Here is a 72,089-nt window from a genome sequence, read left to right on the forward strand (position 1 = left end):
AACCCTAGTGGAAAATCCACTTGAAGAGGTGGAAATAAACCACAATTGAAAGCCAGGGGCAGTGTGGCTAAGGAAGAAGACCCAAAACCTTCCTAACAGCTATACAAGCTGCAGATTAAATCCACATGATCAACTAGGCAGACTCTGTGTCTATGGAATATATAAAAGGACATTGAGAGCTCCCACAAAAGAAAGCACACTAGTTCTGAGAGGTGTGGACATTGGAGGCAAGAACACAGAGGTGTAGGACCAGATTAGAATCTGAGCAACCCTCACAGCAGATCTAGAGATCAGCACATTGTTAGAGGGCATCCTAGGAAGGTGAGGTGGACTGTGACTCCCAACGAGGGAAAGGACTCTGACATCAGTGACTCAAGAAAAATATTTATTATTCTTATGTTTTGACTAGTTCTGTAGGTTCTTTTGGATTCCCCCCCCCACCCCCTTTTTCCTCCCTCAGTTGTAGTTGGCAATTTTATTGGCACTATGAAATCTAATTAAGCTTTTGAGCTTTTTATTTTTTCTCAGTCACATTTTTCTATTGTTGTTATAAACCTATGGCACCCCACTCCAGTACTCTTGGCTGGAAAATCCCATGGATGGAGGAGCCTGGTGGGCTACAGTCCATGGGGTGGTTAAGAGTCGGACACGACGGAGCGACTTCACTTTCACTTTTCACTTTCATGCACTGGAGAAGGAAATGGCAACCCACTCCAGTGTTCTTGCCTGGAGAATCCCAGGGACGGCAGAGCCTGGTGGGCTGCCATCTATGGGGTCACACAGAGTCAGACACGACTGAAACAACTTAGCAGCAACAGCAGCAGCATGCCTCTACATTGGGCTTTTGCAGTTTTGTGGAGTTTTCCTTTTCTTTTTTCATTTTAACTTTTAAAACCTAATATTATTTTTTCTATATTTATTCCATTGCTTTTCCTACTGTTCTTTTCCCCGTATAGCTAATCTTTTATGTATATAAATCTTATTGTCTACCTCTTTTTAGCTTTACATATCTATTCTGTCTTTCTTTCCTTCCCTCTCAACATATTTGCTAGTTTTATTTTCATTGCTTTATAGCCCACTTGGCACCTTTCTTTAGTTTTATTTTCCAGTCTGTGCTTTAGTAAGTTTTGTTCTTAACTGGTAAATTTAATTTTTGATTTCCTTTGTTTGCCAAGTCAATCTACTGTACTTTATTTTAGTTGGACTGTTTTGACTTTGTTTATGGTTGTGTACGTATATGTGTACATTCCATTATTTTAAGTATTGTTTGCCTGATTTTGTAACTGCCATTTTCCTGGGGTTAATCTTTGTTTTCTCATTTTGGGGTATTTTTTTAAATCTTACTTAATGCCATAACAAACCACTTGTGGAATCTTTGTTCCTGACCAGAGATCAAACCCTGAGCCTTTAGACTGGGAGCATTGATCCCAAGACCCTAGACTACCAGAGAACTAACTCCATGGAGTATCAAATAATGAGACCTCACACATGGGAAACCACTTGAATACAAGACCTGGCATCACCCAACCACCAGTAGCACCCTGTGCAGGATGCCTCATCTAAGCAACAAACAAAACAAAAATACAAACCCAGTCATCAGCAGACATGATTACCACCTCACTCAGCCTTGCTGATCAGAGGAAAAACAAACAAAAAACTAGTAACAAATCTCACCCTATATGAAACTTACACAAAACATTGGACCAATCTTAGGAGGGCAAAAACCAAAAGGAAGAAAGAATTCAATTGTGAACCCTGAGAAAAGGAGACCGCAAATGCAATAAGTTAAAAAATAATAATAATAATGAAAAGGCAGAGAAATACTACACAAATTAAGGAACAAATTAGAAACAGAGAAGTCCAAATAAATGAAGAGGAAATAGGCAAACTACCTGAAAAAGAATTCAGAATAATGATAATGAAGATGATCAAAACCCTTGAAAACAAAATGGAGAAAAAGCAAGAATCAATTAACAAAGATCTAGAAGAATTAAAGAATAAACACACAGAGACAAACAACCCAATTACTGAAATTAAAAATACTCTGGAAAGAATCAATACCAAAATATCTGAAGCAGAAGAATGAATCAGTGAGCTGGAGGATAAAATGATGGCAATAACTTCTGAAGAACAGAATAAAGTAAAAAGAATGAAAAGAAGGGAGGATAGTCTCAGAGACCTTTGGGACAATATAAACACAACATTCGAGTTATAAGGGTCCAAGAAGAAGAAGAGAAAAAAGAAAGGGTGTGAGAAAATTTTTGAGGAAATTATAGTTTAAAATTTCCCCAACATGGAAAAGGAAATAGCCTAATCATGTCCATTTGGAGCAAAGAGTCCCATACAGGATAAACCCAAGGAGAAACATGCCAAGACACATACTAATCAAACTAACAAAGGCTAAACACAAAGAAAGAATGTTAAAAGCAACAAGGGAAAAGGAACAAGTAACATACCAGGGAAACCACATTCATTTAACAGTTACTCTTTCAGCAGAAACTCTGCAGGCCAGAAGAGAATGCCAGGACATATTTAAAGTATTGAAAGGAGAAAATATACAACCAAGATTAGTCTACCTGGCAAGGACCTCACTTAAAATTTATGTAGAAATAAAAAAAGTTTTCAGATAAGCAAAAGTTCAAAGAATTCACTACCATCAAACCAGCTTTACAACAAATGTTAGGGACTTATATGGTCAAGAAATAAAGAGAAGAAAAAAGATCTACAAAATCAACCCCAAACAATTAAGAAAATGGCAATAGGAACATATATGTCAATAATTACTTTAAATGTAAATGGATTAAATGCACCAACCAAAAGACACAGACTGGGTGAATGCCTACAAAACAAGACCCATATACATGCTGTCTACAAGAAACCCACCTCAGACCTAAAGATACATATAGAGTGAAAGTGAGAGGATGGAAAAATATATTCCATACAAATGGGAAGGAAAAGAAAGCAGGAGTAGCATCCACATATCAGACAAAATAGACCTTAAAATAAAGATTACCAGAGATAAGGAAGGACACTGAATAATGATCAAGGGAACAATGCAAGAGAAAGACATAAAAATTGTAAATATCTAGGCACCCAACATAGGAGCACCTCATACTAAAAGGTAAACACTAACAGACATAAAAGGAGAAATTGACAGTGACACAATAGTAGTAAGAGATTTTAACGCCCCACTCACACCAATGGACAGATCATCAAAACAGAAAATTAATAACGAAACACAAGTCTCTTAAATAACACATTAGATGAAATGGATCTCATTGACATCTTCAGGACATTCCACCCAAATGCATAAGAATACACTTTCTCAAGTGCACATTGAACATTCTCCATGATAGACCACATCTTGGGTCTCAAATCAAACCACAGTAAATTTAAGAAAATTTAAATCATATCAAGCATTTTCTCTGACCACGTACTATGAGATTAGATATTAATTCTAAGGGGGGGGGGAGGGGTAGAAACATAAACACATGGAGATTAAACAATACATTTCTAAATAATCAACAGGTTACTGAAGAAATCAAAAGAGAAATTTTAAAAATTCAAGAAAGAAATGACAATGAGAAAACAACAACACAAAACCTATGGAATGCAGCTAAAGCGGTTCTAAGAGGAAATCATATAGCAATACAATCCTACCTCAAGAAACAAGAAAAACATAGAATAGACAACCTAACCTGACACCTAAAACAACTGGAAAAAAGAAAAAAAATGACAAAAAATTAATAGAAGAAAATAATAAAAATCAGAGCATAAATAACTTAAAAAGAAATGAAAGAAACAATAGTAAAGATTAATAAAACTAAAAGGTGGTTCTTTGAGAAGATAAACAAAATTGACAAGCCTTTAGCCAGACTCATCATGAAAAAAAGAGAGAAGAATCAAATTAACAAAATTAGAAATGAAAAAGGAGAGGTTACAAGAGACAATGAAGAAATATGAAGGATTGTAAGAGGCTATTATGAACAACAATATGACAATGAACAGGATAACCTAAAAGAAATGGATTCATTCTTAGATAAGTTCAGTCTTCCAAGACTGAACCAGGAAGAAATAGAAATTAAGAACAACCAAATTACAAGCTGTGATCAAAAATCTCCCAAAAAACAAAAGCCCAGGACCAGATGGCTTCACAGGAGAATTCCATCAAACATTTAGAGAAGATCTAATGCCTATCCTTCTAAAACTCTTTCAAAAAATTTCAGATGAAGGGACACTTCCAAACTCATTCCACGAGGCCACCATCACCCTGATACCAAAACCAGGCAAAGACAACACACACACACACACACACACACACACACACACACACAAACTACAGGCTAATATCATTGATAAAAATAGATGTGAAAATCCTCGACAAAATTTTAACAAACAGAATTCAGCAACACATCAAAATGTGAAGTTGGGTTTACCCCAGGAATGCAAGGAGTCTTCAATATACACAAGTTATTCAATGTGATACACAACGTTAACAAACTGAAAGATAAAATCCATATGATAATTGCAATAGGTGTAGAAAAAGCCTTTGACAAAATTCAGTGCCCATTTATGATTAAAACTCTTCAAAAATGGGCATAGAAGAAACCTAACTCAACATAGTAAAGGCCTTATACAGTAAGCCTATAGGAAACATTATTCTCAATGGTGAAAAACTGAAAGCATCCCCCCTAAAATCAGGAACAAGACAAGGGTGTCCACTTTCACCAGTATTATTCAAAATAGTTCCAGAATTCCTAGCTATAGCTATCAGAGAAGAAAAAGAAATAAAATGAATCCAAATTGTAAAAGAAGAAGTAAACCTCTCACTGTTTGCAGATAACAAGATACTGTACATAGAAAACCCTAAAGACATTATCAGAAAACTACTAGAGCTAATCAGTGAATTTAGCAAAGTTGCAGGATACAAAATCCATACACAGAAATCACTTGTATTTCTCTATTCTAACAATGAAAATTCAGAAAGAGAAATTAAGGAATCAATCCCATTTAGCATTGAAACAAAAAGAATTAAATATGTAGGAATAAACTTACCTTATGAGACAAAAGATTTGTACACACAAAATTATAAGACAGTAATGACAGAAATCAAAGATGACATAAAAAGATGTCATGGGATGTTCCTGGGTAGGAAGAATTGATATTGTGAAAATGAATATACTACCAAACAGAATCTGCAGATTAAATGTGATCCCTATCAAATTATCAATGGCGTTTTTTTTTTGTTGTTGTTTTTTGTTTTTTTTTTACAGAACTAGAACAAAAAATTTCACAATTCATATGAAAACACAAACGATCCTGAATAGCCAAAGCAGTCTTGAGAAAGAAGAATGGAGCTGGAGGAATCAACCTTCCTGGCTTCAGATTATACTACAAAACTACAGTTATCAAGACAGTATGGTACTGGTACAAAAGCAGAAATATAGACCAATGGAATGAGATAGAAAGCCCAGAAATAAACCCGTGCACCCATGGGTACCTTATTTTTGACAAAGGAGGCAAGAATATACAATGAGGCAAAGACAGCCTCTTCAATAAGTGGTGGTAAGAAAACTGGACAGCTACATGTAAAAGAATGAAATTAAAACACTTCCTAACACCATACACAAAGATAAACTCAAAATGGATTAAAAACCTAAATGTAAGACCAGAAAGTACAAAATTCTTAGAGGAAAACATAGGCAGAACATTCGATGACATAAATCAAAGCAAGATCCTCTATGATCCAGCTTCTAGAGTAATGGAAATAAAAACAGAAGTAAAAAAAGTGGGACCTGATTAAATTTAAATTTTTTACACAGCAAAGGAAACAATAAGCAAGGTGAAAAGACAACCCTCAGAATGGGAGAAAATAACAGTTAATGAAACTGACAAAGGATTAATTTCCAAAACATATAAGAAGCTCATACAACTCAATACCAGAAAAACAAACAATCCAATCAAAAAGTGGGGAAAAGACCTAAACAGACATTTCCCCAAAGAAGACATACAGATGACTAACAAACACATGAAAAAATGCTCAATGTTGCTCGTTAGTAGAGAAATGCAAGTCAAAAGTACAATGAGTTATCACCTCATACCAGTCAGAATGGCCACTATCAAAATGTCTACAAACAATAAATGCTAGAAAGGGTGTGGAGAAGAGGGAACACTCTTGCACTGTTGGTGGGAATGTAAATTGATACAACCCTTATGGAAGATGGTATGGAGACTCCTTAAAAAACTAGGAATAAAACCACCATATGATGCTGCAATCCCACTCCTAGGCACATACCCGGAGGAAACCAAAACTGAATAAGACACATGTATCCATTGTTCATTGCAACACTATTTACAATAGCTAGAACATGGAAGCAACCTAGATGTCCATCAACAGATGAAAGGATAAAGAAGCAGTGGTACATATACACAATGGACTATTACTCAGCCATAAAAAGGAACATCTTTGAGTCAGTTCTAATGAGATGGATGAACCTGGAACCTATTATACAGAGTGAAGTAAGTCAGAAATAGAGAGTTAAATATCATATTCTAATATATATATGTGTGTGGAATCTAGAAAAATGATACTGAAGAATTTACAGGGCAGCAACATAGAAACAAACACAGAGGATAGACTTATGGACATGGGAACAGGGGAGGAAAGGGTGAGATGTATCGAAAATGTAACATGGAAATTTATATTACCATATGTAAAATAGATAGCCAACAGGAATTTGCTGTATGGCTCAGGAAACTCAAACAAGGACTCTATATTAATCTAGAGAGGTAGGATGGGAAGGGAGATGGGAGGAAGTTTCAAAAAGAAGGGAATATATGTATATCTATGCCTGATTCATGTTGAGTTTTGACAGAAAACAACAAAATTCTGTAAAGCGATTATCCTTCAATAAAAAAGTTAATAAATTAGAAAAAGCTTATCTCCTTATAACTATACAAAAATGTTGCTGAAGAATTCAACATTAACCATCGTACAGTCATTTGGCTTTTGAAGCAATTTAGAAAGGTGAAAGAGCTTGATGAGTGGGTGCCTCATAAGCTGAATGAAAATAAAAATTTTAAAAAACATCCTTTTGAAGTGTCGTCTTCTCTTATTCTATGCAACGTCAATGAACCATTTCTCAAATAGATTGAGATATGTGATGAAAAGTGGATTTTATATGACAACTGGCAATGACCAGTTCGGTGGTTGTACCAAGAAGCTCCAAAGCACTTTCCAAAGTGAAACTTGCACCAAAAAAAGATTGTGGTTACTGTTTGGTGGTCTTCTGCCTCTTTAATCCACTACAGTTTTCTGAGTCCCAGCAAATCATTACATCTGAGAAGTATGCTCAGTAATCAATAAAACGCACTGAAAACTGCAATGGCTGCATCCAGCATTGGTCAACAGAATGGGCCCAATTCTCCATGATGATGCCTGACCATGTTTCACAACCAATGCTTCAAAAGTTGAACAAATTGGGCTGCAAAATTTTACCTCATCCTCCATATTCAACTGCCTCTTACCAACTGACTACCACTTCTTAAAGCATATTGACAACTTTTTGCAGAGAAAGCACATCTACAATCAGCAGGAGGTAGAAAATGCTTTCCAAGTGCTCATCAAATCCCGAAGGATGGATTTTTACACTACAGAAACAAACAAACTTATTTCTCATTGGCAAAAGTGCATTGTTTGTAATGGTTCCTATTTTGATTAATAAAAATGTGTTTGAGCCTAGTTAGAATGATTTAAAATTCATGGTCTGAAACTGCAATTGCTTTTTCATCAACCTAATAACTTCTTTTATTTTTTTCTTAATTGCCAATCCATTATTCAAACATCACTCACTGAATAAGACAGATATTAGATGACATTTTGATCTTATCCAGAATTCCATATTGGATTTCCTCAGCCTTCATACCTTTCATAGTTGAACACTGTATTCTACATTCTGATACCTTCAACCCAATGTTACCTGGGGCTCTCAGGTATGAGATGACAAGTGCTTTGAATGTCTTTATCCTTCTCTTGATAGATAGCTGAGAGTTCTACATCAGGATAATTGTTATACCTATCTTTTCAAGTAATCTGTGCATTACTCTATTCCTTATTTTAAAAATAGTGAACAAATAAACAAACAAAAAACCCAACGTGTTAGAACAAATAATAAGAGGCTAATAATTGTTGAAACCCAGCTGAGATAAAGAGGAAATTATTAAATGTGTAGAAAGTTTAAAAAAAAAAAAACAACTCATACTTCACCTTGTGCATCTTTATTTATTTGACCATTATGGCAACCAATGAAGCAACCCTGTGTAGACTTCCTTCTTTTCACTGAACTCTGTGAGGAATTGGAGCTTTGTTACCTGCAGTGGCCACTTGTGTCCATCCACCTCCTCAGAGAGTCCAGATGAATTTAGATAAGTCTCTCCTTGTTCTTGTATCTTCTGTGTTGGTTGATGATCCTGAGTTTTATTTGGCACTAGAGGAGATTACCTGTCTCATCCCAGTTGAAAGATACTGGGGAGCACAGTTGGAATATACCAGGGCATATCAATTCAGTGCCTAGATGCTGAATGGGGCTTGGTTGAAAGATACCAAGGAATGGCAACCCAGCTGAAATATACTGGAGGGATCTGGCTGAAAGATATCAAGGGAATACCCACCCAGTGGAAAGGTATGGGGGGCTCTCAGTTAAAAGATACTGAGGAATATCCAGGGCTCAGTTGAAAGCTACCAAGGTTTCTCAGTTTTAGTAGACTGAGTGGTTTGTGCTGTGTAGTTAGTTAAGAGGGTGATCTGATGCTTTTCCTCAATTCTTAATGGAATAGAATAGAATGGAATTTGTTAGGATAAAATTGAAGATATTACGTGAGAGCTTTGTTCCAAGGAAAAGTAATAAGACTCTTCCTGGTTTGTTATGGTTTTCTCAGGCAACTGGTGCTGGAGTCCAGCTCCAACAGCCAGGGAATCAGCCTGAAGGGATGAGCGGTGTCGGCGGATGATGATGTAGCCTCTGACTCATAGTACGGAATTTCTCACTTCAGGTTTTCTTTTATATTTTGACAAAAGCATTAGGTCAGAGGTTTGACGTTTTTAGTTCTCCCCACCCAGATTTACTGTCTCCTGAAATCATTGTTTCCCTACAAACAGAGCTCCTGCTTCAGCGATACTCTCAGAATCTGCTTTACTATTTATTATCTACTTTCTCTTATGTGTCCTATACTTAACTTGTGATTACATTGTAACTCATACTACATTCCTCAGTTTATTTATCTTTCTAAATCCTGTTTGCCCCTAGCATCTTAAGATCACTATCTCCTAAAAAGTCTTCTAGCTATTTTTTATTATTCCTAAACCCTAAACTCAGCAAACTTCTTTTGCCATAAATATTTCCCTCACAAACAGGTCTCAGAAAACAATACTTCCCATGGCCTCAAGCTACGGCCTATGTGCTTATCCTAGAACATTCTTTGTAAAGATCCTTGAACAAATGTCAGTGGTTATTTTATAGATTATTTTCTGGGCACAACTGTAGAAGGCTTTGTGCTTTCTCATGCTTCTCTCAAGCACCTTAACATTCTTTCCATCCAACTCAACGGAAGAAAGGAAAGAACAAGTCAGAATCACAAGAGCTAACCCCTTCATCCCAGGACCGTGCCTGCGAGATGAGGAGAGGGGGTTGAGGCCATGTCTCCATTTTGTCAGTAATGCCTAACGTGGATCCCTACAAACTGGGATACTTACGGGAGTGGTAGAGGTTGCGTTCTGAACTGTGCAGTGGTCCCACAGGGAAAACACACTCATTACTTAAAACACTAGCTCACCTGAAGGTCACAATAAGAATTAGCCATTCAGCCATCCAAGCACCCACGGTGGTCTTTTGCGGCCAGAAGGAGAAACTAAGACACGTAAGATAAGCTGAAAAGACTCCGGGGTGTCTCCTGGAGGAGTCAGGCTCACAGGCAGCACACTGGTCCACCACACAATTTCACTATTGAATTTTATCCATGAAAATTTCAACTTAAAATGGGAAATATAGCCTCTCAAACATAGAAACAAGGTGCATCAGAAAGCAGCCTCTAACACTCCAACCAGGTTTGTATGTACAATACTTTTACTTGCAAGTACCTACTTAATTGGGGAAATTATACTATAGGGGATTTCAATATAAAATGACCAAATTGGTTCTTTTGATATTCTTAAATTGATATTTTTTCATGCACAGTTAGAAAAATGTGGCTATATTATCAAGAAGACTAAATGGAATGCTTACTTTGGTATCTAGAAGGTTCTAAAAGAGGATATTATCAAGTAAATTCTTTGCAGGAAACCAACAAGAAATTGCTTGATACTGTATCAGAACTGAGAAAGACCCCGGTACTGACTCTGCCTCTCCCTCTGCTCCTCCCATGTATCCTCTTCTATCTGAACTACCTGGCCCAGATGCTTTTTCTCTTCCAAAATTTCTTCCTCCTCCTGCTCTCCTTTCTTCAGCAAAGGAGGATTAAAAAAAAAAAAAAAAAAATCAGAAAGGACCATAACTCCCTTAAGGAGAAACCTGCTACAGGGAGAATTGAATCATCTTCAATGCTTACCTATACACCCAGGACCCAAGCAGAATTTAGAGCCCTAGCTAAGGAATTTTCCCATCCAAGTGAGGATCCATTGGGATTTGCTAAGGAATCTGAATTAACCATCTGAACCTATGAACCTGGGTTTTCAGATCTATATCAACTAATACAGCTGTTAGCTTCTGAAAGTAAAGCAAGGTAATGAATAGAGAAAACAGGATGGAAATATCCCTTAATGGACTTTGAATCACATAGTCCAGAGGCTTTCACTGAATGCAAGCAATTAGCTTGGAAATTACTCAAACCTATTCCAAAACTTTCTCTAAAAGCTGTAAATTGGACAAAGATTCAACAATGCAAGCAAAGATCAGATGAGTCAATCTGGACTATTATGGGAGACTGGGAAAAAAAAAAAAAAAACTTTTAAGTAATATTCTTGTTTGACACCTGAATTTTTCCCTAACCACTAAAATGATCCTTTGCTTAACTTCACTTTTAAAGGAGGCTTAGACGAGGATTTTATTACTCTAGTCAAAAAGATAACCTAGGTTTGTCTGAGTTACACACAAAATACCCTTGTTATACTGTCTGACCAACTTTTCAAAACCATTAAAAAGAAAGTAAATGGGGTATCTATGAAAGTTATGAAACTTCAATTGTGCCAATTAAGTACACAATACCAGTAGAAGGTTAATTGCCCCCAACCGGTTTAATTCCCAAACGGTAGAGAAAGTTAGAAGGAAAAAAAGAAAAAATATATATATCTTTAGAATTCTTGCCCTGAGGGAAAACTCCTACTAGGAGAACCTGATTTTCACTCCCTATGCCTTGAGACCAGAGTTCTCTGGATCACTCATTTAGACTATCTCTTTAATTCCTGAAGCTGAGAAAAAAAGGAATGAAACTTTCTAAAATGTTATTATTCCAACTGTTGGCTATAGTTGGTGATATCTAATTCATGAATAAGTTTAGAAAATGAAGCTAGATCTATACACTGTGTCTGTCTGGATATGTGTATGTGTCAGTATGCCTTTGGATTAATATTGCTGGGGTTAATTTGCAAATGAGTCCTTATCTAATTGGCCTAAAGAAAAATAAGCACTTACAAATCAAACAATTCTAAATACAAGATAAATTAAACTAAATAAATTTCAGGTTTATGTGAACTGGGAAACATTCCACTCCAGTATTCTTGCCTGGAGAATCCCAGGGATAGAGGAGCCTGGTGGGCTGCCATCTATGGGGTCGCACAGAGTCGGACATGACTGAAGCAACTTAGCAGCAGCAGCAGGGAAACATTCAGTATAAAATTCCTGATATTAATCATTTTTTGCTAATCTAATTATTAATAATATAGACATATCTAAAGGTCACTAACATTAAGCATAGCATTTTCATTGTGCCTAATTTAATATAAGTTAAATAAAATTTTACTATGTCTGCTACAGGTTTGTCAGCAGGAAAATAACTCGAGTGAAGAAACTTTTAAGAAAATAAAATGTAATGAAATAGCAGCTTTTACATAAACTTTTAAGAATAATTAAACTTTAGGAATGTCTTTCTAAAATAATCTTTCCAGATATGGGTGACTTAGAATATCTAGGGTTGTGCTAAACTAAGTAATGAAGGTTTATTGAATAGCTAGGTCATTTCCAAATAAAATAAGATTCTAAAACATTAATTACTTAACACTAACTTCCTCTTACAGAGAAACTAAAGAGATTTTGGACTATTAATGAATAACATTTGGTGCCATCCTGAGATGTTCTCTATAAAAAAGCAAATGTTTTTAGAAATTATCACTGGTATTTATGTTGACCAATCTACCGAATTGGTGTAAAGGACAGCTTAAGGAAAGTAGGATGTGTGTTTTTAGTAGAAAAAGTACATCAAGGGTATATATTGTCACCCTGCTTATTTAACTTATATGCAGAGTACATCATGAGAAACTCTGGGCTGGAAGAAGCACAAACTGGAATCAAGATTGCCGGGAGAAATATCAATAAGCTCAGATATGCAGATGACACCATCCTTATGGCAGAAAGTGAAGAGGAACTAAAAAGCCTCTTGATGAAGGTGAAAGAGGACAGGGAAAAGTGCAAAAGTTGACTTAAAGCTCAACATTCAGAAAACGAAGATCATGGCATCTGGTCCCATCACTTCATGAGAAATAGATGGGGAAACAGTATAAACAGTGTCAGACTGTTTTTTGTTTTTTTGGGTTTTTTTGGTGGTGGGGGGAGTGGGCTCCAAAATCACAGCAGATGGTGATTGCGGCCATGAAATTAAAAGACACTTACTCCTTGGAAGGAGGGTTATGACCAGCCTAGATAGCATATTCAAAAGCAGAGACATTACTTTGCCAACAAAGGTCCATCTAGTCAAGGCTATGGTTGTTCCAGTGGTCATGTATGGATGTGAGAGTTGGACTGTGAAGAAAGCTGAGTGCCAAAAAATTGATGCTTTTGAATTGTGGTGTTGAAGAAGACTTGAGAGTCCCTTGGACTTCAAGGAAATCCAACCAGTCCATTCTAAAGGAGATCAACCCTGAGTGTTCTTTGGAAGGAATGATGCTAGAGCTGAAACTCCAGTACTTTGGCCACCTCATGCGAAGAGTTGACTCATTGGAAAAGACTCTGATGCTGGGAGGGATTGGGGGCAGGAGGAGAAGGGGGCGACAGAGGATGAGATGGCTGGATGGCATCACTGACTCAATGGACATGAGTTTGAGTGAACTCTGGGAGTTTTTGATGGACAGGGAGGCCTGGCATGCTGCAATTCATGGGGTCACAAACAGTTGGACACGACTGAGCGACTGAACTGACTGACTGATTGAAAGGAAAAGAAGATAGACCTGACTTATAGGGATTTATTTCTGAATTGGAAAATAAAATTATGAATACAGAAAGTGATTTTTTTTTTTTTTTAATGTTTGTGAAAAGTGGACCCTGTGAAAAGAGTTTTGCACATGGTCAGGATTGACTAAGTTTAAAATAAACTTAATTGAGTAAATTAATTTAAAATAAACTGGTGCAAATCTTGAATTTGGCTTTTCTAAGAGGACAGTCTTTCTTCAGATGTTGAACTGCCTTTGATAATAGACTTTTAAGTTTCTTCACTTCTTAAATGATCTGTTCTGTGTCTTTGAAATCTCTTATTGTTATTTTGCCTAAGTGAATAACTATAGTTTCATGGTGACCTGTGATAGTATCTGACTGAGTGTCTTAAATTATTTTGGCATTTATTGACAAAACTTCCTAATTTAAAACAAATTCTATTGAAATTCTTTTGACCTCTAGCTAACTTGTGTTTTGCCAAAAGTTTTTATTTTCATTTCAGGTTCAAAGGATTTAATAACAAAATAAGTCACTCATCCTATACAAATAAATAATACAAATATTTATTAGAGAATTATTTAGCTTGCTTTCAATATGCTAATATTAAAAGAAAAGAGAAATAGAAAGAGCAGGGGATACATAACCAAATTGGGTTTTGACCGACATCCAGACTTAAACAGTCCTCGGAAGTCCCGTGTCACAGCACATCTGGAGTCCCAGTTGGGGAAAGTTCCCAAGGAGCATGTCCTTTTCATGGATGAGGAGTGAGACTTCAAAGACTGAAGTTTGGGATTACTGTTTGTAAACTCCAGGCCACAAACTGATAGTTTCACCAATCTATTACCAAATTGTAGCTCTGGTTTCATGTTAATATTGTTTATTTTGTCTTGTGAAACTTGGACTGTTGTTAAGCCTGGATCTTGGCTGGCCAGCCCCCCCACCCCCACCCCAACAGGGGCTCAGCAATCTCAAAATCCTTCCCCCATCTTATCTATGGTGCTGCAAGTCTTGCACTCATAGCAGGCAGTCATTCCCAGTCACTCTCAGTCAGAGCAGGGTCCAGGTTAGAAACAAGGTCAGAGGCTTGCTCTGCTTTGTCTCTGAAACCTAAACAAGACTATTTAATTTCTCTAACACTTTGCAATGCTTCAAAGGGCTCTTGAAACATCCCAAAGAGAGATATTAAACTAATTAGGTTTATTTGATATGTTGAATTATATGGAAAACATTATCAAATGAGTAATAAATCTCCTCAAGCTATATAGTATGGTAAATGTTATGAATATAGATATTCTAGAAATTACATGGAGTTCCTAAAATTCTGATATGTCCTGGTAAAATATTATTAGTCAGAATTCTAATTATTCTTTTAAAGCATTGCCACAGCAGTAACCAAGTTTCTTTGTCAATTGCATTGTAATCAGATTTTAAACATGCTTTCTTAAGACTTTTGTTATTGTAGACAGTTATTGTTTTATTCTGATGCTCTTGCAAAAATGCTTCCTCTTCAAGAAGATTTCTGAAAGGACTTTTGGATAAATACAAGTTTCTAACTTTCAGACCATAATTCTGAACTGGATAAGAAATTAAAAGATTCTAACAGAAAGCCTGATTCCTTTGCTTCACAAAGATTAACAAAAGGACTAAATAAACTGGTAAATATGCTTATCACTTTTATGGTTTTGAATCTGTGTTTTCCAAAGACTTATTTCCTAGAAAATTCTTTGCTGTTGTGCTATATTAGTGTAAAATTTAATTTAATTATTAAAGGATAGTCTAAGTTTATTTCTGAAGCTTATCTCAGTAATCATTTTGGATGAAGATCATATACCTCATGACCTGCAACCAAGACTGGAAATGGACCTAATTTAAGAGACTGTCTCTGACCCAGATGGAAGTACCATTTTATTAGAGGAAACTACACAAATCAAGATGAGAAGAGGACATCAGAAGTAGATAGCTTAATCAAGATGCTCGACCTGACTGGCATGATCATTTATATTTTCTTGACTTCCTGGTCCTTTGCCTATAAATAAAATGTTTTCTATCATGGACACAATCTTATGCTAGTTTTAAAACCCAACCCAATTGTTGAGTTTTTGGCCAGTTACCTATGTCTAATACTTATAAATTACCTTGGTGGATTTTTCCATTCCAACTCTCTAATTGGTTGGCCCTTTATGAACTTTATTTTAGAAGAGTGTTCAGTCCTATCCTGTCTACTCATGATATTACTAAATGTTCTTTCTACTCATGATATTACTAAATGGGATCCTCTCACCTGACCAATTAATAATCCTACTCGGACCCTGGTCATCAATTCAAATTTTTTCTTAGGGCCAGTCAAAGTCAATCAGAATGATGAGCTAAGTCTCAATAAAAAATTATAACCTCTCTTCTAGTAAAAGGAAAATTCCCACAATTATGGGATGGATCTACATAGCTAAAACCAGACTATTGCAATTTAAGTTTAAAAGCTCCTCTATGTTGGAAATAATTAAATCACACTAAGATAAACAGCCTAGTTATATTAGGGAACTAGGTTGGATGCCTTATGAACAATGCCTCCACATTATTAAATTTAAAGAAAGTGATTGGTATGGAACTGACTGGATCAGATGATCAGAGATTCACTGTGCTGCACCTAATGGAAATCATTGGATTGTGGTACTAATTTATTGCCATGGTTTCCACCTGGATGGACAGGAAGGTATACTATGGGATTTCCATGAACTCAAGGTCATATGCAAAACAAATTACAAGTGACTTCACACAAACCATTCAATATCACAGTAATCCAAGTCTGTGCCCCAACCACTAATGCTGAAGAAGCTGAAGTTGAACGGTTCTACGAAGACCTACAAGACCTTTTAGAATTAACACTCCAAAAAGATGTCCTTTTCATTGTAGAGGACTGGAATGCAAAAGTAGGAAGTTAAGAAACATCTGGAGTAACAGGCAAATTTGGCCTTGAAATACAGAATGAAGCAGGGCAAAGACTAATAGAGTTTTGCAACAAAATCCACTGGTCATAGCAAACACCCTCTTCCAACAACACAAGAGACGACTCTGCACATGGACATCACCAGATGGTCAACACTGAAATCAGACTGATTATATTCTTTGCAGTCAAAAATGGAGAAGCTCTATACAGTCAACAAAAACAAGACCAGGAGCTGACTGTGGTTTAGATCATGAACTCTTTATTGTCAAATTCAGACTGAAATTGAAGAAAGTAGGGAAAACCACTAGACCATTCAGGTATGACCTAAATCAAATCCCTTATGATTATACAGTGGAAGTGAGAAATAGATTTAAGGGAGTAGATCTGATAGATAGAGTGCCTGATGAGCTATGGAATGAGGTTCATGACATTGTACAGGAGACAGGGATCAAGACCATCCCCATGGAAAAGAAATGCAAAAAAGCAAAATGGCTGTTTGGGGAGGCTTTACAAATAGCTGTGAAAAGAAGACAAGTGAAAAGCAAAGGAGAAAAGGAAAGATAAAAGCATCTTAATGCAGAGTTCCAAAGAATAGTAAGAAGAGATATGAAAGCCCTCCCCAGCAATCAATGCAAAGATATAGAGGAAAACAATGGAAGGGAAAGACTAGGGATCTCTTCAAGAAAATTAGAGATATCAAGGGAACATTTCATGCAATGATGGGCTCGATAAAGGACAGAAATGGTATGGACCTAACAGAAGCAGAAGATATTAAGAAGAGGTGGCAAAAATACACAGAAGAACAGTACAAAAAAGATCTTCATGACCCAGATAATCATGGTGGTGTGATCATTGACCTAAGCCAGACATGCTGGAATGTAAAGTCAAGTGGGCCTTAGAAAGTATCACTATGAACAAATCTAGTAGAGGTGATGGAATTCCAGTTGAGCTACTTCAAATCCTGAAAGATGATGCTGTGAAAGTGCTGCAACAATATGCCAGGAAAATTTGGAAAACTCAGCAATGGCCACAGGACTGGAAAAGGTCAGTTTTCATTCCAATCCCAAAGAAAGGCAATGCCAAAGAATGCTCAAACTACCACACAATTGCACTCATCTCACACGCTAGTAAAGTAATGCTCAAAATTTTCCAAGCCAGCCTTCAGCAATACGTGAACGGTGAAATTCCAGTTGTTCAAGCTGGTCTGAGAAAAGGCAGAGGAACCAGAGACCAAATTGCCAACATCCAGTGGATCATTGAAAAAGCAAGAAAGTTCCAGAAAACCATCTATTTCTGCTTTTTTGACTATGCCAAAACCTTTGACTGTGTGGATCACAATAAACTGGAAAATTCTGAAAGAGATGGGAATAACGGACCACCTGACCTGCCTCTTGAGAATCCTGTATGCATGTCAGGAAGCAATAGTTAGAACTGGACATGGAACAACAGACTGGTTCCAAATAGGAAAAGAAGTACATCAAGGCTGTATATTGTCACCCTGCTTATTTAACTTATATGCACAGTACATCATGAGAAATGCTGGGCTGGAGGAAATACAAGCTGGAATCAAGATTGCCGGGAGAAATGTCAATAACCTCAGATATGCAGATGATACCACCCTTATGGCAGAAAGTGAAGAGGAACTAAAAAGCCTCTTGATGAAGGTGAAAGAGAACAGTGAAAAAGTTGGCTTAAAACTCAACATTCAGAAAACGAAGATCATGGCATCCGGTCCCATCACTTCATGGGAAATAGATGGGGAAACAGTGGAAACAGTGTCAGACTTTATTTTTCTGGTCTCCAAAATCACTGCAGATGGTGACTGCAGCCATGAAATTAAAAGACGCTTACTCCTTGAAAGGAAAGTTATGACCAACCTAGATAGAATATTCAAAAGCAGAGACATTACTTTGTCAACAAAGGTACTTCTAGTCAAGGCTATGGTTTTTCCTGTGGTCATGTATAAATGTCAGCGTTGGACTCTGAAGAAAGCTGAGCGCCGAAGAATTGATGCTTTTGAACTGTGGTGTTGGAGAAGACTCTTGAGAGTCCCTTGGACTGCAAGGAGATCCAACCAGTCCATTCTGAAGGAGATCAGCCCTGGGATTTCTCTGGAAGGAATGATGCTAAAGCTGAAACTCCAGTACTTTGGCCACCTCATGCGAAGAGTTGACTCATTGGTAAAGACTCTGATGCTGGGAGGGATTGAGGGCAGGAGGATGACAGAGGATGAGATGGCTGGATGGCATCACTGACTCGATGGATGTGAGCCTGGGTGAACTCTGGGAGTTGGTGATGGACAGGGAGGCCTGACATGCTGCGATTCATGGGGTCACAAAGAGTCGGACACAACTGAGCGATTGAACTGAACTGAAATAACACGAGTCAAAGAAGAAATCTCAAGATAAACTTTAAAATACGTGGAACTAAATTGAGAGGGTAATAGGCAGGATTACTAAGGGTGCCCAACGGAGGAAATAGACTTCAAGTGTCATGTTTTTTTCCCCCTCTTAAGTGGCAGGAGGGAACAAACTGTCAGATTTTTTTTCCCCTTCTGTATACAACATCAAAAGGAGGATTCTTTTAAATTCTGTGTTCCCAGGACAATACCACATTCCACCTGAACTTAATTTTTCTCAAACCTTGAGCTAACCAATGCATTTTTCTTATGAAAATTATTTTCTTAAGCTATGCCAATGAACTATGTATTTACCTTAGAATCTGCCTTTCCTCAAGTCCTTTAGCCTAAGATTCAGAACTAATAATGGCACAATAAACTATGTTTTACTCATGGAATTATTCTCTTAAGCTATATTAATGAAATCATGTATATGCTTAGAAATCTGTTTTTCTTTAAGATTCATGTCAATTGTTTTATGGCCTGGGATGACTCACTTTGTTCCAATGCTATCTCAAAATGCGTGTTTTTGGTGAGGTGCCTGGTGCCACTCTCAGTTTTGATGCATTTATTTTCTCTAATTAGCAGCTTGCTAATATGTATATAATTCCTTGCTAAAAACTAGCAAGGAGGCACTTTCTGTCTGCTTCTGATGTCTATGTCAGAAGCTTTCTCTATCTCTTTTATACTTTAATAAAACTTTTTACTTAAAACCTTTGAGCCATCAAGCCTCATCACTGGCCCCAGATTGAATTCCTCTCCTCCAGAGGCCAAGAATCCTGGCATCTTTCACAGCTCGTAGTAACAACTTTTCAAAATGAAAACAAATGTACAACTTATCAAAATTTGTGGAAGGAACTGAAATCAGTACTTACAGGGCAGTTTATAGCAAAAATTAGAAAAGAAGGATCTAAATCAGTCACTTATCTTTATCTTAGGAAAGTAAAAATAGAAGAACAAATTAAATTCAAAGTAAGCAGAAGAAAAGAAATCATAACTCTAAAATGATGAAATAAATCAAAGAACTTACTAAATGGAGGGGTATTCTATATTCATGGATTCAGTAATCTTAAAATGTATTCTTAAAATGTCAATTTTCCCCAAGTTTGTCTATAGATTCAGTGTAATCCCAATTCAACTCCCAGAAAATTACTTTTTGGAGACTGACAAATTGATTCTAAAATTTTTACAAACAGGCAGAAGACCAGAGTAGCCAATATAGTACTAATGTCATACTAAAGGAGAAGAAAAAAGTCAGAGGACTGATGCTACCAACTTCAAGCCTTACAGTAATCAAGACAGTATAGTATTGTTGAAAGAAGAGACAAATGGATCAATGGAATAAATTAAGGAGCCCAGAAATGTATTGCTGTAAATATAGTCCACTGATCTTTGACAAAGGAGCTAGAGCAATACAATGGTAAACCTAGATACATTTTACACTAAATAAGATTTTATATTCTTTACAAAAATTAACTCAAGTTGAACCACAGATCTAAATGTAAAATTTAAATCACTAAAAGATAATATGGGAGAAAACCTAGATGCTATTAAGTATGGTGATTCTGTTAGGTAGGTAGAATAGGGAAAAGGAATCCAAAATGGCGGTGGCTAAAAGACAAGGAAGGTCCGAGGACCAGAGTGAAGACTTCAGGCAGAACAAACAGAACAAACAGCACTCTTGGCTAAGCTCAATTTGCATAGGGCAGGCCCAGGTGGAGGAAAAAAACATATAAAAGGAGGAGCCAAAGCTCTTTCTCTCGGACTGTCTCTCCCATGTGCGTGCGCTCTTTTCTCTCTCTCTCTCTTTCTCTTTCTCTCTCTCTCTCTCACTCTCCTGCTATCTTCTAAATAAAATAGAGCTGTAACACTGATTTGCCTAAGAGCTGTAGCACGGTTTGTCCAAGACCCAAGAGCTGTGACGCGCAGAGGGCTTTAATGTCCGTTGCTCCAAATCTTTGTTGTGACGAGACAAAGAACCAAGGAACATACACTCGCATGACAATTCCTATAGATATAACACCAAAGACACAGTCCATGAAGAAATAATTGATAAGCTGAACTTCATTAAAATCTAAAACCTGCTCTGCAAAATAGAATGTCAAGACAATGCAAAAAAAAGAGCCACAGGCTTAGAGAAGATATTTATGAAAGCCACATCTGATAAAAAAAAAAAAAAAAAAACTGTTATCCAAAATACTCAAAAAAGACTCATCTATAAGGACTCAAACAACTCAGTTAAAAGTTGAGGCACAGACCTTAACAGACCTCAGCAAAGAAGATATACAGATACCAAATTAACACATGAAAATATGCTCCACATCATACGTCATCAAAGAAATGAAAATATGACCATGAGATACCTCCATGCAGCTATTATAATGGCCAAATCCAGAACATATTAAATAGTGACAAAGATGTGGAATAACAGGATCTCTCATTCCATTGCCATGGGAAGGCAAAATAGTACAGCAACTTAGAAAGACAATTTGGCAGCTTTCTATAAAACCATGCAATTCAACAATTATACTCCTTGGTATTTACCCAAAGGAGTTGAAGTTAGATCCACACAAAAACCTGCACATGGATGTTTATGGCAGCTTTATTCATAAATGTCAAAATTTTGAAGCAACCAAGATGTTCTTCAGCAGGTGAATGGATAAATAAACTGTGGTCCGTCCAGACAATGAAATATTGTATAGTGTTAAAAATAAATGAGCTTCCAAGCCATGAAAATACATGTAGGAACAAAGTGTCAATTCTTAAAGTAGTCTGATAAGGAGTCTTGGGGGTCCTGAAGAGGAGGAAGGGGTCCAGGGCCCTCTAAAAGGAGAAAAGAACAAATGTTTTTTTCTATATTCCGTGTCTTAGCCACATTTTTTTTTTTTTTTCTTTAACATCAGAACTAATGATTACACAACAAAACAGTTTATCTTCCTCAAGGGTATGTTTTGGCTTAAACTCTGTACCAATTATTATATAACAACATTTCCTGCTCTAGGAAATTTCTCCTCAAGTACCTTCTAACTAATCTTGTTATCTTAAAATGCATGTTATGGGAGTGGGTCTGGTAAGACCTTTATAACCTTAAGACATTATTTTGATTTATTGTTAATAAGCAATTGGAAAAGTAAATAGCTCCTTTGCTAAGACAAGGGATGGGGCATTCTCTGCCCCCTTCTGATGTCTATGTCAGAAACTTTCCCTGTCCCTTTTTCACTGTAATAAAACTTCTGCCACATGAAGCTTCATATGCTTGAAGCCTTGTCTCTGGACCCAAAGCTAAATTCTCTTCTTTGGAGGTCATGAATCTGACACCATTCCCTGTAAGCTATCAGAACCTTAAATGCATATTACTAAGTTAACAAGGAAGATCTGAAAATGAGAAATACTGTATGATTCCAACTACATGATAGACCGGAGAAGGCAAAAAAACGTGGAAACAGTAAAATCATCAGTGGTTGCCAGGGACTGAGGGAGCTAGGAGAGGGATGAATCAGATTACAAGGCAGTGAAAATACACCATGTCACACCTTAACACTAGGCACATGTTGTTAATCCACAGAAAGTATACTGAGAGCAAAATGTAACATAATTTTTGGACTTCTGGTGACAATGATGTGTCAAAGCAGGCTCAAAAGGTGTAACAGATGCCCCCTCTGGTGGGATGTTGATGATGGAGCATCTATTAATGTGTAGGGACAGGGTAGATGGGAAATCTCTGTACTTTCTACTCAACTTTGCTCTGAATTTATTGATAAAAACTACTCTAACAAATAAATATATAAAAAACGAAAGAATATGTCCAAATTACATTTGTTAGAGAACTGGGAAGAAATGTGATCAGGATCAAAGAAAAAACAATTTATTGGTCAGATTAGGGAAAGAATGTATTAGAATTTTAGAAGAGAGAAGACAGGATAAGTTCATGGCTGGCACGAGTGCTGTGGTTTTACTGTCAGAGAGAGAACACAGAAGCCCCACGAAAGAAGCCCCATGTCAGTTACAGGCTAAAGAGACAGGCAAGGTGTTTGCTGCATTTACATACATTCTACCATAAAGCAAGGTTAATCAGAGCTGCAAGACACTTGCATAATATAAGTTTAGACAGAATAAAGCTAATGGGCTAATTTTACCTCAAACACTTACAATTCTTCACATATCTAGAACTATATTAGAAGAAATTTGAGATTTCTTATCTGAATTTGTCTGCCTTTAATTGACTTTTTGATTTCTGCTAAAATCACAAAATGTTTCAAAACAAGTCAGTTTAAGAATAATCTCTTACTAGGTAAATATGAGGTAACTATAAACTGAAGTTCTTTGGTATCATCAATCATAATGTGCTTTCAGGTTGTGTGGAACACAATCTCAAATCTAGTCCATTCGACCATAACTGACAGCAATTACTGTTGAAGAAAAATGTGGAAGTTATTTGATTTTAATGTTGAACCACTGATGAATCCCACAAAAATGGTGAATTGACCCGCTCTCCAAAGAAGCACTGTGCCTGAGACATTTATTACTCAATTTGCTCAAGCATTTGTTAATGTTTGCCTTTGTAATATGCTTTGAACTCATTTGCAAAACAAAACAAAACAAATCTGAGTTTAGAGATGACAACATAAATCAACTATTCAAATTATTACGTATTATCCATACCTAAGGAAGGGAGTGGAAATTCCTTGGGCCACTGACTTTTTTCAGTCCATGGTTAACGGTACTGATGGCTTGATGATGATGATAATGTAATCCTACTGTAAGTAGCTGCTCTGCTGGCAGCTTCCTCTTTCCATTCTTTTCCTTTGCTTCCATCTCCATTCCCAGTGGCCTAATTCAATCAGGCCTTCTATGCAAAGATGCTAGAATAACATTTTGTCTTTCTGTATTCAAACAACTAAAAGCTACACATAAAGTCAGATCATCAGGATGTGATTTTTTTTCTGTTAAGAATTTCATTAATGCAAACAACTGCTACATGACATGTTGTTGGACCTCTAAAACATTATCTTCACTTATTTTGTACATTTTAGGGCAGAGACTCCAGAGTGTTAGCTATAGGTAGCAATATTTTGTTGCTGTATAGAATATACTTTTTCCTTATCTCTTGAAAGAAGTAAATTGTCTTTCTTACAAATCTAATTTGCTATAAACCAAATACAACTTAATCTTGTCAACTTCTTTCTATTGCTATTAAATGCTTACACAAGCCCTCCTGACACATTTAAACAAATTCTGCCTATTAGAGCAAGTCCAGTTAGTCCCCACCCAGAGCCATTTCTGCCCCTCACCCCATGAATATGATAAGCAGCTTTATTTGTATCTTCATTTTTCGGTTAAGCTTTTACTGACATCTCCTTGCTCTTTCCCAAATGTGTAAGTGTAACCTCAATGTCAAGAATAATTGCAATTTTCTTAACCTGGGGTTATTTGTTCCTTCTTTTGAGTACTGGGTTCAATCCAGTCATTTTTTACTCTTTCACTGTAACTAGAAACAAAGTTGTTGGCCCTCTGTCTGGAGATGGCCCTATGATATTATCCAATATAAGTTTAGGGAAAAAAAATTGTTTTGAAGTGATCTAAATGAATGATAATAATTTAAACTACTGAATTAAAAGAGAAATTCCCAATTCCCACCAAGATTCTCTGTGACACTTAGGGGCTCAGCTCTTGAATACTGAGCTGGTATATCAGTTCAGGCAGTAAAGAATCTGTCTGCAATACAAGAGACCAGTGTTTGATCCCTGGGTTGAAAAAATCCCCTGGAGAAGGAAATGGTAACCCACTCCAGCATTCTTGCCTGGGAAATCCCATGGACAGAGGAACCTGGTGGGGGCTCACAAAGAGTCAGACATGACTGAAGTAACTAACACTTACTATATCAGTTATATCTTCAAGTGTTACCCTTATTTCCTTGAAGAGATTTAATTTCCTAAAAAAATTGTTTACTTGTTTTGTCCAAGTTTGGGACATGAAAGGCTCCTGAACTCATCTATTACTACAGACACAAAAAACCCTACATTTATGCTCAGAGCAATTCCCTCTGAAGAAAATTCAGAAATTGATACCAAATCCAGTCTCTGTGCCCTGACACTGAATTAAATCTTTGAGACAGAGTTTTGGGTGAAGTAGAAAACAATAGCTTTATTGTTTTGCTAGGCAAAGGGGTTCACAGTGGGCCAATGTTTTCAAGACTGTGCGACTCACTCTGGAGGGTGTAGTAAGGAGTTTTTTATAGAAATGATTCAATGACAGTGTGATCAGTTCATGGACATTCTTCTGATTCACTGGTGGTGAGGTAAGTGTGAATCAGCATCATGAACCTTCTGTTTCCAACCGATCTGGGGTCTAAGTGTTGTGGACAGCATACAGTTAACTTCTCCCGTTTGGTGGGGGTTTCAGTATCTGCAAAATTGCTCAAAGATATTGTTGTGTGTATCCCTTGAGGAGGAATATTTTCCTAAGGCGGCACTACTGTTCATTGACTGTTCCTCCTAGTCTCTACATCCCTTCTCTTCCCTGATTAGCAACTTTTTGATTCTGCCTGTTGAAACTCATGAAAGTTTATGGAGGCTGAATGAAGCTTATTTCCTGTAATCAGAAAATGAGGGACCCAGAAATGATTTTGTGTCCAGGAGTCCCAGAGGATTCTTCTGGTTTTAAAACTAGTGTGAAATGAAACTATCTCCTGCATATTAATCAACAAGAAATATCACAGCTATCAGCAATTTATGGCCTCCAAATGTGAATGAGGCTCCCAAAACTGAGATCCAGCAGATACTGCCATCCCACACCCCCACCCCTGTATGATGATGGCTGAGGAATTGAGGGAAAGCAAGAAACAAGGTGAATAAGGAAACAAGACTGGCCCCAGATAGCTAAGGTGCATATGAAAGGAATGATTTCAGTGGGCACAAAAGCTTGCCTCCTCCTATAAATAGAATGCTAAATTCCTTAGCTTGATACCTGATCTTTGATGTTCAGACTGCCTGCTCCCTTTGTTGCAAGCTTGTATACATCCTGACTTCTTCCCTGCCTCCTTGGAGCAGTTTTCTCAGAGCTACTGAGATGTTGTCTCCTGGTTTCTGAGTTCTAAACATTCCCATCAAATAAAAACTCTCTACTTTCATGTTGTGATTATATTTTTTAGTCAACAGTTTTGGCAACCAACTTGAAGTGGCACAGAACAAATTTCTCTCCTCTGTTTGAACTCTTTGAGACAGTGGAGCCATAGGACCAGCAGACACCCATTGTGCCCATCCACTTCTTCAGGAATTTGGGACATGAGTGACTGAAAGTTGTTCAGTCATGTCTGACTCTTTGTGACCCCATGAACTACACAGTCCATGGAATTCTCCAGGCCAGAATACTGGAGTGGGTAGCCTTTCCCTTCTCTAGGGGATCTGCCAAACCCAGAGACTGAACCCAGGTCTCCTGCATTGTGGGGCGGATTCTTTACCAGCTGAGCCATGGGATGGATTTGAGTAAGTCTCTCCTGGTCCTTGGATCTCCCATATTGGATGAGATCCTGAATTTTTATTTGTTGGAGTTAGCAGGTACCTGCCCCCTCTCAGTAAGGTACTTGGGGGGGTAGGTGTTGGTGGTGGGAAGACACCAGGAAATACCCACCCAGGATCTAGATACTGGGTGGGGCTCGGTTGGAAGATACTGAAAGAATTCCCACCCAGTTGAAAGACACTGGGAGGGGGAGGGAGTCAGTTAAGGTCACTCAGGTCTGGTTTGAAACCATAAAAACCCATCTGTGAAAAGGCACAGGTGAGGGCAGCCAGTTTTTACCAAGAAATACTCGGGGCTTGGATGAAAGACACTGGGGAGGGAGGTGGCTCCCTTGTAGAAAGACATAAGGAATGGAGCTCATACTTGCAAGTATCTAATGAACTGTAGAAATTAAATCTCACCCTAAATATTGAGAGGGTTCTTTAATGCCTATGCAGTTAAAGATTAAAAGCTGGCTTGGTAAAACCTTAAGTAAGGCCTTCTAGAGAAGCTCAGATTTCTCTGTGTCTTTGAGATGTAAATATCCTATCTGATCTCCCAAGGTTGTTCTATTGTGTGTTTGTTAATATTAGGCTTATAAAAGATCACTTTGAATTTTTAATTGGTGGCCAAATAATGTATCCTTTTAAAATTAGAGAAGAAAAATTTTAAATCTCATTGTAAACAACTTTTTTGTTGGTACCTATAAAACAAAAGTCAAATTAACCTAAGAACTTTTTTGAAAAACTGGTTTAGGAAGCTTCACTAAGGCCTTCTCAATGGGCCTTACAGATGCTAATAAGAACAATTAAGAATATCAATAAAAAACTTGGAAAAAAACAAACCAAAAAAAAAAGGTCTAGCTATGATTTCAACCGTATTTTTTTTTTCTTTTATTTTCTTTTACAAAAAAGGAGTCACCACAATTGAATTTTTAAAAAGATTCTTTGGATGGTTATTTATAATGGGATAAATAAAATAGACATTTATGTAATTAAAACAGGATTTTATATTATTACACAACCTAAAGTTGGCCTCCCTGGTGGCTTAAATTGTAAAGAATCTGCCTGCCAATGCAGGAGACACAGGTTCAATCCTTGGGTCAGAAAGATTCCCTGGAGAAAGGAATGGCAACCCACTCCAGGATTCTTGCCTGGAGAATTCCATAGACAAAGGAGTCTGGCAGGCTACAGTCCATGGGGTCACAAATAATCTGACATGACTGACTAACACTTTCAATTTTACCTAAAGTTAATGAGCCAAGAGGGACCCTCTACTGGCCCCCAACATTAAAAATTAAACAAGTCTATACTATTTCCCCCAGTTCTAAGTTATATATTTTAGAGTCTAGAAAAATTTATACCGAGATATCTGACCAGTTATTTTGGGCCAAATAGGCTAAGGCCTGAATTCCTCGGTTCTACCCAACTCTAGGGATCCCAGAGCCTTTTATATAAAAGTAGGTAAAATAGGAAACAAACAAACAAAAAAGTCATCTAAACTCTCCTTTAAGATGAAAGTTTGTTGACTGTATCTTTATGAAAGCTAAATTAAAAGTATAAAAGTTGGTAGAATCTAGATCAGTTCAGTTCAGTCACTCAGTTGTGTCCAACTCTTTGTGACCCCATGGACTGCAGCACACCCGTCTTCCCTGTCCATCACCAAATCCTGGAGCGTGCTCAAACTCATGTTCATTTAGTTGGTGATGCCATCCAACCATCTCATGTTCTGTCATCTGAAAGTAGTCTGAATTGGTTATTTCGCATCTGAAAGACAGTGATGACAGGGAGGAAAAGAAAAAAGAAAAAAAACCCTAATAGGCCTCCTTCAATTTCCATGGGTGGACTTCTTTAGGGGTGAGTCTTCTTAAAGTTTATCCTACCTAGTACTGTTGTAACATGAGAGCCAGGCATCCCCAGGTCAGGGTGCAGATCCCCAGGCAGGCTGAGGCATGACAGCCTACTGGAAATCGAATCCCCAGGCAGGTCGAGACAGGTCAGCCTCCCGAGAATTGGATTCCTGAGCAGGTCAAGGCATGTCGACCTCCTAGGACTCTGGACTGGCAGATCCCCAAGCAGACTGAGGTGTGACAACTTTCAAGGACCAGATCCCTACTGCCTGCAAGGCGGGAGACCTGGGTTTAATCCCTGGGTTGGGAAGATCCCCTGGAGAAGGGAAAGGCTACCCACTCCAGTATTCTGGCCTGGAGAATTTCATGGACTGTATAGTCCATGGGGTCACAAAGAGTTGGACTTGATTGAGCGGTTTTCACTTCACTTCTTCCACCATGGGAGTTTTCACGGAGTTGGGCTTCTGCTGTGATTGGCCTCCCCATCACGGGGGTAAGCCAAGGTTAAACTGGTTTCAGCCAGTTAAAACTGAGAAACAGCACCATAGATGTTGGGGGAGTTTGTGATTTCCTCGGTTCTGTCTCATTGCAACAAAAATTTGAAACAATGGACGGACCAGTGCTATTACAGCCCCATGTAAATTTCTTCGAAGGACCAGTGTTACAGCCCTATGTTAAAGTTCAGTTGGGATTCTCCAGGCAAGAACACTGGAGTGGGTTGCCATTTCCTTCTCCAGTGCATGAAAGTGAAAAGTGAAAGTGAAGTCACTCAGTCATGTCCGACTCTTCGAGACCCCATGGACTGCAGCCTACCAGGTTCCTCTGTCCATAGGATTTTCCAGGCAAGAGTACTGGAGTGGGGTGCCATCGCCTTCTCCAAAAGGACAATATATCCTTGAGGCGTGAGGGAATGCCAACCCAAAATATTCGAAGAGAAGAGGAGCCGCCGCCCCTACTCTCCTCCCCCCCGCCCCCCACCCACCCAGCCGCATTTTGGCTCTTCTTTTTATATGTTTTTTCTCCTCTCCCTGAGCCTCCCCTATGTAAATTGGCCTAGCCAGGAAGGCTGTCTGTGTTACCTGAGGTTCTCATTCCAGTCCTCAGACCTTCCTTCATTCTATTTTCGTGGGCTTTCCCCTTCTTTGCCTTTTAGCCACTGCCATTCTGAACTCCTTTTTCCTACTCTAACTACTTACCAGTTAGGACTAAGTTTAAAGTAAATTTAATTGAGTTTACCTTTAAATGAATTTAAAAGTAACTTGGTGCAAAAAAATACAGCAACTTGAATTTGGCTTTTCTCTCTGTTAAGAGGACACACTTTCTTCAGATGTTGAAATGCCTTTGATAATAGATTTAAGTTTATTTATCTCTTAAATGATCTATATTTGCCTCTGAAATTCTTTATTGTTTATAGATATCTATCTATAGATAGATATAGACTGAGTGTTCTAAACATTTTTGATATTTGTTAACAAAACTTCCTAATCATTCTAATGACGCACTTTTAACTTCTAGCTAACTTTGGGTTGATTCAGAGGGCCCCTGAAACATCCCAAAGAGAGATATTATACTAATTAGGTTCATAATTTTATATGCAGAATTACATGGGAAGTATTGTCAATTGAGTAATAAATCTCTGGTTATATTGTATGGTAAAAGTTACTTATATAGATATCCTAGAAACTATATGGAGTTCCTAAAATTCTTATAAGTTCAGGTAAAATGCTATCAGTTACAATCCTAGTTACTTACTATCTTAGTGTTGTCACAGCACTAACCAAGTTTCTCGCAAAAATGATTCTTCTTCAAAAAGATTTATTGGAAGAACTTTTGGATAAATACAAGTTTCTGAACTGGGTAAGAAATTAAGCCATTCTAATGGAAAACCTGATGACTTCAGAAAGGTTAAAGAAAATGCACTAAATGAATTGAGTTTCTGTGCCCTTAAATGATCTATAATCTATATTTATTTTCTTTGTGGCCTTGATTAAATGAATAGGTAGTGGCCTATGATCCTGTGTTTTAAAATCTTTCTCATATTTCTAAAAACTTCCCACATACCAAAATCTACCCAACCTTTTTAGCCTCCAGCTGACTGTGGGATGGATCCTTTCAGGAAACATCTCTGAGGAAACAGAGACGAATGTTAAATTTATTTGGTATTTTTAATTCAAAGACCTTGTCAAGTGCAAACTTTATGTTGTAATATATAGATAAATATCATTAATACAACTATTTCAAATTTTACATGGAATCCCTAACATCTGCCATGTTCTGATATAATGTTTTTAGTTATAATTCTAGTGATAATACTAAAATGTTTTATGTTGCAAAAATATCCAAGTTTCCTAACTGCATTGTTTTCAAATCTTTAACCACGCAGAAGAGCCATGGCACAATCTGTAAAAGAGTTGCTTTTAGAAAGATGGATTTCCATCTGGAGAATTCCCTCTGAACTACACAGTGACAGAGGGACCCATTTTTCTGGACAAATTGTTAAGGGAATTTGTAAAATGTGGATGATTATGCAACATTTCCATTGTGCATGTCACCCTCGGACTTCTGGGTTAATAGAAAAGACAAATGGAACAATTAAAACTCAGTTGGCTAAAATTACAAATGTTTATTCCGTCCCTTGACTTAAGGCCCTTCCATTGGTTCTCAACCTGGGATCTACTCCTTTGACAAATATCACTTGTCTCCCTTTGAAATTATTGCAGGAAGACCAATGAGATAAAAGATCATATGATCCTATATCACTTAAGGTTTTGTTTGAGCCCTCCGAGACTCTGTGGTGGGTATGGAAAGTGAAAGTGAAAGTCACTCCGTCGTGTCCGACTCTTTGTGATGCCATGAACTATACAGTCCATGGAATTCTCCAGGTCAGATTACTGGTTTGGGGAGCCTTGCTCTTCTCCAGGAGATCTTCCCAACTCAGAGATCAAACCCAGGTCTCCCGCATTGCAGGTGGATTCTTTACCAGCGGAGCCACACGGGCAGCCCAACAGGTATGGGGTTTGATTTTAAATGTGATTTCATCCCTCCTACCATCTTACTGGGCTTCTCCTTTGCCCTTGGATGTGGGGTATTTTCTTTTTGGTGAGATCCAACATTCTCCTTTCGATGGATGTTCTGCAGCAAGTTATAATTTTGGAGTTCTCACAGCAGAAGGTGAGTGCATGTCTTTCTACTCTGCCGTTTTGCCAGATGAAACTGCAGATCGTGACTGCAGCCATGAAATTAAAAGATGCTTGCTCCTTGGAAGAAAAGCTATGACCAAAATAGATAGCATATTTAAAAGCAGAGACATTACTATGCCAATGAACGTCTGTCTAGTCAAAGATAGGGTTTTTCCAGTAGTCATGTATGGATGTGAGAGTTGGACCATAAAAAAATCTGAGTGCCAAAGAATTGATGCTTTTGAACTGTGGTGTTCAAGAAGACTCTTGAGAGTGCCTTGGACTGCAAGGAGACAAAGCCAGTTAATCCTCAAGGAAATCAGTCCTGAATATTCATTGGAAGGATTGATGTCAAAGCTGAAACTCCAATACTTTGGCCACCTGATGCAAAGAAATGACTCATTGGAAAAGATCCTGATGCTGGGAAAGATTTAAGGCAGGAGGAGAAGGGGATGACAGAGGATGAGATAGTTGGATGGCATCACTGAATTGATAGACATGAGTTTGAGCAAGCCCCGGGAGTGGTAACTGACAGGGAGACCTGGTGTGCTTCAGTCCATGGGGTCAAAAAGAGTCGGAAATCACTGAGTGACTGAACTGAACTGAATCAATATTACTTAAAGAAGATATATTGTATTATTGCAAGGGTTTAATAAAATTATTGACAAGTCATTCTAAACATGTTTCTAAGCTTATTGTAGTAATCTACCCTCAAATTAAGATCAGATGTCCCAAGACTTACAACCAGGAGATTATGTATATTAAAAAAGACATCATTTAGTGTCCTCTTTGATTTCTTTCACCAGTGTTTTATAGTTTTCTATATATAGGTCTTTAGTTTCTTTAGGTAGATATATTCCTAAGTATTTTATTCTTTCCGTTGCAATGGTGAATGGAATTGTTTCCTTAATTTCTCTTTCTGTTTTCTCATTATTAGTGTATAGGAATGCAAGGGATTTCTGTGTGTTGATTTTATATCCTGCAACTTTACTATAGTCATTGATTAGTTCTAGTAATTTTCTGGTGGAGTCTTTAGGGTTTTCTATGTAGAGGATCATGTCATCTGCAAATAGTGAGAGTTTTACTTCTTCTTTTCCAATTTGGATTCCTTTTATTTCTTTTTCTGCTCTGATTGCTGTGGCCAAAACTTCCAAAACTATGTTGAATAGTAATGGTGAAAGTGGGCACCCTTGTCTTGTTCCTGACTTTAGAGGAAATGCTTTCAATTTTTTACCATTGAAGATAATGTTTGCTGTGGGTTTGTCATATATAGCTTTTATTATGTTGAGGTATGTTCCTTCTATTCCCGCTTTCTGGAGAGTTTTTATCATAAATGGATGTTGAATTTTGTCAAAGGCTTTCTCTGCATCTATTGAGATAATCATATGGTTTTATTTTTCAATTTGTTAATGTGGTGTATTACATTGATTGATTTGCAGATATTGAAGAATCCTTGCATCCCTGGGATAAAGCCCACTTGGTCATGGTGTATGATCTTTTTAATGTGTTGTTGGATTCTGATTACTAGAATTTTGTTAAGGATTTTTGCATCTATGTTCATCAGTGATATTGGGCTGTAGTTTTCTGTTTTTGTGGGATCTTTGTCAGGTTTTGGTATTAGGGTGATGGTGGCCTCATAGAATGAGTTTGGAAGTTTACCTTCCTCTGCAATTTTCTGGAAGAGTTTGAGCAGGATAGGTGTTAGCTCTTCTCTAAATTTTTGGTAGAATTCAGCTGTGAAGCCATCTGGACCTGGGCTTTTGCTTGCTGGAAGATTTTTGATTACAGTTTCAATTTCCATGCTTGTGATGGGTCTGTTAAGATTTTCTATTTCTTCCTGGTCGAGTTTTGGAAAGTTGTACTTTTCTAAGAATTTGTCCATTTCTTCCACGTTGTCCATTTTATTGGCATATAATTGTTGATAGTAGTCTCTTATGATCCTTTGTATTTCTGTGTTGTCTGTTGTGATCTCTCCATTTTCATTTCTAATTTTATTGATTTGATTTTTCTCCCTTTGTTTCTTGATGAGTCTGGCTAATGGTTTGTCAGTTTTATTTATCCTTTCAAAGAACCAGCTTTTGGTTTTGTTGATTTTTGCTATGGTCTCCTTTGTTTCTTTTGCATTTATTTCTGCCCTAATTTTTAAGATTTCTTTCCTTCTACTAACCCTGGGGTTCTTCATTTCTTCCTTTTCTAGTTGCTTTAGGTGTAGAGTTAGGTTATTTATTTGACTTTTTTCTTGTTTCTTGAGGTGTGCCTGCATTGCTATGAACTTTCCCCTTAGGACTGCTTTTACCGTGTCCCACAGGTTTTGGGTTGTTGTGTTTTCATTTTCATTCGTTTCTATGCAAATTTTGATTTCTTTTTTGATTTCTTCTGTGATTTGTTGGTTATTCAGCAGCGTGTTGTTCAGCCTCCATATGTTGGAATTTTTAATCGTTTTTCTCCTGTAATTGAGATCTAATCTTACTGCATTGTGGTTAGAAAAGATGCTTGGAATGATTTCTATTTTTTTGAATTTACCAAGGCTAGCTTTATGGCCCAGGAGGACACTAATAGATGGAGAAGTATACCATGTTCATGGATTGGAAGAATCAATATAGTGAAAATGAGTATACTACCCAAAGCAATCTATAGATTCAATGCAATCCCTATCAAGCTACCAACAGTATTCTTCACAGAGCTAGAACAAATAATTTCACAATTTGTATGGAAATACAAAAAACCTTGAATAGCCAAAGCGATCTTGAGAAAGAAGAATGGAACTGGAGGAATCAACCTACCTGACTTCAGGCTCTACTACAAAGCCACAGTTATCAAGACAGTATGGTACTGGCACAAAGACAGAAATATAGATCAATGGAACAAAATAGAAAGCCCAGAGATAAATCCACGCACATATGGACACCTTATCTTTGACAAAGGAGGCAAGAATATACAATGGATTAAAGACAATCTCTTTAACAAGTGGTGCTGGGAAAACTGGCCAACCACTTGTAAAAGAATGAAACTAGAACACTTTCTAACACCATACACAAAAATAAATTCAAAATGGATTAAAGATCTAAACATAAGACCAGAAACTATAAAACTCCTAGAGGAGAACATAGGCAAAACACTCTCTGACATACATCACAGCAGGATCCTCTATGACCCACCTCCCAGAATATTGGAAATAAAAGCAAAAATAAACAAATGGGACCTAATTAACCTTAAAACCTTCTGCACATCAAAGGAAACTATCAGCAAGGTGAAAAGACAGCCTTCAGAATGGGAGAAAATAATAGCAAATGAAGCAACTGACAAACAACTAATCTCAAAAATATACAAGCAACTCCTCCAGCTCAACTCCAGAAAAATAAATGACCCAATCAAAAAATGGGCCAAAGATCTAAATAGACATTTCTCCAAAGAATACATATAGATGGCTAACAAACACATGAAAAGATGCTCGACATCACTCATTATCAGAGAAATGCAAATCAAGACCACTATGAGGTACCATTTCACACCAGTCAGAATGGCTGCGATCCAAAAGTCTACAAATAATAAATGTTGGAGAGGGTGTGGAGGAAAGGGAACCCTCTTATACTGTTGGTGGGAATGCAAACTAGTACAGCCACTATGGAGAACAGTGTGGAGATTCCTTAAAAAACTGGAAATAGAACTGCCTTATGATCCAGCAATCCCACTGCTGGGCATACACACTGAGGAAACCAGAAGGGAAAGAGACACGTGTACCCCAATGTTCATCGCAGCACTGTTTATAATAGCCAGGACATGGAAGCAACCTAGATGTCCATCGGCAGATGAATGGATAAGAAAGCTGTAGTACAGATACACAATGGAGTATTACTCAGCCATTAAAAAGAATACATTTGAATCAGTTCTAATGAGGTGGATGAAACTGGAGCCCATTATACAGAGTGAAGTAAGCCAGAAGGAAAAACACCAATACAGTATACTAACGCATATATATGGAATTTAGAAAGATGATAACAATAACCCTGTGTACGAGACAGCAAAAGTGACGCTGATGTATGGAACAGTCTTATGGACTCTGTTGGAGAGGGAGAGGGTGGGAAGATTTGGGAGAATGGCATTGAAACATGTAAAATATCATGTATGAAATGAGACGCCAGTCCAGGTTCAAAGCACGATACTGGATACTTGGGGCTAGTGCACTGGGACGACCCAGAGGGATGGTATGGAGAGGGAGGAGGGAGGAGGGTTCAGGATGGGGAGCACATGTATACCTGTGATGGATTCATTTTGATATTTGGCAAAACTAATACAATTATGTAAAGTTTAAAAATAAAATAAAATTAAAAAAAATAATAAAAAAATAAAATAAAAAAGACATCATTTAAAGGACTCCCTCCAAACTAGATGGAAGGGCCCTTATCAGGTTCTTTCAAGTAGTGCAGTGAAACTAAAGGGAATTGACTCTTGGATTCATATTTCCCACCTAAAAGGGCTTCTGCACCAGGCTAGTCTATAGAGAGAAATGATGACCTTCAAACTCACCTTAAAACAGTGCTCTGATAATAAGGAAATACCAATGCCAGGAAGAGAAGAAGATAACATCAGAAACAGCTGTCTCAAGATTCCAGACTAGACCCATATGATTGTTCATAAGTTTTCTTCTTAGTTTCTTGGGCTCTTATACATGAATTAAAAAAAAAAAATGTTTTTTCTATCATGGGCATGATCTAATGCAAATTTTTAAAATCAATCAAATTATTGGGTTTTTGGTTGATTACCTGCATCCAGTACTTCTGGTTTACCCTGATGGGTTTCTCCCCTCCAAGGCTCAGATTGAACGGCCCTTAGAAAGTTTATTTTGAAAGAAAAGAATTACAGTTCTATCTGGGCTACTACTGATATCACTAGATGGGACCCACTCACTTGGCCAATCAAACATACTTATTCTGAACCTGACATAAATATGTTTTCCCTTAAAGTTACTCAATCTCAGTAAGAGCAATAAGTTGAATTCCAGTCAAAAAATATAAACTGTAGACTATTAGGAGAGACATTTCCTCAGTTATGGGATGGATTATCTGGCTAACACCAGGCTATGGTAATCTAAGCCTAAACTATGGTAATCTAACCCCTATGCTGAAAACAATTAAATCATACCAAAGATAATCTACCTAATAGCACTAGAAAATTAGGCTGGGTGTCTTATGAAAATTGCTAATATACCATTTCTCTTAAAGACAGTGATTGGTAAGAAACAGATTGGATCATATGTCCAAAAATATACTGACTGGCACCTAACAGGATTCAATGGCTTTGTGGGTCCAATCTATGATTGTGGCTTCTACCAGGCTGGCTAAGAAGATATACTTTGGGGTTCCCTTGGGCTCAAGACTACTTATGAACAATCTTAGATGTGACTCCAGCAAATTTACCATTAATATGAACCCTATGGACCAAGAGATCTGTATTTCACTGGCGTGATCACTTAGTAGCTATTTGTGCCTTCAATAGGATTGGAAAATGTTATTTCTCACATTGAAGCCTTAACAAAATTCACTCAAAAGGCATTAAATGATAGCAACCAGACTATTAATCTACTAAATTCTGAGGTCTCTATGATAAGAAATGCTGTCTTACAAAATTATATGGCCCTTGATGTCCTTACAGCATCTCAAGGGGGCACCTGTACTGTAATTCAAACTGAATGTTGTGTTTATATACTAGATGAGCCCTCAAATAGGTGATGTTTTTGAAAGACAGTTTGGTTCTAGAAACTCATGGCTTAAATCCCTATTTGTAACTTTAATCGTGCTATTAGCTTATTACTTATAATCTTTTTAATTTATAAGATTGTTGCCTTTTGTATTCCATGATATATAACCAGCCTCTGGCCAAATTAATGATAGCTAAGTATCTTAAAGAAATAGATCATATTCATAATGTAAAATATTTGTAATAACGTGGTTCTAGATATAAGTAGAAGCAACCATAGAAATATCTTTTGGATCCCATTATGTTATAAGATAAAGGATCCAGAGAATGTTTTATTATTTATTTATCAATGGGCCTAATCTAGAAATTGACACCCCTGCCAGTGCTTGCCTTCTGTAGTTAAGAGATATTTGAAAGCTGTCTAGATAATGAAACAAATGACTGTCATAAAAATATAGAAATAGAACCCTGGGATGGAAGAGAGTGTGTCCTGTTTTACAGTGGGAAGGATCTTAAAAAATGAAATGGTATTTGATGTTTATGGAATATTTAATAATGTTCCAATTGAGAGTAAAAGCATGAGAAAGAAGGATGACATTCAAGGTAAATAGCTAAATGTCAGCAGACAAGGTAGGGGCTTGGCAGTACTTGAGTTCTCAATTTCAGTTTAAGTAGAGAAGGCCTTATGATTTTCTGTTTTATTATAGCCTCTGACATTTTTTAATGAGTAATATAAATTTGTGGTTGTTTAGTTGCTAAGTCCTTTCCAACTCTTTGCAACCCCATGGATTGTAGCACACCAGGCTCCTCTGTCCTCCACTGTATCCCAAAATTTGCTCAAATTCATGTCCATTGACAAAATAAATACATTTATTATATTGATAATATAATGTAAGTAATATAACACATGTATTCAAATAAATCATCACTCTCTTCCGGATAAGAGTCAAGCCACCTATCCACTATTAACTGAACAAGATGAAAAGTATGCTATTAAACAGTTGTCATTCGGTAGCTTAAAATAATAGCTAAACAGGTTTCAAGAGGAAATGATTGCTTTTTTTTACATAAGCATTCAACAATGTGGCTGGATTCAAACCCTCAAACTACATCATTGGACTCTGTCCATCTGTGTGACTCAAATAGTCTTTTTTTGTAAGATGGACCCAATGAGGTTGTATCCTCCAGCTTATCCATCATAAAAAAAGATATTCTTCCATGATAGCTCAGGGAGAAACTCCAAAAAAAGTCTTTGATTGGTCAGTCTCTGTCACAGGCACTCCTTTGCTAATGTGATTCTAATCAGTTAGACATAGCTCAACATATCTTCATAAATGATTTAAATTTATGCTTTAATTTCATTTATATTATTACATTTGATTGCAATTCTTTAACTAAAGCCAATTCTTTAACTAAAACTATGATTGTTATACTTCCTCCACTGTGAAAAAAGTTGAGGCTTGACAATATGATGGATATTGTGAATGATGAAATTTAACTGAGATTTTTTCAAATTCCAGCAATGAGCAGAACTGAGTATTTGGAGGATGTATCTATGAGGACTGGAATGTGCTAAAGAACTAGACCACAGACCACAGAGGTAAAAAGAACACTCCAGAGACATGAAATAGAAGGCACAGGGCAGACAGTTTCTAGGCAGAGAGAGTAATAAATGCTGCACAAGTTCAAGAACAGAACTGGAGACAAAATCACCAGACATTAAATATTTATGTGAGGGCAGGAAGTTGCACTACAATGAAGACATGTTGGGAAACTTTGGGATCTTGGAATTTGACTTTTCTTTAGCTTAAGAAAAGTGCTTTAAAAAAAAAAAATGTAACAACATCATAGCTAAAAAAAGCAGCAGCAATGAGGAATAAAGGAAATTTTGTTTTGATTTTAGAAGAGTAGAGATCAATTTTGATGTCATATGAACAATGAAATAAGCATAATATGTATTGAAAATATTGTTCAAGCTGGCTTGAATAATAGGTGTCATCTAATGTATTCAATGATGAGCTTGTTAAAAATTCATCTCCTTACTTGCTATTTGACTTCCCTCATCCTACGAGAGGACTTCCATGGTGGTTCAGCTGTAAAGTACATGTTGCCAATGAGGGAGACACCAGACTGATCCTTGAGTCTGGAAGATCTCCTGAAGAAGTAAATGGCAACCCACTCCAGCATTCTTGCCTAGGAAATCTCATGGACAGAGGATCCTGACAGGCCATATAGTCCATGAGGTCACAAAAGACTTGGGTATGATTTAGTAACAAAACAACAACAATCCTGTGACAAACCACTAACAAGAAACAGATTCAAGGTTTCCTATGATCTGAAGTCTAAATAGCAGTGACCATGTCTACATCTGTTATTACTTACTGATTGTAGCAGAACAAAAAACAGCTAGAGGTTATCAAGGGTAAATTTCTTACCTTTATTAAACTGTCACAAGCTTGCAATTTAGTGACTTTTGTCAATAGGCTGTCTTCTTTTGAATTGCCTAGCATTATTTCTAGTGTCATTCTGAGGCATTCACCTAATATTCCTAAGCTACAACATTTTAACTAGACCTTTTGCTCTTTTTTCATTAAGTCTGACAGGTGACAAGTGCTCAATTAGTTTGAGCCATTGGAAAGAATAAAAGCACTGTGAAATGAGATGATGGCTGCATTTAGCAAACTTTTTTCTTTCCTTGGTTCTGACTTTGGGTTGGATGTATATTTGACTTTAGACTGCTTTTTGTAAATGATTTTTCCTTGCACTCCCAAAGAGACTGTGCCTTCTTGGAAGCATTTTAGTCTGGGATAATTCTGAGAGGCAGTGCAAGGTTAAAATGGTAAACCTCTAAGGAAAGGGGATCCAGTTTTGGGCACGACTTTTATTTTCCCTGCTTGTATCATTTTTGTATGTGTCATGTTTTTAATACACTGATTACAAGTAACAGTGTATTTTTGGCAAGGGAAAAATTGATGGGTGAATGGAAAGAAGACATACTGATGCTGTGGGCCACATACTTTACTTCAATTCCTGAATTTTAAAAAATAAACATAATATAGTTAAGTTTTATGAAATCAATCATAATTGATTTCATACTTTTATACAATATAGAGCTTTTTTTCAACAAAATCCTACAGAGATTGTTCCCCAAATTTGGCCTCTGTACATTGGTGCTGTATTAAATCTCAATGATAGAGTTTTGGGTGATGTAAAAAGAAATAGGTTTATTACTTCGCCAGGTAAAGGGACCACAGTGAGCTAACGCCCTCAAAACTGTGGGTATGTAGTGAGGAGATTTATAGTAATGGTTCATAGAAGGAGTGGTCAACTCGTGGACATTCTTTTGATTGGTTGGTGGTGAGGCAAGTGGGAATCAGCGTCATCAACCTTCTGGTTTCAACCAGTCTGGGGGTCAATCTGCTAAATATAGTTAACTTCTCCCACTTGGTGGAAATTTCAGTATCTGCAAAACAGTTCAAAGGACATGGCCCAGAATATTATCTGTAATTTGAGGAAGATCCAAAGGTCCTCTACTTTGTTTAATGGCTAAAGTATTATTTTCCTGTTTGACCATTTTCTTTTCTTTCTCTATTTTCTCACTTTTCTGATTATATTTATTCTTTGGCTAAGTTTTTCCACAGACTAAAGGCAGGCAGAAGGCATTGGTGGGGGATTGTATTCTGTGAAGACTTCATAGGGTCCCTCTCAGTTACAAGATCACCAATCAGGTAAAAAGTCTTTCTGAAAGAGAAAGATATCAGAGTCCTACTTGATTACTTTTCATAGTCTTAAAACCCTGAATTGGGCATAAGGTATCTAAAATAAGTCATCTCTGAAATTTCATGGGCAATATGCTAACAGTGTTGACCTTGGATTTTAAGTAGGTGTGGAGGGGAGAGGAGAGAAATATATGGTTTGAGCATGTGTAATATAGTCAAAACTTCATTCTGTTGAGCAGAGTAGATATAGTATATATAACCCTCCAAATTAGAGAGTATTCACTTGGAGAAGCATTCTTTACTCTTCTTTTAGAAATATAAAAAGCATATCTTGGCTGAGTTGTGGCAAAGTCTACTTTATGTGAGCACAGAGTCAGAGACAGCCCAACTTCAGGGATGAGAAAAGATGCATCTCCAGATGAGAAGAATTTCACTCTGGCAGCAGTCAGAAGGTCTTTTTTTTCCTGGAGAAATTCTCTTTGGTCAAAGAGCTAAACAAAGGAAACTGCCAGTGTGACAGCTACAATAAAAAGTGGGCAGTCTTTGGAAGTGAAGCATCTTGATTTAACATTTAGTGAAAATATATTTGGGTCCTGATGAATAACTGCTTCTAAGGTATGAACAGGGGCATTTGTAGACTAGCCAGGTAGTTCAAAGCTTTTCCAAACCATCCAATCTGAAGATTAGCCCTTGTGTCAATCTCTTTTATTACCCTGGGTTTTCATCCAAAGAATGTATCACAATTTTTGAAATTATGTATTTACATACTTTTTGAATTTAGGTATTCAGTACCTCTTTCTCCTACTCTTTAAGTTTGCACAGAACATAACATTTAGAATTGTTCAATTTTTTTTTGAGTGAATACATAAATGAGTGAATAATAGTGAGTGCCATAATGAACTACAGAACCCTGGAAACTGGAGCTGCCTGAAGGGGCTGTGGAAGGGTTCACAGGTAAACCCACCAGTGGAGATCAAAGGTTAATATATTCACCTGCTTTCAATTAAATGTCTTCATTTAATTCTTTCCCTGGAGCAGAAATTTTTTCATGTCAACTTATTACAATAGACTTGACCATCCATGGCAGATAATTTACTTTCACTTCCACTGAGTAATAAATTTGAGACACACATGGAGGGATAGAGAGAAGGAACAAGATGTTCTTTTAGCTTTCATGTGTAGAGTGGGCAACTCCTACTTTACACCACAGTGAAGTGCTGTTTTTATCTGTTAATTGGTACAAACAACTTTCATATTATTTTTGTCCATTTTATAGAGATAAACACAAGGAAAACAGAACTCTGTGAAACATGACTCAAACAAAATGCATTTAACCACATTTATAAGTGACTCTTTTGTTACAGTTATTAAAGATTTAATGAGTATCCACACATCCTTTTCAAATACTTTGTGAGAAAAAGCACTTACTGTAGAGATATTAAAGACTTTGAGAATTCCCAATAAATACATATCCTTAATAAATGTCAATGAGCTACTAAGTAATTTCAAAATTCAAGTTCGTCAAGATGCAATGAGATAGCTAAACATCCACATAAATATCATTAAGGGAAGCACAGTTGTGTATGACTTATTTCTTTACTACTGAATCCCAGAATAAGTTACTCTTTCTTTGTTTGTTTCAAAACTCAGACTTTCTAGTTGCTTTTACAACTTCTGTGCTTCATATTCAGTATCCATAGTAATTTAGGAAATGTTCATGTTGGAAAAAATATTCGAGGGAAAGAAAAGGATGGAAATGCATCTAACTGTGTGCCCTGTAGCCTACAGTCTAATTGCTTTAAAAACCAGGGAATGGAAAGCAGTTAAAGTGTTATGCTGCCATCCATCTTACAGGGATTCGAAGTTATCATTTTTCAGACTTGCACAGGGCAGTTTGTTTCAGTGTGGCACACTGCCATGTGGTGATGTATTTGCCTGCAGAGATCATGCTGAGGTGGTATAATACACAGTCCTGCTTTGAATTTCCCCTACAGGCAGACACAATCACTAGAACAATCATGATAAATTGTGTGGCACTATGTTCAAGAGCAAGAAATTCCTCCAAATTTTCCAACAGTTTGAAATAAGTTGACTTCTCTTGTGGCTCAGCTGTTACAGAATCCACCTGCAATGGGGAAGACCTATGTTCGATCCCTGGATTGGGAAGATCCCCTGGAGAAAGGAAAGGCTGCCCACTCCAGTTTTCTGACCTGGAGAATTCCATGGACTGGATAGTCCATAGGGTAGCAAAGAGTAAGACACGACTGAGTGATTTTCACTGACTTGAAGCAAATTGTCCTTGCTGGGTTTGTTTCTTTGTTTGCTTTTGCTTTTTTAGTTTTTCAATTGTATTATCAAAAGACAAAACTGGTTCATGAATTTAATTTTGTAAATAGTGGTAACAAACATTTTCTTCTGGCCTTTAACAATTTTTGCCAAAATATTTTGAATTTGAATCCATCAATTGGTTAAGGCAATGGGTATTTTTTTTTTTTTTTAGTAGAAATTTAGCTTTGAATTTTGTCTATATTTTAGTGAGGAAAAAAATATTTGACTACTCAGTTCATTTCAGTTGAAAATGACAAGTGCCTTCTATGTGCCAAATAAGGTATTAACTGTTGAAGAAATAGAAATGAACAGGACCCATTCCTAGCCATCAATTAATTTTGAATCTGGAGGGTTTTCTGGTGTATTTAACATCATCATGTGATCTTCTTAGTCTTTCAATAACTCACAAATGAACCCACAATTCATTAATTTCTTCCACTTCTGTTATGTTCTCCATTATGTTTCTGCAGCACCTAAGCACTATCAAAACCTCATCAAATCCAGAAACAATTTTTGCATCTGAATATGGATCAAAACTGACAGAATGTGGTCCACTGGAAAAGGGAATGGCAAACCACTTCAGTATTCTTGCCTTGAGAACCCCATGAACAGTATGAAAAGGCAAAATGATAGGATACTGAAAGAGGAACTATCCAGGTTGGAAGGTGCCCAATATGCTACTGGAGATCAGTGGAGAAATAACTCCAGAAAGAATGAAGGGATGGAGCCAAAGCAAAAACAATACCCAGCTGTGGATGTGACTGGTGATAGAAGCAAGGTCCGATGCTGTAAAGAGCAATATTGCATAGGAACCTTGAATGTCAGGTCCGTGAATCAAGGCAAATTGGAAGTGGTCAAACAGGAGATGCCAAGAGTGAACGTCGACATTCTAGGAATCAGCGAACTAAAATGGACTGGAATGGGTGAATTTAACTCAGATGACCATTATACCTACTACCGCGGGCAGGAATCCCTTAGAAGAAATGGAGTAGCCATCATGGTCAACAAAAGAGTCTGAAATGCAGTACTTGGATGCAACCTCAAAAACGACAGAATGATCTCTGTTCGTTTCCAAGCTAAACCATTCAATATCACAGTAATCCAAGTTTATGCCCCAACCAATAACACTGAAGAACCTGAACAGTTTTATTAAGACCTACAAGACCTTTTAGAACTAACACCCATAAAAGTTGCCCTTTTCATTATAGGGGACTGGAATGCAAAAGTACAAAGTCAAGAAACACCTGGAGTAACAGGCAAATTTGGCCTTGGAATACGGAATGAAGCAGGGCAAAGACTAATAGAGTTTTGCCAAAACAACACACTGGTCATAGTAAACACCCTCTTCCAACAACACAAGAGAAGATTCTACACATGGACATCACCAGATGGTCTACACCGAAATCAGATTGATTATATTCTTTGCAGCCAAAGATGGAGAAGCTCTATACAGTCAGCAAAAACAAGACCGGGAGCTGACTGTGGCTCAGACCATGAACCACTTATTGACAAATTCAGACTTAAATTGAAGAAAGTAGGGAAAACTACTAGACCATTCAGGTATAACTTAAATCATATCCCTTATGATTATACAGTGGAAGTGAGAAATAGATTTCAGGGCCTAGATCTGATAGATAGACTGCCTGATGAACTATGAACAGAGGTTCGTCACATTGTACAGGAGACAGGGATCAAGACCATCCCCATGGAAAAGAAATGAAAAAAAAAAAAAAAGCAAACTACTGTCTGAGGAGGCCTAACAAATAGCTGTGAAAAGAAGAAAAACAAAAAGCAAAGGAGAAAAGGAAAGATATAAACATCTGAGTGAAGACTTCCAAAGAATAGCAAGGAGATAACAAAGCCTTCTTCAGCGATCAATGCAAAAAAATAGAGGAAAACAACAGAATGGGAAAGATAAGAGATCTCTTCAAGAAAATTAGAGATACCAAGGGAACATTTCATGCAAAGATGGACTCGATAAAGGACAGAAATGGTATGGACCTAACAGAAGCAGAACATATTAAGAAGAGGTGACAAGAATACACAGAAGAACTGTACAAAAAGATCTTCACAATCAAGATAATCACGATGGTGTGATCAATCACCTAGAGCCAGACATCTTGGAATGTGAAGTCAAGTGGGCCTTAGAAAGCATCACTACGAACAAAGCTAGTGGAGATGATGAGATTCTAGGTGAGCTATTTCAAATACTGAAAGATGATGCTGTGAAAGTGCTGCACTCAATATGCCAGAAAATTTGGAAAACTCAGCAGTGGCCACAGGACTGGAAAAGGTCAGTTTTCATTCCAATCCCAAAGAAAGGCAATGACAAACAATGCTCAAACTACCACACAATTTCACTCATCTCACACTCTAGTAAAGTAATGCTCAAAATTCTCCAAGCCAGGTTTCAGCAATATGTGAACTGTGAACTTCCAGATGTTCAAGCTGGTTTTAGAAAAGGCAGTGTAACCAGAGATCAAATTGCCAACATCCGCTGGATCATCAAAAAAGCAAGAGAGTTCCAGAAAAAACATCTATTTCTGCTTTTTTGACTATGCCAAAGCCTTTGAGTGGATCACAATAAACTGTGGAAAATTCTGAAAGAGATGGGAATACCAGACCACCTGATCTGCCCCTTGAGAAACCTATATGCAGGTCAGAAAGCAACAGTTAGATCTGGACATGGAACAATAGAATGGTTCCAAATAGGAAAAGGAGTACGTCAACGCTGTATACTGTCACCCTGTTTATTTAACTTATATACAGAGTACATCATGAGAAACACTGGGCTGGAAGAAGCACAAGCTGGAATCAAAATTGCTGGGAGAAATATCAATAACCTCAGATATGCAGATGACACCACCCTTATGGCAGAAAGTGAAGAGGAACTAAAAAGCCTCTTGGTGAAAGTGAAAGTGGAGAGTGGAAAAAGTTGGCTTAAAGCTTAACATTCAGAAAACAAAGATCATGGCATCTAGTCTCATCACTTCATGGAAAATAGATGGGGAAAAGTGGAAACCATATCAGACTTTATTTTGGGGGGCTCCAAAATCACTGCAGCTGGTGACTGCAGCCACGAAATTAAAAGACGCTTACTCCTTGGAAGGAAAGTTATGACCAACCAAGACAGCATATTCAAAAGCAGAGATATCACTTTGCCAACAAAGGTCCATCTTGTCAAGGCTATAGTTTTTCCAGTGGTCATGTATGGATGCAGAGTTGGACTGTGAGGAAAGCTGATTGCCGAAGTATTGATGCGTTTGAACTGTGGTGTTGGGGAAGACTCTTGAGAGTCCCTTGGACTGCAAGGAGGTCCAACCAGTCCATTATAAAAGAGATCAGTCCTGGGTTTTCATTGGAAGGACTGATGCTAAAGCTGAAACTCCAATACTTTGTCCATCTCATGCAAAGAGTTGACTCATTGGAAAAGACTCTGATGCTGGGAGGGATGGGGGGCAGGAGCAGAAGGGGATGACAGAGGATGTGATGTCATCACCAACTCAATGGACATGAGTTTGAGCGAACTCTGGGAATTTCTGATGGACAGAGAGGCCTGGCGTTCTGCGATTCATGGGGTCACAGAGTCGGACATGACTGAGTGACTCAAGTGAACTGAACTTATTTATCAAAACAGAAAAAAATGTAGAAAAGACCCAAGTATATGTTCAAGTGAGGATAACACTTTAAATTACCAGCTTCATTAGACTAGACTTTGATTTCAAAAACTGAGAAGGATCATATGAAGTAAACATATCTGTACATTACAATCATAACTAAACAAATAAAGAGAACAATTTGATTCCACAGAGAAGGGATTCCTTTCCCATATAGACAACAAAGGGAAAAGAACAGTCAATATCCTGCAAACTGCAGTCCAAGGAGATTTGTGAGGAGGGGTCAGAAGTGATAAAAGGAGTTTTCCATCAAATTATCAAGACTAGACTTCATGAGAAAGTAAAGTTTGTTGTAAATGTGACATCCAGCCAACATATCCAAAGAAGCCAGAAGCATCACAAAGACAAAATTCTCGAAAAGTTTTTTTTTTTTCTTTTCCTATTTGAATACTTCTTTTGTTAGTATTTTAACCATATATTGTGCATGCATGTGTGCTAAGTCCCTCAGTCGTGTCCAACTCCGTATGACCCTATGGACTGTAGCCTGCCAGGCTCTTCTATCCATGGAATTCTCCAGGTAAGAATACTTGAGTGGTTTGTCATGGCCTCCTCAAGGGCATCTTTCTGATGGTACCAATTCTTACTTTTAGGTTGTACATCTAGAACCACTCTTCAAAATATCCTTTGGAAATCTTACTTAGATATTTAGCAGTTTAAATGTATTCTGTGAAAAAGGGGGCTTCCCAGGTGGCTTAGTGGTAAAGAACACACCTTCCAATGAACGAAATGTGAGTTTGATCCTTGGGTCAGGAAGATCCCCTGTAGAAGGAACTGGCAACCTACTTTTGTATTCTTGCCTGGGAAATTCCATGCACAGAGATGACTAGCAGGCTACAATACATGAGATCACAAAAGATTTGGACATAGTGTCTAAACAACAACAAATGAAAACTGAATTTGATATTTCTTTCTGTTCAGAGCACAAGTCATTTCAAAAGACTTAAATTCAAAATTCCCCATTCTTCTCTTTTGTTCCTACATATAATACATTGTGAAATTAGTTTCCATATTGTCCTCCTTCTCTGTTCTTCTCACTTCTTTCAGATTCTGTCAAGATAGACACAGCATTTGGAAAGACCATAGGTTTGCAGAAAGGTAAACCTTGCTTTGAATTGATTTCCATCTCTCTGTTGCTGCTGCTGCTGCTAAGTCGCTTCAGTCATGTCCAACTCTGTGTGACCCCAGAGACGGCAGCCCACCAGGCTCCCCCGTCCCTGGGATTCTCCAGGCAAGAATACTGGAGTGGGTTGCCATTTCCTTCTCCAATGCATGAAAGTGAAAAGTGAAAGTGAAGTCGCTCAGTCGTGTCCACTCTTAGCGACCCCATGGACTGCAGCCCACCAGGCTCCTCCATCCATGTGATTTTCCAGGCAAGAGTACTGGAGTGGGGTGCCATTGCCTTCTCCAATCTCTCTGTTATGTGACTCTATAAAATAATTTCATCTCCCTAGGCCTCACTGTGGTCATCTTTAGTAAGTACAGAGTATAGCCTAGTGTTAAAGAAATGATTCTCTTTTATATACAGGAAGGATAAACAACAAGGTCCTACTGTATGGCACAAAGAACTACATTCAATTTCTTATGAGATATATATATATATATATAATCTGAATCACTTTGCTGTACAGTAGAAAATAATGCAACACTGTAAATCGACTATGCTTCAATAAAATTTTTTTTCACTGACTCTCTTGGATGGACAGGGTGTCATCCCACTGGTGCATGAGTTTATTTATTCTTTCACAAATATACGTCAAGTGCCTACAGTAAACTAGGAACTATGTCAGCCCTGGAATTGTTCAACCTGGGTGCCATTAACTGGGATGAGGAGTGTTGGAAGTTGCCTTGATTGGTGGCATAGATCAGGAGAGCTGAGAGAGTACATGTATCTGTATAAGACCTTTGTCTACAGGGAATAGAATATAGAGAAAAACACTAGTATTACTCATAATGGACCCCAACATTTCCTAATAGAAAAAAGTGAGTATGCAAATGATCAAAAAATCAGGGAAATCAAAGAGACTACTGTGTCACAGAGGTCAAGCTGAGAGATTCTCTCAAGAAGGAAATAAACTCCCCATTGTTGCTGAGAGAAACAATGGGAGAAATACAGAAAAAAGGCCCATTGGATTTAAATTCATGGATATAGTCATCAATTTTACTGAAACTTCTTTTGAAGGAGAAAATACAAAACTGGAATATTTGGCATATTCTGCTGTGTTCTCCCATATCCAGTCTCTTCTCCTGCAGAGTAATAGAACTTCCAGTGTTTAGCTGTGTACATGACCTGCTAAATTAAACCAACATTTCTCAACTACTACTGCAGAGAAATGTGGTCATATTATTAATTTATAGATAACATAACAGATCTATTACCCTTTGTTCTTTCAGTATCATGAAGTACTGATGTGAATTGCTTTGATGTAAAGCTTTTACCCATGTCACTTCTGGGATATATTTATCTTTCTATCACAACTATTTCCTGTCATCATTTATGTCGTTAAGTGCACCTTCAACAAGTTCCTCTCCATGTATTTCTCAAACAGTTGGCATCAACATTCCTATGATCAGCTATCTCTTCATGGCTCCATGTATGTTTGATATGAATTCTGAAAAGTTATTTGCAAAGTATAGTAAAAATATGCCACGGTGATGAATATTATTCTTCCCACCATCATGCTTGAATGTTTTCCATTGCATGCTATAAGTCATATTTTTTCCCAAAATTTATCTAAGGAAATTTTGTGACCTGTTTCATCTGTGATAACAGGCTTTAAAGTTGAAATAAATTCTGGTTTATTAGCTGGATTGATAAAGCTTCATTTTGTGGGGGGAAAAAAATGTTCAGGAGTTCGATCAGGATGGCGGAGAAGTAGGAAGCAGAGTTCACCTCCTTCAACAAAAACACTGAAAATACATCTACAAGGGAACAGTTCACACTCTACAGTTATGGAGCAATGAAAGAAGATGCCAGATGTCTGAAAAAGACAAGAAAATGTCCACATAACTGGATAGGACAAAAGTCAAAAGAAAAAGAAGGAATCAGGATGGGGCCTGAACCCTAGGGAGGGAATTGTGAAGGAGGAATTTTTCCCATACTAGGGAAGTCTTCTCACTAGCTGGGAAATCAGTCTAGATGGATAGGGGGATCTGAAGCCTCAGAGAAGAGAGCAGGATTAGTTTGTGTGAGGCAGAGCAGAGATTAAACTTCACAGAGGATCAATACCATCACCCTGCACTCCCCAAACTGAGATAACCCCTGTCTGTGTAGATGGGGTTGGATGACAAAGCTCAGACTCTGGCAGTCAAACCCAGGAGGAGGGCCAGGGTTGAATGTGGAAACAGCCTGAAACCATCAGGCTATTGCAACTGAGGGTGTACTAGGAGGGAGCATGGGCCTGCCAGAGAGGCAGAGGACTATTAGTGGGAGGCACAGGAGGAGAGAAGTGGAACCACCATAAGAACTTCTATCTCTGTGAGAACTCCCAGGCAACAGGAGCTCCAGGGGCAGGTGTGAGTTGCTTCTGCCAACTTGGGTTCTATAGCTGGGCAGTGGCTGTCTCTTCCATACCTAAAAGCAGACACCAGGCCCCACCTCTGCTGAACTGGAAAGGCACAGACAGCTTCTCTCACTAGGAATTCCACCAACAGGACATAGGACCTGCCCACATTGTCATAGGGGGATGAAGAGAACTTCTATGACCAGGAAATCTGTCAGTGGTGCCAGGACCCACCTTGTGTCAGAAAGTCACAGATAGCACCCCACACAAGAAAATCTGCTGATAGACTGAAAACATGGCTGAGTTCCAGGGGCTGAGTGACTAAGGAAGAAGTGTTGAAATCTCTCCTCTCAGATGCAGGAATTGCAAAGTCACACCTCTGTTGATGGCACCTGTAGGACATCTGAAAGGATAAAATGCTTCTGCAGCTGGGATGGGTCTTGCTTAAGCAGCTGTGGGCTTTGTGGGCATATACACGTGGGATATGGGTCAGACCAGACTCTATGCTCCCTTCATAGCTCCCACAGCAAGTCCTGATGCACAACTACTGCAGTTCTGGGACCTGAGCTTAGTGGATTAGCACCAGTGACCTCGAGAATTACTGGCATACCCATAGTTGAGTCAGGACCAAGAGCAATGTCAACAACAGTGTACTGTACAAGCCCACAGCATGGGCACAAGGGAACACATTAGAGTTCACTCACAGGTGAACAGTTCCAGAGGAGGGATATTAAGTGGCTTCTTTCCTAGTGGGAATGCTCCAATTCAACCTACTTTGGACCATGGATAAGAATCACAGCTAAAAAACAGATCTTGGGCCTCTACTACAATAACTATGGAGCAGACCCCACCTCTGGTAAGGAAGTGACAATGGCAGAGCAAAGAGGAGGCCCTGCTCAATATCTAGGGAAGGTTCTTTTCATTATAATATGAGTCAAATTTCCTAAAAGGGGATGATGGCACAGATCTCTGGATCAAACTCATTCACTAGGGGACAGAAGCCAGAGGAGCTACGATCCTACAGTCTGAGCAAAGGGGGCTACAGATGAAATGACAAAGATGAAGGACAAAGATTAAAAACCTATAACAAAAGCTAAATGAATAAGAGATAGGCGATCTACTTGAAAAAGAATTCAGAGTAATAATGGTAGAGATGTTCCAAGGTCTCAGAAAAAGACTGGAGGCACAGATTGAGAAGATACAAAAAATATTTAACAAGAAGGGAATGGCGACCTATTCCCATATTTTTGCCTGAAGAATTCCAAAGACAGAGGGGCCTGGTGGGCTACAGTCCATGGGATCACAAAGAATTGGACACAACTGAGCAAGTAAAACACACAGAAGAACTCAACAACAAACAGAGATAAACAAAACAACTGAAATAAAAAATACACTAAAAAGAAACAATAGCAGAATAACTCAGGCAAAATAATGGATAAGTCGTCTGGAAGACAAAATTGTGGAAATCTCTACCATGGAACAGAATAAAGAAAAAAGAATGAAAAGAAATGAAAACACTCTCAAGGACCACAGGGACAACATTAAATGAAACATCATTCAAATTATAGGGGTCCTAGAAGAAAAAGAAAAAGAGAAAGGACCTGAGAAAATATTTGTAGAGATTAAAATCGAAAACTTCCCTAACATGGGAAAGGAAATAATCACCCAAATCCAGGAAATGCAAAGAGTTCCATGCAGGATAAACACTAGGAGAAACACGTCAAGAGACATATTAATGAAACTAACAAAAAACAAATGCAAAGAAAAATATTAAAAGCAACAAGGGAAACAGAAAAAATAACACATAAGGAAATGTCCATAAGGTTGATTTTTTAGCAGAAACTCTGCAGGTCAGAAGAGAGTGGCGGGAAATTGTTCAAGTAATAAAAGGGGAAAACTTACACCAGGAATACTCTACCTAGCAAGGCTTTCACTTAGATTTGATGGAGAGCTCAAAAGCTTTCAGTTCAGTTCAGTTCAGTTGCTCACTCGTGCCTGACTTTGTGACCTCATGGACTGCAGCACGCCAGGCCTCTCTGTCCATTACCAACTCCCAGAGCTTACTCAGACTCATGTCCATTGAGTTGGTGATACCATCCAACCATCTCATCCTCTGTGATCCCCTTCTCCTCCTCCCTTCAATCTTTCCCAGCATCAGGGTCTTTTCAAATGAGTTAGTTATTTGCATCAGGTGGCCAAAGTATTGGAGTTTCAGCTTCAGCATTAGTCCTTCCAATGAACATTCAGGACTGATTTCCTTTAGGATGGACTGGTTGGATCCCCTTACAATCCAAAGGACTCTCAAGAGTCTCTCCAACACAACAGTTCAAAAGCATCAATTCTTTGGCGCTCAGCTTTCTTTATAGTCCAACTCTCACATCCATCCATACTACTAGAAAAACCATAGCCGGACCCTTGTTAGCAAAGTAATGTCTCTACTTTTAAATATGCTGTCTATGTTGGTCATAGCTCTTCTTCCAAGAAATGTCTTTTAATTTCAAGGCTGCAATCACCATCTACAGTGATTTTGGAGCCCCCCCAAATAAAGTCTGTCACTGTTTCCACTGTTTCCCCATCTATTTGTCATGAAGTGATGGGACTGAAAGGTTGTTGCTAAACCATGAAAGACGTTGGGATTCTTGGCCTCTGGAGGAGAAGAATTCAATCTGGGGCAAGAGACAAGGCTCGATCACTCAGAGCTTTTGTATAATAAAGTTTTATTAAAGTATAAAAGACATAGAGAAAGCTTCTGACTTAGACATCAGAAGGGGCCAGAAAGAGTGCCCCCTCCCTAGTGTTAGCAAAGGAGTTATATATTTTTTAATTACTTACTACAATGAATCAAAAGAATGTCTGGAGGTTGTAAAGACATCACTAGACCCACTCTCATAATTTACATTTTAAGATAACAGGATTAGCCAGAAGGTTTTTTCCAGAGACTGTCCTCAAGCAGGATACATTATTGTTATATAATCCTAAGGACTGTAGAGAAAAAAACAAAAAAGTTGAAAGCATTTCCTCTAAAGTCAGGAACAAGACAAGGGTGCCCAATTTCACCATTACTATTCAACATAGTTTTGGCCACAGGAATCAGAGCAGAAAAAGAAATAAAAGGAATCCAAATTGGAAAAGAAGAAGTAAAACTCTCACTGTTTGCAGATGACATGATCCTCTACATAGAAAACCCTAAAGACTCCACCAGAAAATTACTAGAACTAATCAATGACTATAGTAAAGTTGCAGGATATAAAATCAACACAGAGAAATCCCTTGCATTCCTATATACTAATAATAATAAAAAAAAAAAAAAGAAAAGAAAAGAAAAAGAAATTAAGGAAAAAGTTCCATTCATCATTGCAACGAAAAGAATAAAATACTTAGGAATATATCTACCTAAAGAAACTAAAGACCTATATGTAGAAAACTATAAAACACTGGTGCAAGAAATCAAAGAGGACACTAATAGATGGAGAAATATACCATGTTCATGGATTGGAAGAATCAATATAGTGAAAATGAGTATACTACCCAAAGCAATTTATAGATTCAATGCAATCCCTATCAAGCTACCAATGGTATTCCTCACAGAGCTAGAACAAATAATTTCACAATTTGTATGGAAATACAAAAAAACCTCGAATAGCCAAAGCAATCTTGAGAAAGAAGAATGGAACTGGAGGAATCAACCTGCCTGACTTCAGGCTCTACAACAAAGCCACAGTCATCAAGACAGTATGGTACTGGCACAAAGACAGAAATATAGGTCAATGGAACAAAATAGAAAGCCCAGAGATAAACCCACGCACCTATGGACACCTTATCTTTGACAAAGGAGGCAAGAATATACAATAAATTAAAGACAATCTCTTTAACAAGTGGTGCTGGGAAAACTGGTCAACCACTTGTAAAAGAATGAAACTAGGACACTTTCTAACACCATACACAAAAATAAACTCAAAATGGATTAAAGATCTAAACGTAAGGCCAGAAACTATAAAACTCCTAGAGGAAAACATAGGCAAAACATTCTCCAACATACATCACAGCAGGATCCTCTATGACCCACCTCCCAGAATATTGGAAATAAAAGCAAAAATAAACAAATGGTATCTAATTAAAGTTAAAAGCTTCTGCACAACAAAGGAAACTATTAGCAAGGTGAAAAGACAGCCTTCAGAATGGGAGAAAATAATAGCAAATGAAGCAATGGACAAACAACTAATCTCAAAAATATACAAGCAACTCCTACAGCTAAATTCCAGAAAAATAAATGGCCAAATCAAAAAATGGGCCAAAGAACTAAATAGACATTTCTCCAAAGAAGAAATACAGATGGCTAACAAACACATGAAAAGATGCTCAACATCACTCATTATCAGAGAAATACAAATCAATACCACTTTTGAGGTACCATTTTATGCCAGTCAGATTGGCTGTGAGCCAAAAAGTCTGCAAGCAATAAATGCTGGAGAGGATGTGGAGAAAAGGGAACCCTCTTACACTGTTGGTGGGAATGCAAACTAGTCCAGCCACTATAGAGAACAGTGTGGAGATTCCTTAAAAAACTGGAAATAGAGCTGCCTTATGATCCAGCAATCCTATTGCTGGGCGTACACACTGAGGAAACCAGAAGGGAAAAAGACACGTGTACCCCAATGTTCATTGCAGCACTGTTTATAATAGCCAGGACATGGAAGCAACCTAGATGTCCATCAGCAGATGAATGGATAAGAAAGCTGTAGTACATATACACAATGGAGTATTACTCAGCCATTAAAAAGAAGACATTTGAATCAGTTCTAATGAGGTGGATGAAACTGGAGCCGATTATACAGAGTGAAGTAAGCCAGAAAGAAAAACACCAATAAAGTGTACTAACACATATATATGGAATTTAGAAAGATGGTAACAATAACCCTGTATACGGGACAGCAGAGCAGACACTGATGTATAGAACAGTCTTTTGGACTCTGTGGGAGAGGGAGAGGGTGGGATGATTCGGGAGAATGGCATTGAAACATGTATAATATCATATATGAAACGAGCCACCAGTCCGGGTTCAAGGCACGATACTGGATGCTTGGGGCTGGTGCACTGGGACTACCCAAGGGGTGGTATGGGGGAGGGGGAGGAGGGAGGAGGGTTCAGGATCTGGAACACGTGTATACCTGTGGTGGATTCATTTTGATATATGGCTAAACCAATACAATATTGTAAAGTTAAAAAATAAAATAAAAAGTTTGTCCTTTCCTCCTTCTTGAAAATTCCAGACCCCTCTCTCCTTGGGGACCCTCGGACTTCTTATTAACCTGCCTAGGAATTGACTCTCTCAGGATAATATGTCATGATCTTTTTTTCTGAATGTTGAGTTTTAAGCCAGATTTTTCACTCTCCTCTTTCACTTTCATCAAGAGGATCTTTAGCGTTCACTTTCTTCAGTTCTTCACTTCTTCACTAACACACAATAAAGGTGGTGTTATCTGCATATCTGAGGTTATTTATGTTTCTCTAAGCAATCTTGATTTCAGCTTGTGCTTGATCCAGTCCAGTGTTTCTCATGATGTACTGTGTATATAAATTAAATAAGCAGGGTGACAATATACAGCTTTGACATACTTCTTTTCCTATTTGGAACCAGTCTGTTGTTCCATGACCAGTTCTAACTGTTGCTTCCTGACCTGCATACAGATTTCTCAAGAGGCAGATCAGGTGGTCTGGGTCTGATATTTTCATCTCTTTCATAGTTTTCCACCGTTTGTTGTGATCCACACAGCCAAAGTCTTTGGCATAATCAATAAAGCAAAAGTAGATGTTTTTCTGGAACTCTCTTGCTTTTTCAATGATCCAGCAGATGTTGGCATTTTGATCTCTGGTTCCTTTTCCTTTTCTAAAACCAGCTCGAACATCTGGAAGTAGATGGTTTACATGCTGTTGAAGCCTGGCTTGGAGAATTTTGAGCATTACTTTACTAGCATGTGAAATGAGAGCAATGTGCAATAGTTTGAATATTCTTTGGCATTGCCTTTCTTTAGGGTTGGAATGAAAGCTGACCATTTCCAGTCCTGTGGCCACTGCTGAGTTTTCCAGATTTGCTGACATATTTAGTGCAGCACTTTCACAGCATCTCCTTTGGAGGTACGAGTCAGCAGTGGACTGACACAGGGGCAGGGGCTCTGGGTGAAGCAGACTTGGGTATGGCATAAGCCCTCTTGGAAGAGGTCGCCATTAACCAGAGCTGACAGAACTTACACAGGACTGGGAAATAGACTCTTGGAGCATGCAAACAGAACCTTGTGCACACCAGGACCCAGGAGAAAGGAGTAGTGATCCCACAAGAGTCTGACCCAGGCTTTCCCAGGAGTGTCCAAGAGTCTCCAGCGGAGGCGTGGGTTGGTGATGGCCTACTGCAGGGTTGGGGGCACAGAGTGTAGCAGTACATGCATGAGACCTTTTGAAGGAGGTCGCCATTACCTTCAAAAGCTTTACAGACAAGCAAAAGCTAAGAGAATTCAGCACCATCAAACTAGCACTACAACAAATGTGAAACGAATTTCTCTAGGCAGAAAACACAAGAGAGGAGAACAAAAGAGAAAAGGAAGGAAAAACACCTGAAGAAAACCCAAAACAATTAAGGAAATGAGAATAGGACCACATTTCAATAATTACCTGAAATGTAAATGGTTTAAATGCTCCAACCAAAAGACATGGAATAGCTGAATGGATTAAAAAAAAAAAAAAAAAAACAAGATCCATATATATATATATACTGTCTACAAATGACCCATTTCAAACCCAAGGGCACCTATAAATGGAAAGTGAGGGGATGAAAAATTATATTTCATACAAGTGGAAATCAATAGAAAGTTGGGATAACAACACTCAAATCTGTCCAAATAGATTTCAAAATAAAGACTGTTTCAAGAGACAAGGAAAACAGTACATAATGATCAAAGGATCATTTCAAGAAGAAAAATAACAATTGTTAATATATATATACCCAACATGTGTTATTATTGCTCAGTCACTAACTCATACCTGACTGTCTGTGACCCCATGAGCTACAACAGGCTTCCCTGTCCTTCACCATCTTGCAGAGATTGCTCAGATTCATGTTCATTGAGTTGGTGATGCTATCTAACCATCTCATCCTCTGCTGTAACCTTCTCATTTTGCTTTCAACCTTTCCCAGGACCAGGGTCTTTTCCGATGAGTCATCCCTTCGCACCAGGTGAACCAACATAGGAACAACTTAGTATATAAGGCAAATGGTAATAGTCATAAAAGGGGAAATCTGCAGTGACACAAAAATAGTGGGGGAGCTTACAACCCCATTTATAACAATTGATAGATCATCCAGATAGAAAATTAATATGGAAACACAAACATTAAGTGACACATTAGATAAGACAGATTCAATGGGTATTTTTAGGACATTACATCAAAAGCAGCAGAATACACTTTCTTCTCATGTGCACATAAAACATTCTTCAGGATAAATCACATCTTGGTTAACAAATCAAGCCTTGGTAAATTTAAAAAAAATGGAAATCATATCATGCATCTTTTCCAAATACAGTGATATGAGATTAAACATCATTTACCAGAAAAAAAGGAGAAAAAAGAAAAAAGAAACTGTAAAAACACACAAACACATGGGGGCTAAACAATATGCTACTAAGTAAACAGCAGATCACTGAAGAAATCAAAGAGGAAAAAAAATTCTTAGAGACAAATAAAACACAATGATCCAAAAACTAGGGGAAACAGCAAAAGCAGTTCTAAGAAGGAAGTTTATAACAACACACTCTTACATCAGGAAACAAGAAAAATCCCAAGTAGAAAACCTAACCTTACACTGAAAGCAACTAGAGAATGAAGAAAAAGACAAAACCCAAATTTAGTAGAAGAAAAGAAATCACAAATATCACAGCAAAAATAAATGAAATAGAGTTGAAGAAAGCAATAGCAAAGATCAATGAAACAAAAAGCTGATTCTTTGAGAAGACAAAGAAAATTGAAAAAAAAAAAAAAAAACTTTAGCAAGACTCATCAAGAAAAAAAGGGAGAGGACTCAATCAATAAAATTAGAAATGAAGGAGGAGAAATGATAGAAACACAAGGGATCGTAAAAAGCAACTACAAGCAGCTATATGCCAATCAAATGGACAACGTGGAAGTAATGGACAAATTGGCAGAAAGGTACAAACTTACAAACCTGAACCAGGAAAATATAGAAAATATGAACACACCAATCAGAAGTAATGAAATAAAAACTGTGATTAAAAATCTTTCAATAAAGAAAAACAGGAACGGATGGCTTCACAGGTAAATTCTATCTAACATTTAGAGAAGAGCTAATATTTACCCTTCTCAAACTCTTCCCAAAACTACTGAGTAAGAAACCTCCCAGGCTCAGTCTATGAGGCCTTCATTTCAGTTGCTCAGTCATGCCCAACTCTTTGCGACCCCATGGACTGCAGCACATCGGGCTTCGCTGTCCATCACCAACTCCCAGAGCTTGCTCAAACTCATGTGCATCGAGTTGGTGATGCCATCCAACTATCTCATTCTCTGTCATTCCCTTCTCCTCCTCCCTTCAATCTTTCCCAGCATGAGGGTCTTTTCAAATGGGTCAGTTCTTTGCATCAGGTGGCTGAAGTATTGGAGTATCAGTATCAGTCCTTCCAGTGAATATTCAGGACTGATTTCCTTTAGAATGGACTGGTTGGATTTCCTTGCAGTCCAAGGGACTCTCAAGAGTCTTCTCCAACACCAGAGTTCAGAAGCATCATTTCTTCAGTGCTCAGCTTTCTTTATAGGCCAACTCTCACATCCATACATGACTACTGGAAAAACCATAACCTTCACTAGATGGACCTTTGTTGGCAAAGTAATGTCTCTTCTTTTTAATATGCTGTCTAGGTTGGTCATAGCTCTTCTTCCAAGAAGTAAGTGTCTGTTAATTTCAAGGCTGCAGTGACCACCTGCAGTGAAATTGGAGTCCCCCCAAAATAAAGTCTCTCACTGTTTCCATCATTCCCCCATCTCTACAATGAAGTGATGGGACTGGATGCCATGACCTTAGTATTTTGAATATTGAGTTTTAAGCCAACGTTTTTACTCTCCTCTTTCATTTTCATCAAGAGGCTCTTTAGTTCTACTTCACTTTTTGCCATAAGGATGTTGTCATTTGCATATCTGAGGTTATTGATGTTTCTTGCAGCAATCTTGATTCCAGATTTCACTTCATCCAGCCTGGCATTTCTCATGATGTACTCTGGATATAAGTTAAATAAGCAGGATGACAATGTAGAGCCTTGACGTGCTCCTTTCCCAATTTGGAACCAATTCATTGTTCCACATATGGTTCTAACTCTTTCTTCTTGATCTGCATACAGATTTCTCAGGAGACAGGTAAGGTGGTCTGGTATTCCCATCTCTTTAAGAATTTTTCACATTTTGTTGTGATCCATACAGTCAAAGGCTTTGTCAATGAAGCAAAAGATGTTTTTCTGGAACATAGTTTTCTTGGAACTGTCTTTCTGGAACACGCTTGCTTTTTCAATGATCCAGCAGATGTTGGTAATTTGATCTCTGGTTCCTGTGCCTTTTCTAAAACCAGCTTGAACATCTAGAAGTTCACATTTCACATACTATTGAAGCCTGGCTTGGAGAATTTTGACCATTACTTTGCTAGCATGTGAAATGACTGCAATTATCCGGTAGTTTGAACATTCTTTGGCATTGCCTTTCTTTGGGTTTGGAATGAAAACTGACTTTTCCAGTCCTGTGGACACTGCTGGGTTTTCCAAATTTGCTGGCATATTGAGGGCAGCAGCTGCACAGCATGATCTTTTAGGATTTGAAATAGCTCAACTGGAATTCCATCACCTCCACTAGCTTTGTTTATAGGCCCACTTGACTTCACATTCCAGGATGTTTGGCTTTAGGTGAGCGATCACACCATGGTGATTATCTGGGTCATGAAGATCTGTTTGTCTAGTTCTTCTGTGTATTCTTGCCAGATCTTCTTAATATCTTCTGCTTCTGTTAGATGCATATCATTTTGTTCCTTTATTGTGCCTATATTCACATGAAATGTTTCCTTGGCATCTCTAATTTTCTTGAAGAGATCTATAATCTTTCCCATTCTACTGTTTTTGTCCATTTCTTTGCATTAATCACTGAGGAAGGCTTTCTTATCTGTCTATGATATTCTTTGGAACTCTGCATTCAAACGGGCGTATCTTTACTGATGCTTCCATTAGAAACAAATTAATATATTTTAAATACAAGAGCTGGCAGAGAACAGATGAAAATCACAACTCCCAGAACACATGATTTACTGGAACCATGTATGATCACCCAATTTGTTTGTTGTTAGCTTCCATCCTAATTGTGCCTTCATCAAAAATTCTTTATGACCAAATTACATTTTTGCAAAAACACATGAATAATCCTGTAGCAATGCCCATATAGTATCTTGTAATCTACTTTTTCTAAAAGTCTAGTGCCAATCAAAATTAAATTTGTTTAATTATTTTCATTATGAACTGCTAACATATTGTATCAAAATTCATGCAAGTACTCATATCACGTGGATGGTAACAAAGAGACAAAAGTTCATAGAAAACTAAGAATAGATCTTGTGGGATATCCCTTTAATCTCTGCCTGTTAAGTCACATTTTTCTCTGAGGTCACAGATAGTTTTACTCATTGTAACCCAACATGTTTCATTCATTAATACTTCTTTTTCAATTGCAATGGCACTCAAGTGTCACCACAGCCTTTTATTTTATTTATTTATTTATTTTCTTAACATTATACTAAACTTCCTTCACCCACTCACACTTTCTCATCTGGCAAAAACCCAGCCTGGAGTGAAACCACCTGTGTGCTGTCTCTGTGGTTGCCCCTGAGCCTCCGTGTCTGCTGGAGAAAATGACACAATAGGCAGACTGTTGTCAGTATATAGTCAGCATCACCTCCTTCAAATGGGTTCTTCTTAACACAGCCCAGCCATCCTGGGGCTTCTCACTTGACTTGCTTTCCTATAGTCCATGATGAAAGCTTCAAAGCCTCTCCAGTCTCTTCAGATCTCTGACTTTCTCACCTTCTGCCTTTTTTTCCAGTAGACAGCTGTGACTCCTCTCCCTCAGAAAATCCAAGCTTTTGGATCAAACCTTATTCAGTTTTCTGGTACAAAACCTGCCACCCTGCTACTTCCATATCCACTCTCTCAATGCTCCCTCTTATGGCTTCAGAAGAGGCCAGTCCTCCCATGAGGGTTGTAAGATACCCTCTCCAGAAGTGTGATGTTATTTAATTGTCTTCTCTCCTGTATATTATTTAACCTCTTTCACTCAGCTGAATTGTTCCCATCCAATCTAAATATACTCACATCTTTTCCATCTAAAACCATACGAACAAATATGAACAGAACATTATAGTCTAGATCACGGTCCTTTTTAACTGCTCTCATTAAACTGTGTTCCTCATCTTTAAAAGACACATTTTAGTTTCAGTTATGTATTCATTACTATGGGTATTTAGCTCATGCCTGCTCCTCCAATGGAGTTTAAGCCACATGAAAGGTCATTTCTGTGTTAAGTTTTTGCTTTCTATTGTCTTCCCAGGTGCTCAGATCCACAGCTGCTTGAACAGAGTTGACATTCAATCAATAGATATTTTGTGTTGAATTCCTTCATCCATTCAATACTTAATTTTTTTTTCAATACTTAATTTTTGACCAGCTTCCAGGCACTGAATTAAGCACCAAAGATAAAAATTTGCCTTGCCTCCAAGAACTCAAGTTCAGTGAGGAAAAAAGATCAAACCCTTGAGTGATTTCAATATAATGTGATATGTACCATGAAAAGTCACACACAGGCTTCAACTTCAGCCTGGGTGGGAGTGGAGAGTGAGAAAAGGCAGATAAAGGCAGTTGAGAAAGGGTTCCAAGAAGAGGTACCTACTGTGTTGAGTCCTAAGAGCCAACGAGGTGGCAGTTGCCCAGTGAGTGATGAGGAAGACAGGCAACAGCATGTACACTGGCCCCAGGGCCATGACCTTTAATTGCAAAAGACCTCTAACTGTAAGGAGTTCAGTGAGTCTCCAGACTGTGTAAGAACGTGGAAGGAGCTGGGACATGAAGAGATTTGGAATGCCAAGGAACCACTGATGGTCTTTATACTTGGAAGCACAACTGCACCTCTAAAGCTATTGTTGAAAGGTTGTTGTTGAATCACGTGAAGACACCGGGATTCTTGGCCCCCGGAGGAGAAGAATTCAATCCGGGGCCAGAGACGAGGCTTGATCGCTGAGAGCTTTTGTGTAATAAAGTTTTATTAAAGTATAAAGGAGATAGAGAAAGCTTCTGACATAGGCATCAGAAGGGGGCAGAAAGAGTACCCTCACCACAGCCTTTTAAAATTACAAACAGGCATGAAATCACATACTTCTCCAAAAAGATAAAATGATTCCCCATTAAGTGACCTTGTCAAGTGTCCCTTCTACAGCTTACAAATCCCATCACTTCAAAACCCTGCTACCTGGCAGGCCTTCAGGTCTCACTAGCAAATCAGCTGAGAATGAGAGTGAGACCTCATTATCTCTCATACTAAACAATTTTCACAAAATGTGTTGGAAGAAATTTGCTAGTCTACCCTAAAGCATTCTCAAGAATTGATACCAAGCTACATTTGTGAAGCTAAATGAACAAAGCAAATTTTGTGATGTGGTCTTGATCACTTTAAGTCACATTTGCTGGCTTGTTCACTAATTCATAAAACTTGGTAATTGGCAGTAGGTTTCTGTCAAGTGTGCAAAGCTAACCAGATCATCTATAACTTTAAAATAAAAACAAGTGTATAATTTTGTGGCTATTTTTATATTTAAAATGTAAATATTCATAATTATCTGATTATTGAATAGAGTATGGTCAACACCTGAAATCAGATTGATTATATTCTTTGCAGCCAAAGATGGAGAAACTCTATACAGTCAGCAAAAACAAGGCCAGGAGCTGACTGTGGCTCAGATCATGAACTCCTTATTGCCAAATTCAGATTTAAATTGAAGAAAGTAGGGAAAACCACTAGACCATTCAGGTATGACCTAAATCAAATCCCTTATGATAATACAGGGAAAGTGAGAAATAGATTTAAGGGACTAGATCTGATAGATAGAGTACCTGATGAACTATGGAATGAGGTTCGTGACATTGTACAGGAGACAGGGATCAAGACATCCCCATGGAAAAGAAATGCAAAAAAGCAAAATGTCTGTCTGGGGAGGCCTTACAAATAGCTGTGAAAAGAAGAGAAGCGAAAAGCAAAGGAGAAAAGGAAATATATAAACATCTGAATGCAGAGTTCCAAAGAATAGCAAGAAGAGATAAGAAAGCCTTCTTCAGCGATCAATGCAAAGAACTAGAGGAAAACAACAGAATGGGAAAGACTAGAGATCTCTTCAAGAAAATCAGAGATACTAAGGGAACATTTCATGCAATGATGGGCTCGATAAAGGACAGAAATGGTATGGACCTAACAGAAGCAGAAGATGTTAAGAAGAGGTGGCAAGAATACACAGAAGAACTGTACAAAAAAGAGCTTCATGACCCAGATAATCACGATGGTGTGATCACTCACCTAGAGCCAGACATCCTGGAATGTGAAGTCAAGTCAGCCTTAGAAAGCATCACTATGAACAAAGCTAGTGGAGGTGATAGAATTCCAGATGAGCTATTTTAAATCCTGAAAGATGATGCTGTGAAAGTGCTGCACTCAGTAGGCCAGCAAATTTGGAAAACTCAGCAGTGGCCACAGGACTGGAAAAGGTCAGTTTTCATTCCAATCCCAAAGAAAGGCAATGCCAAAGAATCCTCAAACTACAGCACAATTGCCCTCATCTCACATGCTAGTAAAGTAATGCTCAAAATTCTCCAAGCCAGGCTTCAGCAATATGTGAACCGTGAACTTCCTCATGTTCAAGCTGGTTTTAGAAAAGGCAGAGGAACCAGAGATCAAATTGCCAACATCTGCTGGATCATCGAAAAAGCAAGAGAGTTCCAGAAAAACATCTATTTCTGTTTTATTGATTATGCCAAAGCCTTTGACTGTGTGGACCACAATAAGCTGTGGAAAATTCTGAAAGAGATGGGAATACCAGACCACCTGACCTGCCTCTTGAGAAATCTGTATGCAGGTCAGGAAGCAATAGTTAGAACTGGACATGGAACAATAGACTGGTTCCAAATAGGAAAAGGAGTACGTCAAGGCTGTATATTGTCACCCTGCTTATTTAACTTCTATGCAGAGTACATCATGAGAAACGCTGGACTGGAGGAAGCACAAGCTGGAATCAAGATTGCCGGGAGAAATAATAATAACCTCAGATATGCAGATGACACCACCCTTATGGCAGAAAGTGAAGAGGAACTCAAAAGCCTCTTGATGAAAGTGAAAGTGGAGAGTGAAAAAATTGGCTTAAAGCTCAACATCCAGAACACGAAGATCATGGCATCCGGTCCCATTACTTCATGGGAAATAGATGGGGAAACAGCGGAAACAGTGTCAGACTTTATTTTTCTGGTCTCCAAAATCACTGCAGATGATGACTGCCACCATGAAATTAAAAGACGCTTACTCCTTGGAAGGAAAGTTATGAGCAACCTAGATAGCATATTCAAAAGCAGAGACATTACTTTGCCAACAAAGGTTCGTCTAGTCAAGGCTATGTTTTTTCCTGTGGTCATGTGTGGATGTGAGAGTTGGACTGTGGCTGAGCACCAAAGAACTGATGCTTTTAAACTGTGGTGTTGGAGAAGACTCTTGAGAGTCCCTTGGACTGCAAGGAGATCCAACCAGTCCATTCTGAAGGAGATCAGCCCTTGGATTTCTTTGGAAGGAATGATGCTGAAGCTGAAACTCCAGTACTTTGGCCACCTCATGCGAAGAGTTGACTCATTGGAAAAGACTCTGATGCTGGGAGGGATTGGGGGCAAGAGGAGAAGAGAAGGGGACGACAGAGGATGAGATGGCTGGATGGCATCACTGACTCGATGGACGTGAGTCTGAGTGAACTCCAGGAGTTGGTGATGGACAGGGAGGCCCAGCATACTGTGATTCATGGGGTCGCAAAGTGTCGGACATGACTGAGCCACTGATCTGATCTGATAGTACAGCTTGCAAGGGAAAAGACACTATTTCTAAAAATAAGTACTATCTTCTAAATATGATTATATTATAGTAAATATCTTTGAATAAAATAATTAATACAAAATAAAAGATAAGAATCTAAGAAATATATGAAAATTTACTAAACGTGTTAACATGTAAAGAATGCTTACAAATTAATGAGGACTGGAAATTCAATATACAAATGGGCAAAGAAAAAGGAAAATATAACGGGCAACAAACTTGAAAGGAAATCTCATTATAATTAAATATCGTAAAATAAAATAACAATGAGATGCTGTTATTCACCTATACAAAGTTTTAAAATATACTCATATTTGGTGAGAATGAAAAACAAACCGGCCTACAGACATTGTTAACAGAAGTATAAAGTCATACATTTCTTTTTGAGAAGTATTTGGGCAAACACAAATAAAAGAACAGCTAAATTTGCTTTCTCATTAACCAAGTTAGTTTTCTTCAGGGCAGATAGAGATGCAGATATATTTACATATATTTTGTGAGTAAATATGCCTAAGTAAATGTGCAAAACTCTAGTATAAAATGTTTCTAAGTAATTCTTCACTAGTCAAAAAGATCAAAGAATAATCAGTGTTCATAAGTAGCAAATTTGTTCAATAAGTTACCATCATTTAGTTGCTGATATCAGGCTGCTCACCACTCAAAAGCCAATAACTTGAGAGACAAATGTCAGGAGAAAAGAAAGGTGCTTTAATTGTAAAAGTGGGCCATCTGGGGAGAGGGTGGACTCATGTCCAGAGACCAGTTCCAAAGATTCTGCCCAGCCAGGACGGTTTTTAAGGGAAACAAGGGGGGAAAATCTTAGTAAATTATCCAGGCAGGAGGGTCCATCTCCAAGAGTGCAGGCTGGGAGACTCTTTCAGATGTTTTCTTGTTTACTGTGATCAGGATTGCTTAGAGAAGTGTTGTGGGTAGACGTCTAGTCAGTTTTAACTGCTAAATTATCATTCTTACTTCTTTTAATCTAGGAAAAGAACAAGCAGGTTAGGCAACGCATAGTGTGCATACAGGAGAGCGTAAGTCAGGAGTTAGTATCAATTGTTTAGTGATCTCATGTGTATAATTAGGTTTTTAAGGTTAGAGAGGAACAGAAATGGGCAAACAGTAAAGGGGCAAAAGAGTTGTCTCTTTCTTAAAATTGCAAATATGCACATGTTTTGCCTGTTCTATGAAAGCACATTTATGATTAGGCTATGTTTGTATGTGTGCAATGTCACTCCATGGTAATAGTGGCCCACTCCCTAAAGTTGGATTCAAATGGGATTCTATTTTTGAAGAAGAAACCAAGACTGGAAATTTTAGCTTTACTTTAAGCTCTATGTTTCTTTATTGCTATATATATATATATATATATATATATATAACTCAGTTGTCATCTTCTTCTATGATGATCTTTTTCTTGGTACTCTAATGCTATTAATACTTAATGAGGAAAATGCATTTTAATTTTTGTTGTGTGAGTTCAAAGTTGAAATGGAAAGATAAAAACAGGTTACCTTTCCATCTAAAATACCCATAAAGAATTATCTTTTTATGTGATCTCTATTTTGACATTTAAAAAATGCAAAACTCAAAATTATATCAGTTACTAGTCAAGAGAGAAATAATACTAAGGACGTGTTTAAGTTGAACAAAATAAACCTTTGCAGCATTGCCCTTACTGCATGTGCAAACTGCTCCACATGACCTCAGACAATAAATGTAAAATCACCACCAGATGATCAGGCTTATTACTAGGAAATGTAATTAGACCTAACTACACTCAAGATTATTTTCCCTGATTTTTTATTCTCCAGGTACTCCTGTATATTTATTATACCACATAATCATGGGCTTACTGATTTGTTGCCTTTTAAATGGTCTCTAGTGTTTCACTGATGTATATTTCTTTTCCCAATATCACTGTGGGGATTTTAAAAGTGCGTTCTCCATATTCCTTAATACAATTGACAATCATGAAATGTTTCTTTAATGAAAACATGGTGAAGCAGAAGCTTTTCAGTGTGCCCTACTAAGACACTTAATTAAAAAGGATATACCTATTAGCAAAGGTAAGATTCAGGTTGTCAATTTGGATAATAGTAAAAAAGAAATAAAGCAAAAGTTGTGTAGGCAAGGATGAACCAGAGAATCTAGGTTCAGTAAGTTAAATGGGAAGTGAGGGATGGTCACAAAAAAATAATTTTGAATAAATATTTCTAGTCACAAAAGGGGGCAAAATAATGCTAACAATTCACATAGTTTACTTTTGATCACTAAATACAAATTTTTTCATGATCTATAATAAAATGTAAAAAATTATGAAATCCTCTTAACTAAAATGACAACTTAGATTCAACATTTTTAAGTTATTCCTATAATATTTTTCCTAATAAGTTTCTTTTGTTTCATAAAAGAATAGGGTAACATTGTCTAAATTATTTACATTTTAATCTCTGTGATAGAGAATATACTAACACATTTCAATCTTTGGTATTGAAGAGGATTTTGAGAGTAGTAAAATTAAATTATAAATAAAATCATACATATACCTAAAGCCTTATAAAATGTATTGAAAAATGTTAGTACATAGGCAATACATGGGAGTCTCAGATACTTGGAAAAACTGTTTAATTTTAAAATCTAACTTATTGAATCTTGCTAAAGGCTTTTGTCTACATAAATTGCTAATTCCATCTCCAGATTAAAATTTTAACAGATATGATATGCCTCAGATGAAATATATTATGAAATGTTTCTGGGAACTCATAAACACTCATTGACAAAGTATACAAATATTTCACCCAGTCACTTTTATTTATTGGATAATTGAAATTACATTTTGTTTCTATCTATGCATAATTAAAATAAAAACAGTGTTTTGCTGAAGTTAATTTGTAAATATCTTTCCCTTTCTCTATGAAAGTTGAGTATGATTCTTTTGAACTACAGGAAAATATTGATATCAACCATGAGTCAAAATTGATAACTTTGTGAGGAAAGCGTTCATCTTTGGGCCCCATATCTTATCCCAGACATTTATATAGGACATAGCATGTGTTAGTACCATTATCAGTACATAATTCATCTTAACTTGCTTAACCTTCCTGCAGTTCTAAGATATAGGTCTTATAACCTCTACTGTGCAGGTGAGGAACTGAGGCAAAGCGGTAACTCAGGGTCTCACAGCCAGGATGTGAGCATTTAAACAGTTAGGGCTATACAGATTTTGTGTTCTTAACCACATAAAATGTTTCTTTTCTATAAACTCTGACAATATGGTTAAATAAGACAACTATCCAAGGGAGTTAGCCCAGTTTTATATAAACCCAGGGTGAATTCCCAAATTGGTAGCTTTGCTAAATATGTTATGTGTTTGTGTAAGTTGCTTCAGTTGTGTCTGACTTTGTGGCCCTATGGACTGTAGAATGCCAGGTTCATCTGCCCATGGGATTCTCCACGTAGAATACTTGACTGGGTTGCCATGCCCTACTTCAGGGGATGTTCCCAACCCAGGGATCAAACCTGCCTTTGTTACATCTCCTACATTGGCAGGTGGGGTTTTTTTTTACCACTAGTGCCACCTGGGAAGACCAATATTATACATGAAAGTGAAAGGGGCTCAGTTGTGTCTGACTGTTTGTGACCCCATGGACTACACAGTCCATGGAATTCTCCAGGCCACAAAACTGGAGTGGGTAGCCGTTCCCTTCTCCATGGGATCTTCCCAACCCAGGGATCAAACCCAGGTCTCTTGCATTACAGGTGGATTCTTTACCAGCTGAGCCACAAGGGAAGCATATCATCCATATGACTTGCTTATTTATAAACTGCCACTTCCTAACTCAGGACTGGAATTCAGCAAAATTACTCTTGGGAAACCTACCTTGAGTAACTAAATTTATCATTGTGATATAGTTTGTGGAAAATAGATCACAATAATAAACTTAGATGTATATGCACACATACACACAGATGTAAAATAAAAATCATTTGTACAATAACTCTACAAGATTTTGTTTTTTGCCCTAAGTAAGGAGTCATAATTATCTGATCAATGATAGCTTACTTTTATCCTGATGAGAACAGTATCTGACTAAGACATTCACTGCACTCAGATGCACTCAGAATCCTTCTCAACATAAAATTCTAGTCACCATCACCAAATTATTGAAGGCGTAATTCTGAGAGAAAACGACTCATCTCTGCAATGTAATCACCAAAATAATAATTAATTACAATATTTTTAAAGTTCTGGTATCAACTGTGATACTCATTTCATATAAACCACTTAATGTTTCTTTTCTTTTTATGTTTTTCAATATTTGAAATATCTGAGATCATTTACTCTTTAAAGAGGGAAGTGAGGGATGGTCACAAAAAAATTCATGATATTTGGATCATTTATGATATTTGGAGCATACATATATGCTACACTGTTTATAAACATTGTGAGTGGCAGTGAATAATGGTTTATTTTTTATTCAATGTTTTTGCACTCAAAACTAGCTTGTCTAATAGCAAAAAATTCCACTTTCTTTTTGCTTGCAGTAGTCTACATGCTTGTTGCTTTTTTATTTGTTTTTAACTTTTCTTAATCAACTTGCTTAGGTTTATGTCTATAGCATAGAGTTGGTTTTTGCTTTGAAAGACAATCTTGAAATGATTCTAATAGGTGAGCCATTCTTATTTACATTATTGATATAATCAGTACATATGTAAATATTACTTTGACTTATTTTAAAATAACATATGCAGCTTGTTTTTCATTATGATGTAGCTCTGATATTTAATAAGGTTCATACTTTTGTTCTAGAAATTACATTTATACTAGCATATAGTGTATTTTGTTTATTTCTTTCAGTATTTCCTCGTGTGAGCAAAGCAAAATAAAATTGTTACCCTTTTATCGTTTTACTTGATTTTATTTAGTCAAGTTATTTTACTTAGTGTTTTTCTTCTTTTTTAAAAAATTTTATTTTATTTTTAAACTTTACAATATTGTAGTGTTTTTCTTATATGTACTTAAGATTCTATTATTTGATTTATCAACTTTAAGTGATATGTTTATCTTACATCTATTACCTAGGAGGTAATAACGTGGGATACTTTATTTTCTATCATTTTCTCTACTTTTTTTCCTATTAAAACAAAATGTTTGCTCTTTTCTTCTTTGTCAAATTATATTCTATATATCTAGCAACACTTCATCCTCATATATCCTTTGTTTAGCTTTATTTTCCAATATAAATAATATTCCCAATGCTGAATACAAAGTATTTGACATACAAAATATATTAAGGGTTTGTCAGCATTGCTGAAGTTTCCTAGTTGTCATTGCTTAATGAAGTTTATTGTCTGGTACCCTGTGTTCAGAAAGAAGCACAGAGCTCATTGTCAGTCTTTGTATTTCAAAGCAGTATATATATATCACAGTTGAGAACACTGGTCCTATGCTCATGCACCAGAATATGATGCCCAGTTTTAGAATTATCTGGAAAGGATAATAAACCCTATAGATTTCTGAAAAGCCTCAGTAGGATAATTACAATGCAGACCTTTAGGATTCCATAGGTATTCTACACTGTCTATTTGAAAAAGAGCTCCTGATGGAATTCAGAGATCTGGGATAAGAGTCTGGAGAAGAGATACATGGAGGGTCTGTGGGACCATCTGAAAGGCCTTTAGGTGCTTGTGTCCCTCCAGAGGATGTCCACTGTAGAGGCATATGACTGTCCTGTGAACCTCAACAAGATGTCCCCTACAATATGGTCTCAGAACAAAAGGCCCATTTTTTAGGGGGAAAAATGTAAGGGGGACACAAGATTACATGATTCATTGTCTTAAAACGTACCCTATACCTAGAACAGCTAGCTGACTCCTAACAGCATGACTCCTAACAGCATTCCAGAAAGAATGAAGGGATGGAGCCAAAGCAAAAACAATACCCAGTTGTGGATGTGACTGATAATAGAAGAAAGGTCCAATGCTGTAAGGAGCAATATTGCATAGGAACCTGGAATGTCAGGTCCATGAATCAAGGCAAATTGGAAGTGGTCAAACAAGAGATGGCAAGAGTGAATGACAACATTCTAGGAATCAGCGAACTAAAATGGACTGGAATGGGTGAATTTAACTCAGATGACCACTATATCTACTACTGCGGGCAGGAATCCCTCAGAAGAAATGAAGTAGCCATCATGGTCAACAAGAGAGTCCGAAATGCAGTACTTGGATACAATCTCAAAAACAACAGAATGATCTCTGTTCATTTCCAAGGCCAACCATTCAATATCACAGTAATCCAAGTCTATGTCCCAACCAGTAACACTGAAGAAGCTGAAATTGAACAGTTCTATGAAGACCTACAAGACCTTTTAGAACTAACACCCAAAAAAGGTGTCCTTTTCATTATAGGGGACTGGAATGCAAAAGTATGAAGTCAAGAAACACCTGGAGTAAAAGGCAAATGTGGCCTTAGAATACAGAATGAAGCTGGGCAAAGACTAATAGAGTTTTGCCAAGAGAATGCACTGGTCATAGCAAACACCATCTTCCAACAACAGAGAAGACTCTATCATGGACATCATCAGATGGTCAACACTGAAATCAGACTGATTATATTCTTTGTAGCCAAAAATGGAGAAGCTCTATACAGTCAACAAAAACAAGACCAGGAGCTGATTGT

The sequence above is a fragment of the Bos indicus x Bos taurus genome, chromosome 23 (genome assembly GCF_003369695.1).
Source record: "Bos indicus x Bos taurus breed Angus x Brahman F1 hybrid chromosome 23, Bos_hybrid_MaternalHap_v2.0, whole genome shotgun sequence".
NCBI lineage: Eukaryota > Metazoa > Chordata > Mammalia > Artiodactyla > Bovidae > Bos > Bos indicus x Bos taurus.